Below are 61,501 nucleotides of genomic sequence, written 5' to 3' on the forward strand. Positions count from 1 at the left end.
TTTTAGGATCAACAAAACCTTTGGGTTGTACCATATACAACTCTTCCTCAATGTCTCCATTAAGGAACGCCGTTTTGACATCCATCTGCCAAATCTCATAATCGAAAAATGCAGCTATTGCTAACAAAATCCTCACAGATTTTAGCTTCGCTACGGGTGAGAAAGTCTCATCGTAGTCAACTCCTTGAATTTGTCGGAAACCCTTTGCGACAAGTCGAGCTTTATAGACAGTAATATTACCATCGGCATCTGTTTTTCTCTTGAAGATCCATTTATTCTCGACGAGCCTTTCGGCTATCGGGTAAGTCTACCAAAGTCCATACTTTGTTATCATACATGGATCCCATTTCGGATTTCATGGCTTCTTGCCATTTGTTGGAATCTGGGCTCATCATCGCTTCTTCATACGTCGCAGGGTCCTCATCATTGTTATCCACAATCATGACATTTAGACAAGGATCATACCAATCGGGAGTGGCACGTTCCCTTGTCGATCTGCGAGGTTCGGTGGTTTCCTCGTTCGAAGTTTCATGATCATTATCATTAGCTTCCTCTCGTTGCCGGTGTAGGCGGTACAGGTACATCTTCCGGTCATTGCGCTACTCCGATCAACGAGTATAGATTCATTAATCTCATCGAGTTCTACTTTTCTTCCGAGTCACTTCTTTAGTGAGAAATTCTTTCTCAAGAAAGGTTCCGTTCTTAGCAACAAAGATTTTGCCTTCGGATCTGTGATAGAAAGTGTACCCTATAGTTTCCTTAGGGTATCCTATGAAGACGCATTTCTCCGCATTGGGTTCTAGCTTGTCCGGTTGTAACTTTTTTACATAGGCTTCGCAACCCCAAACTTTAAGGAACGACAGCTTAGGTTTCTTATTAAACCATAATTCATACGGTGTCGTTTCTACGGATTTTGATGGTGCTCTATTTAAAGTGAATGCGGCTGTCTCTAATGCATAACTCCAAAATGATAACGGCAAATCAGTAAGAGACATCATAGAACGAACCATATCTAAGAGAGTTCGATTACGACGTTCGGACACACCGTTTCGTTGTGGTGTTCCCGGCGGTGTCAATTGTGAAAGTATTCCGCATTTTTTTAAATGCATGCCAAACTCATAACTCAGATATTCACCTCCACGATCAGATCGTAGAAATTTAATCTTCTTGTTACGTTGATTTTCTACTTCACTTTGGAATTCCTTAAACTTCTCAAAAGTTTCGGATTTATGTTTCATGAAATAGATATACCCATATCTACTCAGATCATCTGTGAAGGTTAGAACATAACGATAACCACCGCGCGATGTGATACGTCTCCAACGTATCGATAATTTCTTGTGTTCCATGCCACATTATTGATGTTATCTACATGTTTTATGCACACTTTATGTCATATTCGTGCATTTTCTGGAACTAACCTATTAACAAGATGCCGAAGTGCCGGTTCCTGTTTTCTCGCTGTTTTTGGTTTCAGAAATCCTAGTAACGAAATATTCTCGAATCGGACGAAATCAACGCCCGGGTTCCTATTTTACCCGAAGCATCCGAACACACGAGAACCGCCGGAGAAAGGAGGCAGGGCCACCAAACCCTACCCCGGCGCGGCCAAGGGGGCGCGCCCCCTAGGGTGTGGGCCCCCTTCGACCTTCCTGCGCCGCCTCTCCGCCTATAAAAAGCCCCTGGATCGGAAAACCCGATACCAATTGACGAAACCCACGTAAACCCGCCGCAGCCGCCGCCATCGCGAAGCCAAGATCCGGGGGACAGGATCTCTGTTCCGGCACGCCGCCGGAGCGGGGAAGTGCCCCGGAAGGCTTCTCCATCGACACCGCTGCCATCTCCACCGCCATCTTCATCACCGCTGCTGCTCCCATGAGGAGGGAGTAGTTCTCCATCGAGGCTCGGGGCTGTACCGGTAGCTATGTGGTTCATCTCTCTCCTATGTAGTTCAATACAATAATCTCATGAGCTGCCTTACATGATTGAGATTCATATGATGATGCTTGTAATCTAGATGTCATTATGCTAGTCAAGTGGGTTTTACTTATGTGATCTCCGGAGACTCCTCGTCCCACGTGTGTAAAGGTGACGAGTGTGTGCACCGTGTGGGTCTCTTAGGCTAGATTTCACGAGAATACTTACTCATTGAATGGTATAGTGAGGTGCTTATTTATATCTCTTTATGATTGCAGCATGTTGTATCACAATTTATCTATGTGCTACTCTAGTGATGTGTTATTAAAGTAGTTTTATTCCTCCTGCATGTGTGCAAAGGTGACGATGCGTGCACCGTGTTAGTACTTGGTTTATGCTATGATCATGATCTCTTGTAGATTATGGAGTTAACTATTGCTATGATAATATTGATGTGATCTATTCCTCCTACATATGCATGAAGGTGACGAGTGTGCATGCTATGCTAGTACTTGGTTTAGTCTGTTGATCTATCTTACACTTAAGGTTACTTAAACATGAGCATTATTGTGGAGCTTGTTAACTCCGGCATTGAGGGTTCGTGTAATCCTACGCAATGTGTTCATCATCCAACAAAAGTGTAGAGTATGCATTTATCTGTTCCGTTATGTGATCAATGTTGAGAGTGTCCACTAGTGAAAGTGTAATCCCTAGGCCTTGTTCCTAAATACTGCTGAGTTACTACCGCTTGTTTACTACTGCTGCGTTACTACTCATCGCGTTACTACTGCTTGTTTCATCGTTTTATCGCGTTACTACTGCTGCAATACCACCACCATCAACTACGCGCCAAGCACTTTTTCCGGCACCGTTGCTACTTGCTCATACTTATTCATACCACTCGTATTTCACTATCTCTTCGCCGAACTAGTGCACCTATTAGGTGTGTTGGGGACACAAGAGACTTCTTGCTTTGTGGTTGCGGGGTTGCATGAGAGGGATATCTTTGACCTCTTCCTCCCCGAGTTCGATAAACCTTGGGTATACACTTAAGGGAAACTTGCTGCTGCTCTACAAACCTCTGCTCTTGGAGGCCCAACACTCGTCTACAAGAATAGAAGCTCCCGTAGACATCAAGCACTTTTCTGGCGCCGTTGCCGGGGAGGAAAGGTAAAAGGCACTCATACTACGGTCTCAGGTAAAGTATTTTTCTGGCGCCGTTGTGTGTGTGCTCAAAGCTATTTCCTTTAGATCATGCAATTGCATCTTGTTGTTTCTTGTTTACACTAGTTTGGCATAATGTACAAGAGTGAGCTTCTTATTCTATTTCCTGATTTAAAACATGGATTGTTTGATGCGAAAATTAAAAAACCTATGAAATCTTCTTTGCATGCTCGGTAGTAATATTAGTATGAACGTTTCGAACACCATTGTTGATAATGATATAGAAAGTTCTAAGCTTGGAGAAGCTGGTTTGCATGATATTTTTAGTCCCCCAAGCATTGAGGAGAAAATTTTCTTTGATGATACTTTGCCTCCTATTTCTGATGATGATAATGATAGTGGTCTTTTGGTGCCACATACTGCGGAGAGTAAATTTTGTTGTGATTATACTATGCCTCCTACACTTGATGAGAATAATAATGATAGCTACTTTGTTGAATTTGCTCCCACTACAACTAATAAAATTGATTATGCCTATGTGGAGAGTAATAATTTTATGCATGAGACTCATGATAAGAATGCTTTATGTGATGGTTATATTGTTGAGTTTGCTCATGATGCTACTGAAAGTTATTATGAGAGAGGAAAATATGGTTGTAGAAATTTTCATGTTACTAAAATGCCTCTCTATGTGCTGAAATTTTTGAAGCTATACTTGTTTTATCTTCCTATGCTTGTTACTTTGCTCTTCATGAACTTGTTTATTTACAAGATTCCTATGCATAGGAAGCATGTTAGACTTAAATGTGTTTTGAATTTGCCTCTTGATGCTCTCTTTTGCTTCAAATACTATTTCTTGCGAGTGCATCATTAAAACTGCTTAGCCCATCTTAATGGCTATAAAGAAAAGAACTTCTTGGGAGATAACCCATGTGTTATTTTGCTACAGTACTTTGTTTTATATTTGTGTCTTGGAAGTTGTTTACTACTGTAGCAACCTCTCCTTATCTTAGTTTTGAGTTTTGTTGTGCCAAGTTAAGCCGTTGATAGAAAAGTAAGTACTAGATTTGGATTACTGCGCAGTTCCAGATTTCTTTGCTGTCACGAATCTGAGCCCACTGCCCTGCAGGAAGCTCAGAAAATTATGCCAATTTACGTGCATGATCCTCAGATATGTACGCAACTTTCATTCAATTTGAGCATTTTCGTTTGAGCAGGTCTGGTGGCCTAATAAAATCCATCTTTACGGACTGTTCTGTTTTGACAGATTCTGCCTTTTATTTCGCATTGCCTCTTTTGCTATGTTGGATGAATTTCTTTGATCCATTAATGTCCAGTAGCTTTATGCAATGTCCAGAAGTGTTAAGAATGATTGTGTCACCTCTGAACATGTTAATTTTTATTGTCCACTAACCCTCTAATGAGTTGTTTCGAGTTTGGTGTGGAGGAAGTTTTCAAGGGTCAAGAGAGGAGGATGATATACTATGATCAAGGAGAGTGAAAGCTCTAAGCTTGGGGATGCACCCGGTGGTTCACCCCTGCATATATCAAGAAGACTCAAGCGTCTAAGCTTGGGGATGCCCAAGGCATCCCCTTCTTCATCGACAATATTATCGGGTTCCTCCCCGAAACTATATTTTTATTCCATCACATCTTATGTGCTTTTTCTTGGAGCGTCGGTTTGTTTTTGTTTTTTGTTTTGTTTGAATAAAATGGATCCTAGCATTCATGTTATGGGAGAGATACACGCTCCGCTGTAGCATATGGACAAGTATGTCCTTGGTTTCTATTCATAGTATTCATGGCGAAGTTTCTCCTTCGTTAAATTGTTATATGGTTGGAATTGGAAAATGATACATGTAGTAATTGCTATAATGTCTTGGGTAATGTGATACTTGGCAAATGTTGTGCTCATGTTTAAGCTCTTGCATCATATGCTTTGCACCCATTAATGAAGAAATACATAGAGCATGCTAAAATTTGGTTTGCATAATTGGTCTCTCTAAGGTCTAGATAATTTCTAGTAAGGTGTTTGAACAACAAGGAAGACGATGTATAGTCTTATAATACTTGTAATATGTCTTTTATGTGAGTTTTGCTGTACTAGTTCATCCTTGTGTTTGCCTCAAACAACCTTGCTAGCCTAAACCTTGTATCGAGAGGGAATACTTCTCATGCATCCAAATACTTGAGCCAACCACTATGCCATTTGTGTCCACCATATCTACCTATACTACATGGTATTTCTCCGCCATTCCAAAGTAAATTGCTTGAGTGCTACCTTTAAACAATTCAAAATTTATTACCTCTTATTTGTGTCAATGTTTTATAGCTCATGAGGAAGTATGTGGTGTTTATCTTTCAATCTTGTTGGGCAACTTTCACCAATGGACTAGTGGCTTCATCCGCTTATCCAATAATTTTGCAAAAAGAGCTGGCAATGGGATTCCTAGTCCCAAATTAATTAACAAAAATAGACACTCCTCCATGGTATGTGATTGTTGGACGGCACCCGAAGGATTCGGTTAGCCATGGCTTGTGTAAGCAAAGGTTGGGAGGAGTGTCATCATAATAAAACTAAAATAAAAAGGCACTCCTTCATGGTATGAGATTGTTGGCAGTGCACCCGAGGATTCGGTTAGCCATGGTTTGTGAAAGAAAGGTTGGAAGGAGTGCCATCCAAAAATAAAATAAAATGGGAGCCGCTCTTTGAAGGTTTGTCCGGCAAGGGGGTTAGAGTACCCGCTACCATTCGTTGACAACAACATACACCTCTCAAAACTTTATTTTTATGCTCTCTTTATGTTTTCAAAATCAAAGCTCTAGCACAAATATAGCAATCGATGCTTTCCTCTTTGAAGGACCATTCTTTTACTTTTATTGTTGAGTCAGTTCACCTATTTCTCTCCACCTCAAGAAGCAAACACTTGTGTGAACTGTGCATTGATTCTTACATATTTGCATATTGCGTTTGTTATATTGCTTTGCATTGACAATTATCCATGAGATATACATGTTATAAGTTGAAAGCAACCGCTGAAACTTCATCTTCCTTTGTGTTGCTTCAATGCCTTTACTTTGAATTATTGCTTTATGAGTTAACTCTTATGCAAGACTTATTGATGCTTGTCTTGAAGTGCTATTCATGAAAAGTCTTTGCTATATGATTCAGTTGTTTACTCATGTCATACACATTGTTTTGATCGCTGCATTCTCTACATATGCCTTACAAATAGTATGATCAAGATTATGATGGCATGTCACTCCAGAAATTATCTTTGTTATCGTTTTACTTGCTCGGGACGAGCAGAACTAAGCTTGGGGATGCTGATACGTCTCCAACGTATCGATAATTTCTTGTGTTCCATGCCACATTATTGATGTTATCTACATGTTTTATGCACACTTTATGTCATATTCGTGCATTTTCTGGAACTAACCTATTAACAAGATGCCGAAGTGCCAGTTCTCGTTTTCTCGCTGTTTTTGGTTTCGGAAATCCTAGTAACGAAATATTCTCGGAATCGGACGAAATCAACGCCCGGGTTCCTATTTTACCCGGAAGCATCCGGAACACACGAGAACCGCCGGAGAAAGGAGGCAGGGCCACCAAACCCTACCCCGGCGCGGCCAAGGGGGGCGCGCCCCTAGGGTGTGGGCCCCCTTCGACCTTCCTGCGCCGCCTCTCCGCCTATAAAAAGCCCCCGGATCAGAAAACCCGATACCAATTGACGAAACCCACGAAACCTGCCGAGCCGCCGCCATCGCGAAGCCAAGATCCGGGGGACAGGATCTCTGTTCCGGCACGCTGCCGGAGCGGGGAAGTGCCCCGGAAGGCTTCTCCATCGACACCGCTGCCATCTCCACCGCCATCTTCATCACCGCTGCTGCTCCCATGAGGAGGGAGTAGTTCTCCATCGAGGCTCGGGGCTGTACCGGTAGCTATGTGGTTCATCTCTCTCCTATGTAGTTCAATACAATAATCTCATGAGCTGCCTTACATGATTGAGATTCATATGATGATGCTTGTAATCTAGATGTCATTATGCTAGTCAAGTGGGTTTTACTTATGTGATCTCCGGAGACTCCTCGTCCCACGTGTGTAAAGGTGACAAGTGTGTGCACCGTGTGGGTCTCTTAGGCTAGATTTCACAGAATACTTACTCATTGAATGGTATAGTGAGGTGCTTATTTATATCTCTTTATGATTGCAGCATGTTGTATCACAATTTATCTATGTGCTACTCTAGTGATGTGTTATTAAAGTAGTTTTATTCCTCCCGCATGTGTGCAAAGGTGACAGTGCGTGCACCGTGTTAGTACTTGGTTTATGCTATGATCATGATCTCTTGTAGATTATGGAGTTAACTATTGCTATGATAATATTGATGTGATCTATTCCTCCTACATATGCATGAAGGTGACAAGTGTGCATGCTATGCTAGTACTTGGTTTAGTCTCGTTGATCTATCTTACACTTAAGGTTACTTAAACATGAGCATTATTGTGGAGCTTGTTAACTCCGGCATTGAGGGTTCGTGTAATCCTACGCAATGTGTTCATCATCCAACAAAAGTGTAGAGTATGCATTTATCTGTTCTGTTATGTGATCAATGTTGAGAGTGTCCACTAGTGAAAGTGTAATCCCTAGGCCTTGTTCCTAAATACTGCTGAGTTACTACCGCTTGTTTACTACTCTGCTGCGTTACTACTACTGCGTTACTACTGCTTGTTTACTGTTTTACTGCGTTACTACTGCTGCAATACCACCACCATCAACTACGCGCCAAGCACTTTTCTGGCACCGTTGCTACTGCTCATACTTATTCATACCACCTGTATTTCACTATCTCTTCGCCGAACTAGTGCACCTATTAGGTGTGTTGGGGACACAAGAGACTTCTTGCTTTGTGGTTGCAGGGTTGCATGAGAGGGATATCTTTGACCTCTTCCTCCCTGAGTTCGATAAACCTTGGGTATCCACTTAAGGGAAACTTGCTGCTGCTCTACAAACCTCTGCTCTTGGAGGCCCAACACTGTCTACAAGAATAGAAGCTCCCGTAGACATCACGATGCTACACTCATTGGTCCGCACACATCGGTATGTATGATTTCCAATAAGTCAGTAGCTCGCTCCATCATACCAGAAAATGGAGTCTTAGTCATTTTTCCCATTAGACATGCTTCGCATCTATCAAGTGACTCAAAGTCAAGTGATTCAAGTAATCCATCAGTATGGAGTTTCTTCATGCGTTTCACTCCAATATGACCAAGACGACAAGTGCCACATATAAGTAGAATTATCATTCAATTTAATTCGCTTAGCATCAATGTTATGTATATGCGTATCACTACTATCGAGATCTAATAGAAATAAGCCATTCTTTTGTGGTGCTCGACCATAAAAGATATTATTCATAAAAATAGAACAACCATTATTCTCGGACTTGAATGAATAACCGTCTTGCATTAAACAAGATCCGGATATAATGTTCATGCTTAACGCAGGTACATAATAACAATTATTTAGGCTTAAAACTAATCCCGAAGGTAGATGTAGAGGAAGTGTGCCGACTGCGATCACATTGACCTTGGATCCGTTTCCAACGCGCATCGTCACTTCATTCTTCGAGTAGTTGTCGTTTATTCTTTAGTTCCCGTTTCGAGTTACGTATATGAGCAACCGAACCAGTATCAAATACCCAGGTACTAGAACGAGAACTAGTGAGATAAACATCTATAACATGTATATCAGATATACCTTCTTTCTTCTTCTTGACAAGGCCGCTCTTCAGATCTGCTAAATACTTGGAGCAATTACGCTTCCAGTGTCCCTTCTCTTTGCAGTAATAGCACTCAGCATCAGGCTTAGGGCCGTTCTTAGGTTTCATAGGAGGCGTGGCAACTTTCTTGCCACCTTTCTTGAATTTTCCCTTAGACTTGCCCTGTTTCTTGAAACTGGTGGTCTTGTTGACCATCAACACTTGGTGCTCTTTCTTGATCTCAATCTCAGCAGCTTTTAGCATGCCAAAGAGTTCAGGTAACTCCTTGTTCATGTTCTGCATATTGTAGTTCATCACAAAGTTCTTGTAACTTGGTGGCGAGTGATTGAAGGACACGATTAATCCCGGTCTGTTAGGAATCACTATTCCCAAGTCACTGAGTTTCTTCGCATGCCCGGTCATGGCGAGCATGTGCTCACTAATGGAGCTGTCTTCTTCCATCATACAGCTGAAGAAATGTTTCGATGCTTCATAGCATTCCACGGCCGCATGAGTCTCAAAAATAGCTTTCAGCTCATTCATCAACTCATGAGGATCGTGGTGCTCAAAACGTTTTTGAAGATCGGATTCCAGACTGCACAGGATGGCACACTGAACTTGAGAGTACCGAGTTTTCCGAGTCTCGTAAACAGCTTTTACTTCATCGGTTTCAGTTTCGCAGGAGGGTCACCTAGCGGTGCATCAAGCACATATTGCAGATTTCCGCCGGAGAGGAAGATCCTCACATGACGGAACCAGATCGGTGAAGTTGCTACCGTTGCTCTTAAGCTTTTCTTTCTCTAGGAACTGATTAAAATTGATTGAGGATGCCATCTCTACAACATATATTTGCAATAGTTTAGACTAAGTTTATGACAAATTGAGTTCAAATTTTAATTCAACATAATTAAAAATCTAGGTGAACTCCCACTCAAAACAATATCCCTCGCATTGTCTTAGTGATCACACAAACCAAATCCACCGCACCTAAACCCGATCATCACGAGAAAAGGTGTGATTTCAATGGCGAACACTCAAAGTGTTCATCATATCAATCATATGATTCATGCTCTACCTTTCGGTATCATGTGTTCCGAGACCATGTCTGTACATGCTAGGCTCGTCAAGGCCACCTTAGTATCCGCATGTGCAAAACTGTCTTGCACCCGTTGTATGTACTCATCGAATCTATCACACCCGATCATCACGAGATGCTTCGAAACGACAAGACTTGATAACGGTGCTACTAAGGATGAACACTTTATTATCTTGAGATTTTAGTGAGGGATCATCTTATAATGCTACCGTCGCGATCTAAGCAAAATAAGATGCATAAAAGGATTAACATCACATGCAGTTCATATGTGATATGATATGGCCCTTTTGTCTTTGCGCCTTTGATCTTCATCTCCAAAGCACGGACATGATCTCCATCATCTTCGGGCATGATCTCCATCATCGTCGGCGAAGCACCAAGGTCAATGGCGCCGTCTTCATGATTGTCCTCCATGTAGCAACTATTACAACTACTTTGAAATACTACTCAACATGAAATTTAAAGACAACCATAAGGCTCCTCGCCGGTTGCCACAATACAATAATGATCATCTCATACATATTCATCATCACATTATGGCCATATCACATCACCAAACCCTGCAAAAACAAGTTAGACGCTCTCTAATTTGGTTTGCATATTTTACGTGGTTTAGGGTTTTCGATATAGATCTAATCTACCTACGAACATGAACCACAACGTTGATACTAATGTTGTCAATAGAAGAGTAAATTGAATCTTTACTATAGTAGGAGAGACAGACACCCGCAAAGCCTCTTATGCAATACAAGTTGCATGTCGAACGAGGAACAAGTCTCATGAACGCGGTCATGTAAAGTTAGTCCGAGCCGCTTCATCCCACTATGCCATAAAGATGCAAAGTACTCAACTAAAGATAACAAGAGCATCAACGCCCACAAACCATTGTGTTTTACTCGTGCAACCATCTATGCATAGACACGGCTCTGATACCACTGTAGGATAACGTTGCATAGAAAACAAAAAATTTCCTACCGCGAACACGCAATCCAAGCCAAGATGCAATCTAGAAGACGGTAGCAACGAGGGGGTATCGAGTCTCACCCTTGAAGAGATTCCAAAGCCTACAAGATGAGGCTCTTGTTGCTGCGGTAGACGTTCACTTGCCGCTTGCAAAAGCGCGTAGAAGATCTTGATCACGATCGGTTCCGGCGCCACGAACGGGTAGCACCTCCGTACTCGGTCACACGTTCGGTTGTTGATGAAGACGACGTCCACCTCCCGTTCCAGCGGGCAGCGGAAGTAGTAGCTCCTCTTGAATCCGACAGCACGACGGCGTGGTGTCGGTGGTGGTGGAGAAGTCCGGCGGAGCTTCGCTAAGCGTGCGGGAAGTGGAGGAGCGGGGCGGCTAGGGTTTGGGGGGGGGTGGCCGGCCACTCAAGGGGGTCGGCCAGGCTGTGGTCTTGGGGTGGCCGGCCCCCTCCCCTTGGCCCCTCATTATATAGGTGGAACCCCAAGAGGTGGTGTCCAAGTCTTCGAATAAGACCCGAACCAAAAACCTTCCATAGGAGGGGAAACCTAGCCAAGCTAGGACTCCCACCAAGGTGGGAGTTCCACCTCCCATGTGGGGGTGGCCGGCCCCCTAAGGGGAGTCCACTTGGGACTCCTCCCCCACTAGGGTTGGCCGGCCATGGAGGTGGAGTCCCATGTGGACTCCACCTTCCTTGGTGGTTTCTTCCGGACTTTTCTAGAACCTTCCATAGAACCTTCCGCGACATTTTATTCACATAAAATGACATCCTATATATGAATCTTATTCTCCGGACCATTCCGGAACTCCTCGTGATGTCCGGGATCACATTCGGGACTTCGAACAAATATTCCAACTCCATTCCATATTCAAGAACTACCATTTCAACATCCAACTTTAAGTGTGTCACCCTACGGTTCGTGAACTATGCGGACATGGTTGAGTACTCACTCCGACCAATAACCAATAGCGGGATCCGGAGATCCATAATGGCTCCCACATATTCAACGATGACTTTAGTGATCGAATGAACCATTCACATACAATACCAATTCCCTTTGTCTCGCGATATTTTACTTGTCCGAGGTTTGATCTTCGGTATCACTCTATACCTTGTTCAACCTCGTCTCCCGACAAGTACTCTTTACTCGTATCGTGGTATGTGGTCTCTTATGAACTTATTCATATGCTTGCAAGACATTAGACGACATTCCACCGAGAGGGCCCAGAGTATATCTATCCGTCATCGGGATGGACAAATCCCACGGTTGATCCATATGCCTCAACTCATACTTTCCGGATACTTAATCCCACCTTTATAGCCACCCATTTACGCGAGTGGCGTTTGGTGTAATCAAAGTACCTTTCCGGTATAAGTGATTTACATGATCTCATGGTCATAAGGACTAGGTAACTATGTATCGAAAGCTTATAGCAAATAACTTAATGACGAGATCTTATGCTACGCTTAATTGGGTGTATCCATTACATCATTCATACAATGATATAACCTTGTTATTAATAACATCCAATGTTCATGATTATGAAAATAATCATCCATTAATCAACAAGCTAGTTAAGAGGCATACTAGGGACTCTTTGTTGTTTACATATCACACATGTATCAATATTTCGGTTAATACAATTATAGCATGGTATATAAACATTTATCATAAACATAAGATATATAATAACCACTTTATTATTGCCTCTTGGGCATATCTCTAACAGTTACCGCCTGTTATGGAGGATAAATTTGATTATGATTACAATATGTCTCCTATATTTGATGATGAAAATAATAATGATAGCTACTTTGTTGAATTTGCTCCCACTATTACTAATAAAATCGATTATGCTTATGTTGGGAGTAGTAATAATTTTATGCATGAGACTCATGATAAGAATGCTTTATGTGATAGTTATATTGTTGAGTTTGCTCATGTTGCTACTGAAAGTTATTATGAGAGAGGAAAATATGGTTGTAGAAATTTTCATGTTACTAAAACACCTCTCTTTTTGCTGAAAATCTTGAAGCTGCACTTGTTTTATCTTTCTATGCTTGTTGCATTATGCTTCATGAATTTGTTTATTTACAAGATTCCTATGCATAGGAAGCATGTTAGGCTTAAATTTGTTTTGAATTTTCTTTTTGATGCTCTCTTTTGCTTCAAATACTATTTCTTGCGAGTGCATCATTAAAACTGCTGAGCCCATCTTAATGGCTATAAAGAAAGCACTTCTTGGGAGATAACCCATGTGTTTATTTTACTACAGAAACTTTGTTTTATATTTGTGTCTTGGAAGTTTTTACTACTGTAGCAACCTCTCCTTATGTTATTTTTATCGCATTGTTGTGCCAAGTAAAGTCTTTGATAGAAAGGTTGATACTAGATTTGGATTGCTGCGCAGTAACAGATTTCTTTGCTGTCACGAATTTCGACCTGCCCCTCCGTAGGTAGCTCAGAAAAATATGCCAATTTACGTGAGTGATCCTCAGATATGTACGCAACTTTCATTCAATTTGAGCATTTTCATTTGAGCAAGCCTGGTGCCTCAATAAAATTCGTCTTTACGGACTGTTCTGTTTTGACAGATTCTGCCTTTTATTTCGCATTGCCTCTTTTGCTATGTTGGATGGATTTCTTTGTTTCATTAATGTCCAGTAGCTTTGTGCAATGTCCAGAAGTGTTAAGAATGATTGTGTCACCTCTGAACATGTGATTTTTTTTATTATGCACTAACCCTCTAATGAGTTTGTTTCGAGTTTGGTGTGGAGGAAGTTTTCAAGGGTCAAGAGAGGAGGATGATATACTATGATCCAGAAGAGTGAAAAGTCTAAGCTTGGGGATGCCCCGGTGGTTCACCCCTGCATATTTTAAGAAGACTCAAGCGTCTAAGCTTGGGGATGCCCAAGGCATCCCCTTCTTCATCGACAACATTATCAGGTTCCTCCCCTGAAACTATATTTTTATTCCGTCACATCTTATGTACTTTGCTTGAAGCGTCGGTTTGTTTTTGTTTTTGTTTTGTTTGAATAAAATGGATCCTAGCATTCATTGTGTGGGAGAGAGACACGCTCCGCTGTTGCATATGGACAAATATGTCCTTAGGCTTTACTCATAGTATTCATGGCGAAGGTTGAATCTTCTTCGTTAAATTGTTATATGGTTGGAATTGGGAAATGCTACATGTAGTAATTCTAAAATGTCTTGAATAATTTGATACTTGGCAATTGTTATGCTCATGTTTAAGCTCTTGCATCATATACTTTTCACCCATTAATGAAGAAACACCTAGAGCTTGCTAAATTTGGTTTGCATATTTGGTCTCTCTAAAGTCTAGATAATTTCTAGTATTGAGTTTTGAACAACAAGGAAGACGGTGTAGAGTCTTATAATGTTTACAATATGTCTTTTATGTGAGTTTTGCTGCACCGGTTCATCCTTGTGTTTGTTTCAAATAACCTTGCTAGCCTAAACCTTGTATCAAGAGGGAATACTTCTCATGCATCCAAAATCCTTGAGCCAACCACTATGCCATTTGTGTCCACCATACCTACCTACTACATGGTATTTCTCCGCCATTCCAAAGTAAATTTCTTGAGTGCTACCTTTAAAAAATTTCCATCATTCGCCTTTGCAATATATAGCTCATGGGACAAATAGCTTAAAAACTATTGTGGTATTGAATATGTACTTATGCACTTTATCTCTTATTAAGTTGCTTGTTGTGCGATAATCATGCTTCGAGGGACGCCATCAACTATTCTTTGTTGAATATCATGTGAGTTGCTATGCATGTCCGTCTTGTCCGAAGTAAGAGAGATCTACCACCTTAATGGTTGGAGCATGCATATTGTTAGAGAAGAACATTGGGCCGCTAACTAAAGCCATGAATCATGGTGGAAGTTTCAGTTTTGGACATATATCCTCAATCTCATATGAGAACATTAACTGTTGCCACATGCTTATGCATTAAAGAGGAGTCCATTATCTGTTGTCCATGTTGTCCCGGTATGGATGTCTAAGTTGAGAATAATCAAAAGCGAGAAATCCAAAATGCGAGCTTTCTCCTTAGACCTCTGTACAGGCGGCATGGAGGTACCCCTTTGTGACACTTGGTTAAAACATGTGTATTGCGATGATCCGGTAGTCCAAGCTAATTAGGACAAGGTGCGGGCACTATTAGTATACTATGCATGAGGCTTGCAACTTGTAAGATATAATTTACATAATACATATGCTTTATTACTACCGTTGACAAAATTGTTTCATGTTTTCAAAATAAAAGCTCTAGCACAAATATAGCAATCGATGCTTTCCTCTTTGAAGGACCTTTCTTTTACTTTTAATGTTGAGTCGGTTCACCTATTTCTCTCCACCTCAAGAAGCAAACACTTGTGTGAACTGTGCATTGATTCCTACATACTTGCATATTGCACTTGTTATATTACTCTATGTTGACAATTATCCATGAGATATACATGTTACAAGTTGAAAGCAACCGCTGAAACTTAATCTTCCTTTGTGTTGCTTCAATACCTTTACTTTGATTTATTGCTTTATGAGTTAACTCTTATGCAAGACTTATTGATGCTTGTCTTGAAGTGCTATTCATGAAAAGTCTTTGCTTTATGATTCAGTTGTTTACTCATGTCATTACCATTGTTTTGATCGCTGCATTCATTACATATGTTTACAATAGTATGATCAAGGTTATGATGGCATGTCACTCCAGAAATTATTTTTGTTATCGTTTACTGCTCGGGACGAGCAGAACTAAGCTTGGGGATGCTGATACGTCTCCGACGTATCGATAATTTCTTATGTTCCATGCCACATTATTGATGATATCTACATGTTTTATACACATTATATGTCGTATTTATGCATTTTCCGGCACTAACCTATTAACGAGATGCCGAAGAGCCAGTTGTTGTTTTCTGCTGTTTTTGGTTTCCGAAATCCTACAAAGGAAATATTCTCGGAATTGGACGAAATCAACGCCCAGGGTCCTATTTTTCCACGAAGCTTTCAGAAGTCCGAAGGGGAAACAAAGTGGGGCCACGAGGTGGGGACACAGTAGGGCGGCGCGGCCCAAGCCCTGGCCGCGCCGGCCTAGTGTGTGGTCCCACCAGGACCCCTCCGAGGCTGCCCTTCCGCCTACTTAAGGTCTCCGTCGCGAAAACCCTATGACGTTCGACGAAACCAGAGAAAACCTTCCAGAGCCGCCGCTATCGCTAAGCCAAGATGCGGGGGACGGAGTCTCTGTTCCGGCACGCCGCGGGACGGGGAAGTGCCCCGGAAGGCTCCTCCATCGACACCACCGCCATCTCCATCAACGCTGCTTGTCTCCCATGAGGAGGGAGTAGTTCTCCATCGAGGCTCGGGGCTGTACCGGTAGCTATGTGGTTAATCTCTCTCCTATGTACTTCAATACAATAATCTCATGAGCTGCCTTACATGATTGAGATTCATATGATGATGCTTGTAATCTAGATGTCATTATGCTAGTCAAGTGGATTTTACTTATGTGATCTCCGGAGACTCCTTGTCCCACGTGTGTAAAGGTGACAGTGTGTGCACCGTGTGGGTCTCTTAGGCTATATTTCACAGAATACTTATTCATCTGTTATGAATGGCATAGTGAAGTGCTTATTTATATCTCTTTATGATTGCAATGTGTTTTGTATCACAATTTATTTGTGTGCTACTCTAGTGATGTTATTAAAGTAGTTTATTCCTCCTGCACGGTGTAATGGTGACGAGTGTGTGCATCGTGTAGTACTTGGCGTGGGCTATGATTGTGATCTCTTGTAGATTATGAAGTTAACTATTGCTATGATGGTATTGATGTGATCTATTCCTCCTTTCGTAGTGTGAAGGTGACGAGTGTGCATGCTATGTTAGTACTTGGTTTGGTTATGTTGATCTGTCATGCACTCTAAGGTTATTTAAATATGAACATTGAATATTGTGGAGCTTGTTAACTCCGGCATTGAGGGTTCGTGTAATCCTACACGGTTAGTGGTGTTCATCATCCAACAAGAGAGTGTAGAGTCTAGCATCTATTTATTTATTACGTTATGTGATCAATGTTGAGAGTGTCCACTAGTGAAAGTATGATCCCTAGGCCTTGTTCCTAAATACTGCTATCATTGCTTGTTTCTTGCTTTTCTTGCATCTCTCATCTGTCCGCAATATTACCACCATCAACCACACGCCGATCCTGGGCAAAGCACTTTTCCGGTGTCGTTACTCTGCTTATATTTATTCATACCACCTGTATTTCACTATCTCTTCGCCGAACTAGTGCACCTATTAGGTGTGTTGGGGACACAAGAGACTTCTTGCTTTGTGGTTGCGAGGGTTGCATGAGAGGGATATCTTTGACCTCTTCCTCCCTGAGTTCGATAAACCTTGGGTGATCCACTTAAGGGAAACTTGCTGCTGTTCTACAAACCTCTTCTCTTGGAGGCCCAACACTATCTACAAGAATAGAAGCACCCGTAGACATCAGTGCACCCTTTGATTCAAACAACAAATTCTAAGCACATCCAAACAACATAATTTGAATGGGAAGCCAATTCATTTCTATCTTGGATTTGGAATTTGTAGTCCAATTCAATTCTATTCTCAATTCTATGCACCCAAACATAGTATAATAGTAATACAGGAATCTCAAAAAAATATTTTAATTTTCTATCATTTTATTTTGTATTTTACAAAGATAAAAACGGGGGGGGGGGTGCTTAGGGATCCAAAAAAACCAATAAATCCTTTATCCCCGGTTGGTAAACTAACCAGGACTAAAGGCTTTTGCCCCGCGGGCAGCCTGCCATCACCCCTTTAGTCCCGGTTCATAATACCAACCGGGACTAAGGATTTCAAACAAACCGGAACTAAAGGCTTTATAGGACGAACCGGGACCAATACCTCCCATTAGTCCTGGTTCATTTTTAAACCGGGACTAAAGCTTCCAAGGGTGCTGGACGAAAGCCATGTTTTCTACCGGTGTAAATGCCTATGGTTGCTAGCTCCGGTGCTACTTGAAAATCGAGGGAACCCAAAATGTAACTAGATCGAGAATCAACCTGAGGTTGCGTGGTTAGGAGGGTGGTTGTACCCCCAGCCCACCAGAGTTCAAACCCCAGGTTTGACATCTGTGTGTCTCATAAAGGCGGAATATTCATTCGTCAATTTCAAGATCGAATCTGCCGGCTCAGTCTTCGGAGATACTCATAGGGGTAGGTGTGCGTGTGTGCGTTCGTAAGGGTGAGTGTATGCGCGTGTATGTGAGCGTCTGCGTTTGTACTGTGTTTCTCAAAAAAAAAGTAACTAGATCATTTGATACATCCTTAACCTTTAGGCACGCTTAAATAAATCTACCGCTAAATTCTCCTTTGTTTTTTTCCAAAGAAAACGCTTAGAGCGGTAATGACATCTTGATAGATTTTTCGATAAAATTAATATATTAATATTAAAAGATATCAATTACATCCAGCATCTGCAAGAACACAACATCTTAATGGCAGTACTTATGCACACATCCAAAAAAGAGAAACGGAAACTAAGAAACAAAAGTCCCGCTACAGCATCCCAGACCTAGCAACATCAATAGATCCACCACCAAGACAAAACCTGAAATATAGACTCTCCAAAAGCGACGCCTTCAAGAAGGGAACGGTGCACCAGCGCCGTCGTCACCCGACCAAAGATCTTAGGTTTTCACCCTGAAGATAGGCCCCGATCTCAAAATAATGCCACCAACAAGGTCATTGCCAGGCACAACGAGTTAAGGCCAGACCTTGGGTTTTCACCCTGAAAGGTAGGACTCCGAACTTCACTTGTGCTGCCACCCCCACTTTCATACCACTGCTCCGGAGCCCGGAACACCAAGCAACTCCCTCAACATCGCGGAGACTTGAACCTCCCTTAGCTAGTCCTCCAGTCCGGCCTTCTTGATATTCCTATAGAAGAAGAAGACAAATACAAATAGAGAGGTACGATCGGGAAATTACTGATGGAGATTGTTTCCCGTGCACTTTTGAAAATTAAGGATAAAAATTACCACTGAAAATTGCTGCTCACGTACCTTTGAAAATTACCGCTGAGAAATTACACATCGTTCAATAAGTTCTATTAAACAATTATCGTAGGTAAATTACTGTTGAGGCTGATGATTTGTGTCGAATAACTACCCGCACGCCGACGAAGGAGGCTAAAAATTACCGCTGAAAATTGTTGTTCACGTATTTTAGGTTTATCCCGAGTGGCTTGCAACTATGCAAAATAAACTATCTACTTTATGGGAGCATGTATGGAAATACGAACACTACTAGAATTAAAGAGAAAAACTCAAAATATTATGTTGGTTTAAAATTTATTTGAAGATAGGAATAAGTTGGATGCTCATAATTATGAGATGTGAAACACCGGACGGACGGCACTGAAGGAGAGCCATGAGAGCATCCCCACTCGTTGGCGCTCCCCACGCCCAAATCCGGCGAAATTTTCGTACGGATTGGAGGAAGATTTGGCCTGGGGAGCGCCGAAGTTCCAGCCACCCCCCCCGGCAGGAAACTCCCAACCTCGACCATTTGACATATTTCAAACAAATTTAACATAAAATTTAACAAGTTCGGCGACCAAGAGTACGAAAATTGCTGAAACAAATTCGGCGATAATCAGTACAATGTTTAACAAGTGCTGAAAAAATGAAGCACACAATTTCATAATTTTTCAAACAAATTAAGACAGACTAGTTGGCGTCGGCGTTGCCTCGGAGCCTCCATATGTGCTCCACCAAATCATCTTGCAGCAGCTGATGCATTGTAGAGTCTCGAATCTCCTGGCGCATAGCAATGAAGGCGGCCCATGATGGAGACACCTGGTGATTAGGCTGTGCAAGAGGACCCTCTCTCTCATATGGTGCTTCTTGCTCAGCCAGAGGAACCGGATGCTTTCGCTCATTTTCAATAATCATATTGTGTAGGCACACATAGCAGTTCATCACCTCCCACATCTGATCTTTGGACCAAGTCATAGCGGGGAACCGAACGACAGCAAATCTCTGCTGGAGGACACCAAATGCACGCTCGATGTCTTTTCGGCAAGCTTCTTGTTTCTTGACAAACTCGCAAAGTTTGGGGGTGCTAGGGTTCGAGATAGTCTTCACAAATGTTGCCCACTTTGGATAGATACCGTCTGCAAGGTAGTATCCTTTGTTGTAGTGCCGACCATTGATCACATAGTCCACCGAGGAGCATGACCCTCAACAAGCTTGGAAAAGACCGGGGAGCAGTTTAGGACGTTGATGTCATTGTTGGATCCAGGCATACCAAAGAAAGAGTGCCAAATCCAGAGATCATGGGTAGTCACTGCTTCAAGTATCACAGTGCATCCTTTTTTTGACCCTTGTACATTCCCTGCCACGCAAACGGACAATTCTTCCATTGCCAATGCATGCAGTCAATGCTTCCAAGCATTCCTGGAAAACCCCTAGCTTCATTTGTTGCAAGGATCCTCTGAGTGTCTTCGACAGTGGGTGATCTCAAGTAATAGTCCCCGAACACTTGCTATGACGGCCCTGCAGAACCGGTAGAAACAATCAAGGGCGGTGGACTCCGCCATCCGAAGATAGTCATCTCGCACTATCACCGGGAGCTCCATACGCCGGCATCCTCATAGCCACTCGTGCACTTCGCGGTGACGAAAATCCAACCAAACCGAGTGCAATCCGCCTTGCATCTGAAGTAGGGATCAAAGTCTCGGATGGCATACACAATTTGCAGAAATAGCTTTCTGCTCATCCTGAAATGACGCCGGAAAACACTCTCACCGTGCAATGGATTGTCGGCGAAGTAGTCGGCGTACAACATGCAGTAGCCCTCCATTCGTTGTCTCGGCTTGCACTTCCGGCGACCTGGTGCCGACCCACCACGTCGACCAGTTGCCAGTCCGGCGTACATGCTTGCCAAGCAACCGAGGATCATCATGTGCTCGTCATCTTGGGCGGCAGCTGCCATCTCTTCTTGCATAAGCTCGACGAACATCTGCTCCTCCTCTTCGTCCGAGTCCATGGCTGGCGAGGCAAATGGACGAACACCTGACGGGCGTGGTCGAGACAACCCGAGCCGCGAGCGACGAGGAGCGAGGCCAAAGTCGGAAAACAGAGCCGGCGGAAGAGCGGCCGGATAGGCCGTCGTCGAAAGACGGCGGAATATAGGCAGGTGGGGAAGGAGGGACGGCGGAATCCGGGCAACAAGCCGGCGGGGGTGGTGCCGGCGGCGAGAGAGATACGAGGGGTGGGGGAGATTTTGAGCGAGGTGGCGGTGGGGTTCGTGTGTCGAGTCACCGACAGATCGGGCCCTTCCCCGCTTTTCACTCGTCCGGAGTCCCCGATAGGTCCCCGGGGGGCCGAGGATGGCGTGGGCTCGCCGGATGGATGAAGGGCCAAATCCGGACGAAAACGAGGAACCGGGGGCGCGACTGGGCCGAATTTCGCCGTCCGGATGGGAAAAACGTCGCTCGGGGGCCTCGTCGGGGGGACGAGTGGAGATGCTCTGAGAAATAAGCTAGGATTGAGTTTGAGGACCCTATTTAGAGAGGAGAAAAATAAATGGAATGAGGAAAGGAAAGACCAGAAGGAAGGAGGAGAAGAAAATGCTAGAATACAAAATGTTTAGATTATATTTAGTTTGGTTTTGAATTTAGTTTAATTTCTTTCATCTTTGTAATATTTTTTTTTTAATCCAATTGAATGCATGACTGGGTAGCTGCGACCTGGTAACCACTAGGGCTAGCGCCCCCAATACAGCCGGATGAGGCGAGGTTGCATGGCCGGGCAACCCAATACAGCCGGATGAGGTTGCCCGGCCATGCAACCTCGCCTCATCCGGCTGTATTGGGGGCGCTAGCCCTAGTGGTTACCAGGTCGCAGCTACCCAGTCATGCATTATAGCCGGTATAGCCGGTACTAGGGTGGGGTGTGTTGTAAACTGTGTGACATCTTGTTTGTATCGTGTAGGCTTACTTGGCGTTGCACTGTGGCATTTTTTCTTCTTCTTTTGACAGGGCCATTTGATTTTTTTTTCATGAATGTATTCTCGGGAAAAAAAAGTACAGCTAGTACTAAGTCAGAAGTGTCCTGTGTCTACTCTCATTGCACAATATACCCTTGGCTATAATCCGCCTCAACTCTATCTTGTTGTACAGCGGCCATGGCGAAGCCGCTCCACTTCGTACTGGTTCCCCTCCTCGCGCAGGGCCACATGATCCCCACGATGGACCTCGCCCGCCTCATCGCTGGCCGCGATGGCGCGTGCGTCACCGTCGTCCTCACGCCCGTGACCGCAGCGCGCAACAGGGCCGTCCTGGAGCATGCGCGCCGCGCTGGCCTAGCCGTCGACGTCGCCGAACTCGAGTTCCCGGGGCCGGCGCTGGGACTGCCCGAGGGCTGCGAGAGCCACGACACGGTCAGGGGCGGCGACTTCACGCTTTTCAACGAGGCCGTGCGGCTGCTCGCCGGGCCGTTCGAGGCGTACCTCCGGACGTTGCCGCGGCGGCCGGACTGCATCGTCGCCGACACGTGCAACCCGTGGACGGCCGACGTCGCGCACCGGCTTGGCATCCCGCGGTTCGTGTTCCACTGCCCCTCGGCGTTCTTCCTCCTGGCGGTGCGTAACGTGGAGAAGCACGGCGTGCACGACCGCGTCGCCGGCGATTTCGAGCCGTTCGAGATACCAGACTTCCCGGTGCGCGCCGTGGCGAACAGGGCGACGTCGCTCGGGTTCTTCCAGTGGCCGGGGCTGGAGAAGGACAGGCGCGACACGCTCGACGCCGAGGCCACCGCCGACGGCTTCGTCGTCAACACGTGCGCGGCCTTCGAGAGCGCGTTCGTCCGGGGCTACGCGGAGGCGCTCGGCCGCAAGGTGTGGGCGGTTGGGCCGCTCTGCCTCCTGGACTCTGACGCCGAGACGACGGCCGGGCGAGGCAGCCGCTCGGCCGTCGACGCCGGCCGCCTCGTCTCCTGGCTCGACGACAAGCCGCTCCAGTCCGTGCTCTACGTCAGCTTCGGCAGCATGGCCCGCCTCTTCCCGCCGCAGGTCGCCGAGCTCGCCGCCGGCCTGGAGTCGTCAAACCGGCCGTTCATCTGGGTGGCGAAGGAGGCCGACGACCTCGACGACGGGTTCGACGAGCGCGTGGCGGGCCGCGGGCTGGTCATCCGTGGGTGGGCGCCGCAGATGACCATCGTGTCGCACCCTTCCGTCGGCGGCTTCCTGAGCCACTGCGGCTGGAACTCCTGTTATATTGAGATGCACAATAAACGAAGAACGAAAAGTAAAACACTGCAGGGGACACGAGATTTTAACGTGGAAAACCCTTGCAACACACAAGGGAAAAACCACGGGCGCCAGCCAGCAAAACTTCACTATTTCGGTGGTGTTTACAAACGCCGTGGGTGTACAATGATGCGATGATAACCCTAGCGGCGGCTTACAGGGAATAGCCTCCGGCGACGGGCCTCGCTCCGCTCGTCAGAAGTTAGCCTCCCTTTAGTATATGAATTTGGATCACAAAATAACAAACTCCACCTTGAGACAAATTCCTTGTAGCATGAACTTCAACAATCACCTGAATCAACAAAGAAAACACTTGCTGGCGCCAATAGCCACTTGGGCTAAACAAGTTATACCAACCAAGCTTGAGCAAAGCTCAAACTTGGACACAGAGACAGAGCTTAGTCATCATATCAGCAGGATTATCATGAGTACTAATCTTGCATACCTTCACTTTACCTTTTGCAACCACATCTCTGATTGCGTGGTACTTAATATCAATGTGCTTTGTCCTATCATGGAACATCTGATCTTTAGTAAGATAAATAGCACTTTGACTGTCAACTTAATGCAAGAATTATCTCCACAAAGCTCAGCATATAACCCTTTCAGCCAAACAGCCTCTTTACCTGCCTCAGCAATAGCCATGTACTCAGCCTCAGTAGTAGATTGTGCAACAGCATCCTGCAAAGTAGCCTTCCAGCTAACAGCACATCCACCAACAGTAAACACATAACCTGTGAGGGACCTTCTCCGATCCAAATCGCCGAGCATAATCTGAATCCACATATCCGGCGAGCCCCTCACCAATCCTGCCAAACCTCAAGCAAGCTTTTGATGTGCCGCGAAGGTACTCGAAAATCCACCGAACAGACTTTCCAATGTTCTTTACCGGGATTAGCCATGTATCGACCGACCAAACTCATAGCATATGATAGATCGGGACGTGAACAAACCATGGCATACATCAAGGAACCAACAGCACTAGAATAGGGAACTCGAGACATGTACTCAATATCATCTTTAGAGCTAGGACATTGCAAAGCTGACAACTTGAAATGAGAAGCAATAGGAGTAGTAACTGACTTTGCATCATGCATATTAAAACGATGAAGAACTTTCTCAATGTACTTTTCCTGACTAAGAAACAACAAACTAGACTTTCTGTCCCTTTTGATTTCCATGCCTAGTATTTTCTTAGCAGCGCCAAGATCCTTCATCTCAAACTCACTACTTAATTGATTCTTTAAAGTAGTGATCTCTTTCATGCTCTTGGCAGCAATCAACATATCATCAACATATAGCAGCAAATAAATAGGTGATCCATTAACAAACTTGATATACACACAACTATCATACCGAGATCTCTCAAAACCATGTGTAAGCATAAATGAATCAAACTTTTTATACCACTCGTCGTGGCGACCGTTTCGGACCATAAAGGGACCTCTTTAATTTGCAAACAAGATCCTCCTTACCGGGCACAACATAACCTTCAGGTTGGTCCATATATATATCCTCCTCCAACTCACCATGCGAAAAGCGAGTCTTTACATCTAGCTGCTCAAGCTCAAGATCATGCATAGCAACAATACCAAAGAAAGCACGAATAGAACTATGCTTCACAACCGGGGAGAATACATCATTATAATCAACACCTGGAATTTGATCTGAAACCTTTTGCTACTAACCTTGCCTTAAACCGTGGAGGCTCATTAGGAGACAAACCTTCCTTTCTTTTGAATATCCACTTGCAGCGGACAGCCTTCTTTTGTTTAGGCAAGTGCACAACATCCCATGTGCCATTCTTCTCAAGCGATTGCATCTCTTCTTGCATCGCACCTACCCACTTATCTTTATCAACCGAAGCAATGGCTTCGAGTATATGTAGCTGGTTCAATATCATGCTCCACCTGTTCAGCACAACTCAAAGCATAAACAACAATATCACATTCTTGAATTAATCGGGTAGGAGGTGTAATATTTCTCTTAGGGCGGTCAGCAGCAATAGACCGTCCTTGTCGCTGAACAAAAGGTGGTGAAGGTGGAACATCATTATCATCATTGTTGGTTTCGGGAAACACATTTTCATTCTCCTTTGCGTGCTCCACCTGCACGCCAGTTCTGTGTCTGCTCATCATCGAAACATCGGGAGAATCAATAGCATCGAAATATCGGTAGACGGACTATCATTAAACATAACCGCCTCATTAAAAACGACATTCCTGCTCAACACAATTTTCTTAGTTTCAGGATTCCATAATCTATATGCCTTAACTCCCGAACCATAACCAAGGAAGATGCACTTAACAGCCCTTGGCTCCAACTTTCCATTATCAACATGAGCGTAAGCGATGCAACCGAAAACTCTCAAATCTGAATAATCGACGAGCGAACCGGACCATACCTCAATTGGAGTTTTCTTATCAAGTGGAACAGAAGGTGACCTGTTGATGAGATAACATGCGGTGGAGGCTGCTTCAGCCCAAAAACCTCTATGCATCTTTGCATTAGACAACATGCAGCGAGCCCTCGAAATAATGGTCCTGTTCATGCGTTCAGCCACGCCATTCCGTTGAGGGGTGTACGGAATGGTATGATGTCTTACCATCCCATCATTGCTGCAGAACTCATCAAATTCATTTGAACAAAATTCCATACCATTGTCGATACGGAGTATCTTAACCTTCTTTTCAGTTTGGGTTTCTACCATAACTTTCCACTTCTTAAAAGCATTAAAAACATCAGATTTATGTTTCGGGAAATATGGCCACACTTTTCTTGAGTAATCATCAATAATTGTAAGCATGTAATTAGCACCACCATTAGAAGTTCTACGGGACGGACCCCAAACATCAGCGTGTACATAATCTAAAATGCCTTTGGTGGTATGAACGGAAGCATTAAATTTTACTCTTTTATGCTTACCAAAGATGCAGGTGCTCACGTAACTCAAGATTACCTAAATCGCAGCCATCAATTAGCTCTCTCTTTGCCAATTCTGCCATGCCAAGCTCACTCATATGTCCAAGACGCTTGTGCCAAAGGTTAGTCTTACTAGTTTCATCAGAACTAACAGCGACAGCAATACCGGGCAAAGTGCTACCTCTAAGGACATATAATTTCGCAGAATTCATATCACCAATCATAATAATGAGAGAACCTGATGATACCTTCAAAAGTTTGTTCCCACCTTTGTACTTGTACCCGTCACAATCAAGGGTACTCAAAGAGATCAAATTCCTCGCCATGGAGGGTATGTGTTTCACTCCCGTCAACGTGCGTGTCATCCCATCATGGGTCTTGATCCGAACAGAACCAATGCCAACAATGCTCGCACCTGGTTGTCATTCCCCACACGCACAAAATCTCCACTCTGCACGGACTCATAAGAACTGAACCAATCTTTGTTACAGCAAATATGAAACGAACATGCGGTATCAAGAATCCATTCATCATCACGTGAAACACATGCAGCCAAAACAGCTAAGCAATCTCCATCGGAACTATCACTACCGGCAACAACAGCAGCCTCACCCTTACCGGTGACAACGGCAGCCTTACCATTACCATCATTATTTTTCGGTTGGTAAGTTCCGTTCCTTTTCTCCTTGTTCTGCAGCTTCCAACAATCATCAATATTGTGGCTAGATTTCTTACAATACCTGCGAGAACTTGTCACGTCCTTTGGACTTTGAGCGACCTCTATCGCCCTTGCTCTTATCTCTGTTGTTGTGGTAGTAGTTATCTCGCTGCTCGATCCTGCCACGAACCTCTAACGCCTCCGCCTTGGAGGACGAACTTTCAGCTTGCACCATAGATTTCATTTTCTCCTTTTGTTGGAGAGCATCATAAACTTCCGCGAGAGTTAGTTTGTCGCGGCTCAATAATATGGTGTCACGAAAATTACTGAAAGAATTAGGCAGCGAGCATAAAAGAAGAAGACCTAAATCCTCATCCTCATACTTAACTTCTATAGACTGCAAATCGAAACAATCTCTTTCCAGGAAGATAGGTGATTCATTACCGAACCTCCCTCTTGCAACTTATGCGAGAACAGCTTCATCTTCACGTGCAATCTGCCCGTGAGATCCTTGGACAAACAGATCTCCTCTAGTTTGACCCATAACTCGGCGGTGGTTTTCTCCTGCAGCACTTCCTGCAGAATATTATTGGACGGATGGAGTTGAATCAACGATAAAGCCTTACGGTCTTTCCGCTTCTCCGCATCGGTCCAGGTATCCTTCGCTTTCTCGCCGAAAGCATCGATCGCTTCATCCAGATCTGAAGATTGGGCGAGAATCGCCCTCATCTTCACTTGCCACAAAGCAAATCTCGTGGTGTAGTCCAGCTGCGGTAGATCGAACTTCAGTGACGACATCTCGTAAACCCTAGATCCAAAGAACACGGGCTCTGATACCACTTGTTATATTGAGATGCACAATAAACGAAGAACGAAAAGTAAAACACTGCAGGGGACACGAGATTTTAACGTGGAAAACCCTTGCAACACACAAGGGAAAAACCACGGGCGCCAGCCAGCAAAACTTCACTATTTCGGTGGTGTTTACAAACGCCGTGGGTGTACAATGATGCGATGATAACCCTAGCGGCGGCTTACAGGGAATATAAATAAATCGGCCCAAGCCTCCGGCGACGGGCCTCGCTCCGCTCGTCAGAAGTTAGCCTCCCTTTAGTATATGAATTTGGATCACAAAATAACAACTCCACGCTCGAGTCCCTCTCCCACGGCGTGCCGCTCCTGACATGGCCAGACTTCGCGGACCAGTTTCTGAACGAAACGCTGGTCGTTGACGTCCTCGGCGCCGGGGTCCGCGTCGGCGTTACGGTGCCGGTCACGCACAAGCTCCTCAATCCTGACGCGCCGGCGACACTGGTCGGGAGGGACGAAATTAAGAGGGCACTGACGGAGCTGATGGATGAGGGGGCGCTAATGCGGGCAAGGGCAAAGGAGCTCGCGACGATGGCGAAAAAGGCAATGGCGGAGGGCGGGTCGTCGGACCGCGATCTGGGGGAGATGCTTCGCCATGTCGGAGAACTCGCGCAGGGGACGGAGAAGGGCGTGCCGGCCAGTTCTTGGCGTGCGTGAGCTCGGTAACAAGATAACGAGGAGGTCCTAACTGGCACGATGATATGGACGCGTGCATCGAATCGACCTGCGATCATCTTTCCATTCGATTTATTAATCGATTTTTTAGGTGATCTGAGTAATTTTACCATCGCAGCAGGGAATATATCAACTATTTTGTTTCTATAAAGAAAATATTTTAGCGAAGATATTAATTACATCCATTCTTTGCAATTACACCATAACTTGATGATTGTACAGATGCACGTAGCCGGAAAAAAAATTCTACAATACTGTTCTAATCTTTACGACAATATAATTTTTTTTCAAACATATTAAAATATGAATTATTTTGTATGACCGTACTAAGGGCGTGTTTGGCTTTTGACCAACTTAGTCCCTCCAATGCATAGGCGTGCCAAAATTTTGGTGTGGCTTTCAGCCGCCCAAATCTAGCCAACTTTTCGATTTGAAGTTGTATTGGATGGCTGAACGAAGCATGAACGCATCAAAATATTGGTTCCGATCCAAATATACCCATACACTTGGTCAACGCCAATTATTTGGGTGTGCAGCCTCTGGATTCAGTCCAAACACACCCTAACGGTTTTGTCAAGGAGGAAGAAGGAGGTTCAAAACCCCCGCTGTAGTACGAAGCGACACATGAGCAACGAGGTGTCCACTGTCGCCTCACAGCCAGCCATCAGCCCCATGGCCAACGAGGTAGGTGCAGCAGCCACGGCCCATGCAACTTCGGATGTGCTTTTAGTTAATATGGTTAATTCGGTTCAATTTATTCGGTTATACGGTAAATATGGTTTTAATACTTTGGTTAATACGATTACGTGTAAAAGTATTGTTCGGTTTCGATAATAACCATTAAACTTCGGTTCGGTTTCGGCAATAACTAAACTAACCAAATTTTACACGAATTTTGGATTGAAAACTAACTTTTATGGTCATATATTTCATTTTCAATATTTTGTGTGATCGTACTAAAGATTTTACAAGAGAGGAAAACAAAAAATAAAGAAATTTCGAACATATTAAATATGAATGTATTTTGTATGACCGTACTAAGGGCGTGTTTGGCTTTTGCCCAGCTTAATCCCTCCAATGCATAGGCGTGCTAAAATTTTGGCGTGGCTTTCAGCCGTCCAAATCTAGCCAACTTTTTGACGTGAAGTTGTATTGAATGGCTGAAGCAAGCATGGGCGCATCAAAATATTGGTTCCTATCCAAACAATACCCATACACTTAGTCAATGCCAATTATTTGGCTGGGCAGCCTGTGGCTTCAATCCAAACACACCCTAAAGGTTTTGTAAAGGAGGAGAAGAAAAAAATTATTAAAATAATCGAAATGAACCTATGAGGAAGTTTGAGGAATAGAACTGCAAGGTGTGGTTAGAGCATCTCCAGCCGTCTTCCCAACGAGGCCCCCAGGACACCTTTTTTTCCATCCGGATGGACGAAAACGGCCCAGTCGCCCCCCGGTTCCTCGTTTTCGTCCGGATTAGGCCTTTCATCCGTCCGGAGAGCCCAGGTGATGTCTACGGGAGCTTCTATTCTTGTAGACAGTGTTGGGCCTCCAAGAGCAGAGGTTTGTAGAACAGCAGCAAGTTTCCCTTAAGTGGATCACCCAAGGTTTATCGATCTCAGGGAGGAAGAGGTCAAAGATATCCCTCTCATGCAACCCTGCAACCACAAAGCAAGAAGTCTCTTGTGTCCCCAACACACCTAATAGGTGTACTAGTTCGGCGAAGAGATAGTGAAATACAGGTGGTATGAATAAATGCGAGCAGTAGCAACGGCACCAGAAAAGTGCTTTGCTGTCCAGGACTGGTGTGTGGTTGATGGTGGTAATATTGCAGGAAGTATAGATGCAGTAAAACAGTAAACAAGCAGCGATAGCAGTATTTAGGAACAAGGCCTAGGGATCATACTTTCACTAGTGGACACTCTCAACATTGATCACATAACAGAATAAATAGATAGATGCTAGACTCTACACCCTCTTGTTGGATGATGAACACCACTAACTGTGTAGGATTACACGAATCCTCAATGCCGGAGTTAACAAGCTCCACAATATTCAATGTTCATATTTAAATAACCTTAGAGTGCATAACAGATCAACATAACCAAACCAAGTACTAACATAGCATGCACACTGTCACCTTCACACTACGAAAAGAGGAATAGATCACATCAATACTATCATAGCAATAGTTAACTTCATAATCTACAAGAGATCACAATCATAGCCTACGCCAAGTACTACACGATGCACACACTGTCACCATTACACCGTGCAGGAGGAATAAACTACTTTAATAACATCACTAGAGTAGCACACAGATATATTGTGATACAAAACACATTGCAATCATAAAGAGATATAAATAAGCACTTCACTATGCCATTCATAACGGTGAATAAGTATTCTGTGAAATATAGCCTAAGAGACCCACACGGTGCACACACTGTCACCTTTACACACGTGGGACAAGGAGTCTCCGGAGATCACATAAGTAAAATCCACTTGACTAGCATAATGATATCTAGATTATAAGCATCATCATATGAATCTCAATCATGTAAGGCAGCTCATGAGATTATTGTATTGAAGTACATATGAGAGAGATGAACCACATAGCTACCGGTACAGCCCCGAGCCTCGATGGAGAACTACTCCCTCCTCATGGGAGACAGCAGCGTTGATGGAGATGGCGGTGGTGTCGATGGAGGAGCCTTCCGGGGGCACTTCCCCGTCCCGGTGCCGTGCCGGAACAGAGACTCCTGTCCCCCTGATCTTGGCTTCGCGATGGCGGCGGCTCTGGAAGGTTTTTCTCTGGTTTCGTCGAACGTGTCGTGGTTTTTAGGTCAGGGACCTTTATATAGGCGAAGAGGCGGAGTCGGAGGGTCGACGAGGCGACGACACACTAGGGGGGCGCCCCCCCTAGGCCGCGCCGGCCTGTCGTCTGGAGGCCCAGTGGCCCTCCTCTGGCGACTCTCGGGTGTTCTGGAAGCTTCGTGGAAAAATAGGATGCTGGGCGTTGATTTCGTCCGATTCCGAGAATATTTCCTTACTAGGATTTCTGGAACCAAAAACAGCAGAAAACAGCGAAGCGGCCCTTCGGCATCTCGTCAATAGGTTAGTTCCGGAAAACGCATAAATATGACATATAATGTGTATAAAACATGTAGATATCATCAATAATGTGGCATGGAACATAAGAAATTATCGATACATCGGAGACGTATCACCAGGCCATCCCCGGGTTCCCGAGGTCCGATCGGGGACTCCGGACGAAACAAAAGCGCGCGAAACATCAAGCGGGCCCATGTTGTCAACGACAGAACTGGTTGTTCCCTCCATTAATTTCGTTTCCCCTCCATTTTCCCTGCATAGAACCATTTTCCCCGCCGAATTTCGGAGGAGCTACCGCCATTCTACCCAACAGTTCCAGCTCCTCCTCTTCCCTTCCACCATCATGCCGCCGAAGAAGCTCGCCGCCAATGGCGCGCGGAAGGCGAGGAAGCCGCGGGCGCCAAAACAGAGGCCGCCGGGCATGTCAAACGCGGAGTGGGCGGCGGATGAGGAGCGGCGGCGGAACGAAACTCGCGACAGGGCAGAGATGGAGAAGAAATGCAACGCGAAGAGGGTGGCGGCGGCAGCGGAGGAACAGGCGAGGCTGATCTCCATCAACTTCGGCCAGCCGCGCATCGGCCAATTCCCCGGGCCATGGCCGACCCAAGGTATGATCGGCTCTCCTTCCTTCTCGCCGGCGACGCCGGCCACGGCCATGTTCCACGACACCTACGCCTCCGGCATGGCCGGGTTTACTTTGTCACCGCCGGCGTACGACGGTGCGATGTACGAGGGCATCTCGCCTGCCCTACGATGTGGGCCGATCTACTTCTCCAACCCCGGGATGCCGCCACCGAATGAGCCTATGATGCAGGAGATGATCACGGCGGGCTCCTTGGCCGCCGCGTCGAGCCCGAGTTTCTTCTCCCAAGAGGAGGCAAGGGAGATGGATGCCGTCGCGTCGCGGGGTGGCGTCAACCTCGACCACGGTCACCCCGATGAGATCGACGGTACCCAAGACGTCGACGAAGAAGACGACTACGTCGACGTCGACGTAGAGGAACCACCTGAACCCACGCAGGCGCTGTCCAAGGGGAAGAAGAAAAGGAAGAAGAACTCGTCGCCGTCGAGCCTCGGATCAAATGGACGGGCAAAGAAGAGGAGCTTGGAAGACTTGTGTCTATGAACGGCATCATACGACACGTACTGGCAGCGGGTCAAGGTGGCGTTCGATGAGCGCAAACTCGTCGATCCATACTTGAACAAGACGGTGATGGAGCGCGGCGACAAGGCAATGGGCACCCATTGGGGGATCATTCAGGCGGCGTGCAGCAAGTGGCACAGCATACAGGAGGAGATCGACAAACATGTTGTGAGCGGCGAGGACTTTGAAGCAAAGGTATGCTCACTCGTCGTGGCTCCTCCGTCGAATGTATGTCGCCGTGGCTCACGGAAATCTTGAAATCGCCGACTTGTTTGTGCAGATGCGGCGGGCGCTCAACATGTACGCGGACGACTGCGACAGCCAGATATTCAAGTATCTCAATGTGTTCGCCCGCATCGCGGAGTGCGACAAGTGGAAGGCGATGCGCAAGAATCTCAGATTGAGCCAGAAAAAAACTAGCCACAACAAAATGGTTGTGGCTAGTTTTTTCTGGTTTTCACTTCGCTTATGCACACCCAAACGTGTGAGTCAGATTGAGCCAGTGCGCTGCCTAGATACGGACCACCTGGCTGAATGGCGACGATCGTCGCTCATCCACGTCCAGACCGCCCCATCGCTCGCGTCTGTTGCCGAGAGCGTCACCACCGCGCACCTACCAGAGCTTCACGCGACCCCACCACCGCTGGCGCCGGCGGTGGCAGCGGCCAGGGGAGCCATAGAAGTGAGGTCTTGTGCTGGTGCTAGGGTTGTTGCCCACCGGAGCCGCGCGGGGGAAATTCAATTATAAATTTTTTGAAGACAAACTCAGCTTTTATACAAAGTTAGATAAGAAAAAAAATCAAGATCTCGAAAATAATAAAAAAAATATAGAAGAAGGCGTTACAAATATTATTTCGCCAGCTCTCCAAAGTAAAAAAATATGGACTATGGGGACTTCAATTTTGTCTCCCTATGATCAGTACGTGTGACTGTTAGGGTATTGAGTCATTTTATTGTGGGTTGGCAAAATCATTATGTAGTGTTGCAGATTTGGTATAGTCGTGAATCAAGATAAATCCAAATCACTTATTTGTGCACAGAGGGAGCAGGTATGTTTCCACCATCACAGCATGGTGGGTGTACCGCAGTGTTGTAGCCAAGTCTATAATTCACAGATGAAAAGGATTGAATTTAATCATTAAAGATAAAATCAACTTTTATACAACTCAAAAATCAGTCGAGATCTCCAAAGTCAAAAATATGAAGAAGTCACAATATTATTTTTCGAGGTTTCCAAAGTCAAAAATGTGGAAAAAGAGACTTCAATCTTGTGTGCGGATGTATGAGTTGGTCCAGCCCACGCGCAAATCTGCAACACTACAGTTTTGCCATTTGTGGAGACATCAGTTGAGATTCCATTTACTTGTGTGGAAAATAGGACATAAACCATGGCAGCACCACAAGACTACCAAAAACTGTTTGGATTCAGAATTCAGACATATGACCCTCGATCATCTTCAATTTTCATTGGGAGCAACTTACAACCAGCATCCAAAGTGTTCATTCATCCATCCAGAACACAAGAGAGAAAATGAACCAACGAAAGGTGAAACAGGACAAACAACGCAATATATATTCACCGAGCACTGAACTATTAATGAGTTGCACTTAGGCCAACACTTCAACCAAGCCTTTACATACTACGATCCATATGGTCCAAACATGCAACCAGCATCCATTGTGTTCATTCATCTATCCAGAACACAAAATGGAAACTGAACCAACAAAAGGTGAAACAACATAATACATATTCAGCATGCACTGAATTCCATGTAGGCCAAGACTTCAACCCCAGCCTCTACATGCTAGATCCACATGTTCAAAACGGAAAACCACTCTACTGATTACTTTCTTCCTTGGATGAAGACGAATCAGCGATCGCCGTCAGTTTTCTTTATCTAAAGCATGTATCTCATCTCCACATTCACGCAGCCTCAGACTCCAGAGTCTGCCAGCCACAATATACATTATTCTCAGCTTATTGTAAGATAAGGCAAAAGTGTATTCCTCGTTGCAAAGTTCAAGGAGACGTACCGCGCTCGCGAGGGTTTCTGTCAGACGGTTGATTTCTTCAGAGATATCTGAATTTGTGTGTGTTCTAGCAACGAAGCGTTCGTCCGTTTTCTTATCATTGGTACCCCTACATGACATAAACTCAAGTTTAGTTTACTGTTGGTAATTACTACACAGTACACTGTGTTCGACAAAACACACTACAATCTATTTTCTAGCAGCTAGAAAGAGTTTCAAAATGCTGTGTGTTGAAGACAAGCACTGACCTGCCCAATGCATCATTCTCACTCAACATCGGCAACACTTCTGTCTTTGAAAATAGGAGGCTGTGATGGCTTACACCTGCTATTCCTTGTTGCTCCAGAAACTCTATATGCTCCCTCAACGACTCGTCCCTGGAAGAGGCAAAACAAGATTACTTCTCGGGCAAGAACACAGAATCATCGCCAGCAACTATATCTATCAGGGATCAAGAGCGCTGTACAGTAAATTCAAGCAAAAATACATTTTCCTTTGCGTACCCTAGTCCCTATATCATCATATCAAGAACAACAAATGCCTTGTGTATGTCACAATGTCAGCATAACACCTCAACTTTTGGTGTGCATTTTCTGACTGGTTTATTTTAGGTAATAATTGTAGCCAGTTTCATTTCAAATTTATGTTAGCATATAAAGAACCTTGAATACTCAAGAGTGTAGATATCATCCGAACTAATGGAACAAAAAAAATGTCTTACATGTCAAGCGGATGTCCGTGCTCTTCTTGCAATTGTTTCTGCGTAAGAGAAACATCAAAACCTTGTTCTGGCAGACTAAAAAGACCTTGAATCTCCTGAAATTTGAAACAGAATTAGTCATCGTATCTAGTAGGAAATCCAGCAAGCAATGACAAGTAACGGTATCATGACAAGTACACTCTGGCTGAAGTAACGTGTCTGTTCATTCTTCTCCGTGGCTGCCCTAAACAAAGCACCCTTGAGGACCTGGAAAAAAGTACCATGCAATTCAAGGAAGCAGAAGTGTGGAACTTGAAGCTACAACCTTGATATGTCACATGAAAAACACTGGAGTAAGAATTTATGTATCCTATTTGAACCTGCGACTTATATATCTTCTCCTCAACGGTTCCAGATGTCATCAAGCGGTAGACAATCACATCTTTTGTCTGTCCAATTCGATCTACCCGAGCAACACTCTGATCATCCGTACTGTTAAAAGGAGGATTGTGTTATGGAATAAAAAAATTGTAGTGAAAAGAATTCTATAAAACCAAAAGGAATAGACCTTGATCAGGATGTGTCAATGTTCAGTTACCTTGGATTCCAAGCAGGATCAACTACTATCACACGAGCTGCCTTGGTGAGTGTAAGTCCAAGACCACCAACTTTTGTGGTCAGTAAAAATATTTGAGCTCCAAGGCCCTCTTGGAAATCCTAGATATGCAAACACACAGTAAGTAAGCAACATAGCATATATAATTCAGTCCAGGCACAAAACAACATAGAAAAAGGGAAGTGCGAACCTTCACAATCCTTTCCCTCTCAGAATCCTCAGTGTTGCCATCCATGCGCAAAAAGCTGTATCCCTCTATTAGTATAGCTTCCTGTTACAATAATCGAATGTATTACAACACAGAAAGTGTGTTTGACATTAATTAGGTCTAAATAACACAGAAAATAAGTGAATATCCACATCTCAAAATTGTTTTTATAATAGACATACTAAACAACATTTGATGACAACAAAAGATCAAAGATGCCAAAAGCCACCAATAATGCTAAAGCTCTTGTCTCGAGTAATTCTGTTTCGCTATTGAATGGAAGTTGAATCTGATATGTCTCTTCTGTTGTGTTCAAATGTCTAAGACTTTTACGTAACTACAAGACGTGCATGAAATCTAACATCATTATATCTCGTAAGAAAAAAAATGCCCATTTACTCTAGTAACACAGCTTATCATGTATGCGAATATATATTAATAAAACAATATATAATAAATAATAACTCTAACTTGACTCTCACACAAATAGGGCATGCACTCCGACACAAACAAAAATTTACAACCGACCTGAATCAGGTTTAGCATTATACGAGTCTGAGAAAAAATCAGAACATGGTGTCCCTCTTCAAGAAGATTCCGCTGCAACAGTAGGAGTTAACCATTCGAGTTTAAATAAACAATACGCAGTGAAATAATAACCACTATGTGCATCAAAGAATGCTTACCAACAAGGCCAAGATAAAAAATAACTTGCATGAGACTTCCGGACCGACTTCGACTACATCATCATCATCATGAGCCATATCTGTGAGGTTCATGGCCATTTTTTCAGCCATCTCCATTTCCTGATTATTTAGCATTCCATCCATGCCTTCCAAAATGTTCTCAGCAGCTCTCTCAGTTACTATCTGTGGGTGATCACATATCTTTTTCAATACCTGTTGATAAAAAGTAAAAACATGAAACAGACAAATTTAACAAAAGAACGTGCACACAGAAAAGAAGTGATATATCAATGCCATGTAATTAGCAAATGCAGCTTCACATAAAAGATACAATCCTGCATTTCATTTTAAAAGGTGCATTATTTTTTTACCTCGGAGATAACGGAAACGACTAATAGTAAGGGAAATTTATTTTCTTCGGAATAAGATATAACAGTCAGTTAGTGCGCATGTTTAACAATAAATAAAGTAGAGTAAGAGGTGAATGAGAAAAAGACAGAGATAACATCATCATTTCCACAAGCATACCTTATACTTTTAGAGTATATTGTAAAAGCTATAGGCATTTTTTAAATCTAAGCAAGTATACTGTGAGCATAAGTGAAGTCAACTAAAGGAGTAGATGACAGCAGCAAGACAACAAATAAAGGTACACAAGATTGGGCAACGAAAAGGATTTATAAGCTTATGCAAACCGTGATTGCAGCCAGGGGATTTCCTTGCGATGCTGCTAAATGAACAAGCTCACTGTTCAGAAAAGCTTTATAAAGTTGCCTCTGCACCCAAAAGATAGACAAGTCGCAAATCGTCAGTATCTGATTACTCTACCAGTTTTGCATCAATGACAACAAATTTATACCTGGAGATCAGTTAATTGCAGCCAGATAATTAGCTCATTCTTCTTCTTCCGAAGCCACTTATTATCTGTCAAACCAGTCTCAAGGGATACTTCACTTTTCTTACGACGCAAGAAATATGGCTTCATCCGTTCTATTAATTTCTGTGAACAAATGTCAAGTACCAAACAAGAATTATAATATCTTTAGTACAGTTGTCTGGAAGTAATAATCTAGAAGGATAAGTAACATTTGCCAACGTAATGCAGCAACGAGAGATGGCATAATCTAGCTGGCCTGCCCTCTCATGATTCTACTGAAAGTGGACATTAGATAATCTGGAAATTGAATGCAGTTCAACTATGCAATTGCTTTCACATGTCAAATCGGAGATGAAAATACTACTTAGCTCATATATTGGTACATCTTTTGGCAACATAGAACTCAGCTAATGTCAAAATTGTAATTTCTCAACGGAGTCATAATGACAGGACGTAATGCTATTGCACATATTGGATTATATGAAACACGATGACATTTTACAGTACTGCGAACATACCAAATTCGCAGATAGATGGAAGAAAAAAACAATGTGGAGACACTAAAATTTCCCAAGAACAATACCAACGAGAATAGGCATTGGGACCATCTATCTCTTGGACACAAACATAGAAAAAATGGCGGTTACCTCTGCTACATCTGAAACAATGTGGAGACACTAAAGTTGCCCAACAACAATACCAATGAGGTACCATCTATATCTTGGACACAAACACAGAAAAAATGGCGGTTACCTTTCGTACATTTGAGCCTATGTGCTTTGCTCGATTGCTAGCTGTTTTGTCATTTCCTCTAATGATAGGCAGCTCATACCTTTGTCTGAACCTGCAAAAATATATAGAAATGCATAACGATAGCTGGTGCCAAATAAAGCAAGCTCACAAATGCAGGAAAGGCGAGAGAGTAAGTAAATTACTCTTCTTTTTCACCAAAGACTTCCGGGCAACAAAAATGGAAAAGCGCCCACATTTCCTACAAGAGTATGCATGCTTACTTCCATTAGTAATAGGAAGATAAAGTATATAGGAGCATTAAAAGTACCGAGGTTTTTAGTAGTTAAGTTGTTTTGTATAGGTGTTCCACTGATGGCAATCCGATTGACACAAGGTATTTCAAATAAGCTTTGGGCTCTCTGTGTATTGGGATTTTTGATAAAATGCGCCTCGTCAAGAATAACATAATTCCAAAACTCCCCCTTCTCCTCGTCATCAGCATCATTATAGAAGTCACCTCTTATCTTCTTATAATTGATCCTGACTATATCGTATGTTGTCAATAGGATACCTCCCTCCTGTACAAGACGATATGTGACTAATTAAAATATCTTGAAAGAACAAGCTACAGATTTTTTTTAAGTGGCAGTTACGCAAAAATTGAAGGCATTTCAGATAAAAAACGAGGATAGGAATGATAGACAGTAGGCATTTATGTTAGGAAACCAAACCAAACCTTGAAGGCATTTCGAAGCTCAAAGTCACGAGCATCATTCTTGTTAGAACCAGAATAGCTGTAAAAAAAGGAAAAAATAATCAATTGGCAGCGATTGATAGCTCAACCTGCGTCAATATGTGGAAATATGTCCTACTCGCTGATCATGTGCCTGAGACCAACAACTGAAAGCTCCTTGATCCAAAATCTGAGGAGTGTCTTCGGGGCAACGACTAGCACCCTCCTGATTAGACCAGAATGGAACAGCCCTGCCAGGAAGGCAGAAACCTGCAAGATAAAAGTCGGGATGCAAGTCTCTCATTGATACTGAAAATATGCTGTGGCTGAAAGGGGAAACCAGTGTCAATGTAGTTTGAAGACACAAAGCTAACTAACTAGCTCAGCAACAAGTATAATTAAAATAAGACTTAATCTTGTGTGGGATGTTCATATATACACATTTTTTGATAATATATACTCACATATTAGATTTGATAACAATTTATATTATGGAACGAAGGGAGCAGCTTGGAAGAAAGTACAATTAAACACACGATGTAAATTGGTTTCAGTCCCGTAATTCAGAAACTAAAATGCAATTTTTTGTTTACAGTAATTCTGCAGTCTGGCTAGTAGCAAATATCCACAAGAATATTCTAGTAGCAATAAGAAAGAAGTATAAGGGTGAAGCTAGCAGACCCAATAATGGCACTAAGATGGACACAAATTGACGGGTACTTTTACAATCAGTAGATGACGGTTAATTCAAGGAGGAGAAAGGATGGATGGATGGTTTAGAGCGAGGGATGTACCTGCATGGTCTTGCCAAGCCCCATGTCGTCTCCTAGTATTCCACCGGTTCCCATGCGATGGAGAGACCAGAGCCAGCGGAGCCCCTCGAGCTGGTGGGGGTAAACACTAGTGGAAAACTGCTCTTTTGCACCGGTTCAAAAGGCCCATATGCACCGGATGGCCAACCGGTGCAAACCATCCGGTGCAAAAGGCCCCCCCCCTTTTGCACCGGTTCTCTTACGAACCGGTGCTAAAGGGGTCTCCACGTGGCCGGCTGTGGGGCGCTCGGCGGGGAGCTTTTGCACCGGTTCGTAATACGAACCGGTGCAAAAGGGTTGGGCCGCGGCAGCATTTTAGTGCCCTTCCCTGCCGCGGCAGACTCTGCCGCGGCAGGGAATTGCACTAAAACGCTGCCGCGGCAGAGACTCTGCCCCATTCGAAATACGGTATAATATTAATGCAGACAATTCACATATATATATATAGGAAACCATTGTATTACATATATCGATCAAAGTGACACACGTTCATGCATATATATATATGTCTACATCAACATTGATATTGGCGGTTGTCCACATAGTGTTCTCCATCTGGAGCTATGACTTGGTCAAGTAAGAACCCCGCCAGTTCTTCTTGAATTGCTCGTACACGCTCTGTTGCTAGAAGACCGTTCCGCAACCGTTCGATCTAATAATTTGAAGAAGGTACGATGGTCAGTATATATATATGTGTGTATGTGAATGAAACACAAGGTGATCGATAAAATAAAGCCATGAATGTTGTTTAATTACTTACATCAAGTTGTTCCAAAATGTCCCTCTTATGGTGGGTATTCTGGCGGATGAACTCGCAAACGTAGAACCCGCATAAATTATTCCCGTCCTCCTGCCTCAAGCACTTTACGAGAACAAAGTTCAATCAAAATAATATATATATAATCAAGGATGATAATAATGGTATTGAAACTACAATCAAAGAGATGCGCGGCCTAGCCAGTAGTACTTACCGGTACATGTTTTATTCGAAGTTCTTTATTCTTTAAACCCGGAGACTTGTTGGTGAACCGTTTTCAAGCCTTGAGGAGGATATCAGCCATGTCCCCCACGCCTCAAGGGGTTTACTCTTCGAGTCCATGACTTCTACTATCCCGGTGTCGGGTTCAATGACTAGCGAGGATATAGTGAAACCTGCGGACACACATATATATGCATAACTCATCAATTACACTTAACACATGGAGTAAGCGAAAAAGATTTAATGTGTGAAGACGAGTAACACTCACGCGAACTTGTAAGGAAATAGTATTGCCCTTTTGTATGAGTTTTTCCTTAAGACATATACCAAGTTATTCTCCGTGTCCTTGGGAGAGTTGTCGACAGTATACCCATTCACGGTATATGGGTCAACGAACCCAAGATCATAGATTTGCCCCTTGCGGCATTCGCGAATCTTCATTCTGCATAATACAGTGAGAGTATGGTTATATGCTAGCAATAATGGACGAGTCGCGGTAGAGACTTAATTACATAAATAATACTTACAGACGAGTATGCACTCAGCGAGAGATTTGTCGAGGGCGTCTTGGTTGAATAACTGAAATAATTCACAAAATTCGATGTTCATCACGTCAATTCGCCCGTAGTGCTCATCTCTTATTGCCACCATGATCCGGTTACGGCCGTCCTTACATGCATCCAAGTACCAATTATGTAGTCTTCGCAGCTTGTGTTGATAGATTAGGCAACTCCGCAGCTACGACAAGAGGTTCCCCGTATGTGTAATGGTATGCTAATTGGACATCGTCCGTGGCCATGAATTCGATGCGGCTTAAGTACTCGGGAATACTCATACCGGCCGCATCTGCCTCATCTTTGTATAGTTTTACCATCGTTGGATCAAGGCACGCTAGGACATCGGGATACACTTGGAGCGGGGGCACGAGTTTTTCGGGCTCCAAGCTGGGGAACTGGTTTCCCATCTACCTTACTTTTTTCCCACCGCTCTTTTGCTAACACATTTGACTTGCGAATAGACCGGTCATAGTTCGATGAAAGACTTGGCTCGAGGTTGATGAAGGTTCTTCAGCAGTTTCAACTTCTTTTCCGGAGATATAGCTGGCTCCGGCTCAAGCCGGGGCTTTTTAAGTTTCAACATTTGTTGCTTGTGCTTGTTCAGCTACGATCTTGGCATTTTCCTCAAGCCGTATAGTCATAAGGTCTCTTGGGAGGAACCTTAGGCACTCTTGGGAGGGGCTCTTCTTTGCGTCTCGGTGATTTGTTACGACTCAGCTGTGTCGTAGCGGCCCGCCTAATTTTCCTCTTATACTTGGGCGGCGGAGAAGGCTCACGCGGCGGCGGGAGATGGCTCACGCGCCGGCGGGGAAGGCTCACGCGGCGGCGGAGATGGCTCACGCGCCGGCGGGGAAGGCTCACGCACCGGAGACGGCTGCATCGGTGGAGAATGCTGGCTCGGTGGAGACCTTGTTGGCGCCTTCCAACCCGGAATCACAATGAATTCCTTTCGCCATAGAAGCCGTAGTGTTCTTGGCCTCTCCCAGCTCTAGCAAATCCCCTTCACCGGCGGGGTGGTCAAGCCTCGGCGGCCCATACCCATCCATAACTTGATCCACCCCGGCAACGGCGTATCCAGGTGGAACCGGCTTGAAGTGATATCTTTGATCGAGTACCGGCGGTAAGACATAGCCGATCGCCGCCTTGAGCGTTAAGTAGCCCATCGTTTGGAAATGTAGCTCACAAGGTGTCGACTACGTGATAAAGTCCACAGGGTAGAGATCGAGAAGGCATCTGCGGATCCACGGGGAGGGAGGAGCCATCTGCGGATCCACATCCGCATCATCACCGGGCAGCTCCGTGGAAGCCACGCTTGCTCTTCCGCTGAGATCCTCGGCCGGTAGCATCGAATGCAACTTCTTCTATCCACGGATTAGGTTGAGGTTGGGTGACCGTGGCTGAGGCTGACATTATCATCCTCACTTGCTCCTCTAGCTTAGCAACGCGTTCTTGAACCACATCCTTTTGCCTCCGACGGCTTCTATCGGGATATTTCTTCGTTTCAGCGCGGAAACCCAATACACCACGGCTTGCCACCTGGTATGGTTCGTGTTCGTCCCGGGTGTTCAGGGATTCCCAAGGGCGCGTGTGAGCTGGTCCTTCTCTCTTTCGGGACGGAACTTCCCCTCTTCAACTTCCTTTGCGGCATTTCTAAAGGCTTCGATGGGAAGTGGGTTTTCCCGATGTCTTTGTGTATATATGCAGAACCCTTGTGCGTCCAACGTGCCCCCATGCGCGTAAAACCAATCCCTTGACCGCTGGTTCCATTTCCGTACCTCTGGCTGGATCCCGTTCTTAATTAGGTCATTCTCCCATTTCTCCCACTTAGGTCTGCCAGCCTTGTAGCCTCCTCGCCCCATGGTATGGAAGTACATCTTATTAGCAGCATTTTTCTTGTTGGTGTCTGACCTTGTCTTTGCCCTCTCCGATGTCTTGTACTTCACAAATGCCTCCCGAGTGGTCTTTTATCTTCTCATAGGGGCCCTTGAAATCTGGAGTCTTCTTTTTCTTGATAAAGGAGTTGTCCAATTTCTTCTTGTAGTCGTTGAACTGCGTTGCCATCTTCTTAAGAGCCCACTTCTTGACTCTTCGTTGTATGCTATTCAGCTCGGGATCCTCAGGGTCTGGCCTTTTATTATCACTATCAGAGTCGGTGGCTCCGGAAATGTGAAATTTACCATGAGTTTCCTAAACATCAGATTTTTGGATCTCGTATCGACGTAAGTAACTCCTTTGTCCTCCTTTGCAGGTTTCTTCCATTCTTGAGTGGTGATCGGGATGGTGTCCCTAACAATAACTCCGCATTGACTTACAAACTTTTTTGCGTGATCCTTGGGAGAAATCGGTTCGCCGTCTATAGCGATTTCCGTGATGATGCACCTTTCATGGTCTTCCATCTTTACGGCCGCGCCTCGTTTAGTTCTGCCGAGTAGAGTGTGTTGATTGGGAGGTCTAAAAGAAGAAACAACGTTAATATATGTATATGCACATATACTGTAGGCTTGGTTAATTAATATATATACACCTCGACGTGGTGAGCTTCTCCCTCGCGGTCGTCACCTTCTCCCTCACCGGAGCCGTCTCCACGGTGGTCTTGATCATCTTCCTCATCGAGGCCGTCTCCTCGGGTTCGCTCGTCTCCCTCGCCGGATTGGTTTAGGTAAAGAGAGGTGATATCGTCATCATCACGGATAATCTCCTCGACGAGGTATTCTTGTTCTAGGTCTCTTTCCATAGTTTACGCAAAGACTTAAAAGTTATTCTAATGCTATAAACACAACGAAGCTAGATTATTCTGCAAAGACTTACAAGTTTCTGCAAAGACTTACAAGTAATTAAGAATAATGCTCAATACATGATCAATAATAGTGCTGAAAGCGAGATAGTGCGATTACATGCATACATAGATCGATAATACATCAATCACTACTACAAACACTCAACCGCGCAGACCGGGTCCTAGAGGGCGCCGACCGGGTCCTGAGCCGCGGCCAGGTGTGCCCCCAAAGCCACGGAACAACAACGGGAGCATAGCTAACATGAGATCCCTGCATAACGCTCCATCCGCCCCTATACATGTTGTCTAACGCATACATGTAACGGCGAACGTGCTTGGTCCTCCGCTTCAATGCCGCTGAGCTACCTCCTCCGGCGGGGCCGGCTCCCTCTGAAACGAACGTGGCCCATAAGACCTCCACCAGAGAATATCCGGGTCGACGACGGGACCCGGATTCCGCACCAAGGTGCGCGCCCGGAAGATAACACCTCCCAGTGCCACCCCGGCGGAGCCCGGTCCCGGACTTCCCCCATCTGCTGCATCTCCTCTAAAGCTGTCCTAGCTCCGGGACGCGGAGGCCGCGGCATCGTATGCAAACTAACAAATATAATAATAAAGTACTTATGAATATGAATGAAACTAACTAAATTTTGTCTAACACATACTAATAAAGTACTTACTACTTTTTTCTAACACATACTAATAAAGTACTTACTACTTTTTTCTAACACATACTAATAAAGTACTTACTACTTTTTTCTAACTAAATAACTAAATTTTCTAACTAAATAACCTAACTAAAATCTCGAACTAAATTTTCTAACTAAAACTAACAAATTTAAACCTAACTAATTAAAATCTAACAAAACCTAACAAATATTCTAATAAAACCTAACAAAAATGTAACTAATTCTAACAAAACTAAAATCTAACTAATTCTAACAAAACTAAAATCTAACTAATTCTAACAAAACCTAACAAAAATCTAACAAAATCTAACTAATTCTAACAAAACTGTAATTAAAATCTACTAAAATCTAACTAAAAAAAGAAAAAAAAAGGAGGGCCGGGGGGTGCGGCCTCACCTTGGCCGGCGCGCGGCGGAGGGGTGGGGCGCGGCGGCGGCGCGAGCGAGCGGCGGGCGGGCGCGCGGCCGAGGTGGTGGGGCCGGCGGCGGCGCGCGGAGGAGGCCGAGCAGCAGGGCGCGCGGCGCGGGCGGGGCGCGGCGGCCGGCGCGCGGGCGCGGCGTGCGGGCGGGCTGGCGGCGGCGCGCGGGCGCGGCGGCGGCGCGGGCGGGCGGCGGGCGACGGCCGGCGACGGCGCGGGCGGGCGGGCGGGCGGCGCGGCCGGGGAAAAAATTGGGCAGAGTTTCCCCTGTATTTCTGTCCTCGCGCGAAGTGGAGAAGAAGGGGCGCGCGGGGGCAGTTATACTGCGACCAGCACCGGTTCCAGCCACGAACCGGTGCAAAAGGGTCAAATTTTGGCTGAAAATTTTTGCTTTCTTCCCGCCTTTTTTCCCTGATTCGCGCGGGATCGAGTTCCCGCCACGACGCTGCGCGGGTTTCCGCCACGACGCCGCGCGGGATATGTTCCCGCCACGACACCGCGCGAGACATTTTCTGCGGCACGACGCCGCGCGGGATATTTTCCCGCCACGACGCGCAGCGCGGAGATTTCCCGCCTAAACGCCCTCTATAAATAGTACGCCCCCGTGTCTCCCATTTCACTCATCACCAAACCCTAGCCCATTGCACAATGCCCCCAAAGCCGCACCCGCCGCCGGTGGAAGTGGACCCGCAGCTCGCGGAGATAGAGGAGTGGGAGGAGGCTGCTGCGGCAAGAGGCGGCAACCGGGAGGGCAGCGGCGGATGAGGTGGACCCGCAGCTCGCGAGAGATAGAGGAGTGGGAGGAGGCAGCGCTAGCGGCTACCATAGAAGCATTTGAGAGGCGAGTCTCCGGGAACTGCATAAGCGGCCGCGTGTGATGGATCTGGATAGTGAGGAGATGCATAAGCGTCGTCGTGAGGAGGAGCTGCGGCGGGAGGCGGCATCCGGGAGGGCAGCGGCGGATGCGCGGAAGAACTAGTAGAAGTTGTTATTTTAGTTTAAGTTTAGTTACCGTATCTTGTTAAATTTCAATAAAGTCGTTGTCGTTTTATCCCGGTTAATGGCTGGAACCGGTGCTAAAGACGGTTGATTAGTTTATATACCCCTTTATCACGTTATTTGCCTTATCCGGGGTGGTTTCATCCGGGGGAGGGGATTATCTGGAGGCACACACCGCCCGAGTAACTCTTCCCGCAAGTCCCGCTCGGAAGCTGCTACTATATATACACCCAACAACCAGTAGGTGAGGATAAATTTGCAAACATGTGTATCTAGAAAAATAATAAACTTGGATAATTGCATTTAGTTCAAACGACCAATGTTACTGATACATATCACAACAAACGCTTCACGAGTATGAGCTCAAGGTACATTATGATCGCTTCGACCGTAACCATGGAGTATCTTCAGCATTTAACGCGATGGTTGGATCAATGTTCACTTGTGAAGGGCGGAATTTCAGCAAACTTATTATAATCTTCCGACATGTCCGTCTTGTCCTCGACTCCCACGATGGTTCTTTTCCCCGAAAGAACTATGTGACGCTTTGGCTCATCGGATGAGCTCGTTTCCTTATGTTTTCTTTTCTTCGGTCTAGAGGACATGTCCTTCACATAGAAAACCTTGAGCCACATCATTGGCTAGGACGAATGGTTCGTCTCTGTAACCAAGATTGTTGGTATCCACTGTTGTCATTCCGTACAGCTGGTCTACCTTTACCCCTTTTCCATCCAGCTTGAACCATTTGCACCGAAATAAAGGGACCTTAAAAGAAGGTCCATAGTCAAGTTCCCATATCTCCTCTATGTAACCATAATATGTGTCCTTTTGGCCACTTGCTAGTGTTTGTTGCATCAATGCGGACACCACTGTTTTGGTTGGTGCTCTTTTTATCTTGGGCGAACGTGTAGAAGGTATTTCCATTTATCTCGTACCCCTGGAAAGTCACTATAGTCGAAGATGGTGACCCAGCCAACATGTACAACTGATCTACAACATTGTTTTTATTCAACCGCCGAATGTCTGCATATGTTTATGCGTAATCCGATCTTGAGCTCGCCCCGGATGTTACGAGCGCACAATATTCTTGTGATCGGTGACATACGGGGCCACCAAGGTGGAACTTTGTAGAACGTGTAGTGTGCTTGAGTGAAAGAAATGCCGTCCCTACATATCATTGATTTCCTTCCTAGCGTGCCTTTTCCACTTAGTCGCCCCTCATGTCGCGATTCGGGAACACCAATCGACTTAAGGTCGGGAATGAAGTCAACGCGGAACTCGATGACCTCCTCTCGTTCCATAGCTCTTGGAGATGCTTCCTTCCGGCCTAGCACGGTTATGAACATATTTCTTTAAGACCCCCATGAACCTCTCGAAGGGGAACATATTGTGTAGAAAGACAGGACCGAGGATGGCAATCTCTTCGACAAGGTGAACCAGGAGATGTGTCATAATATTGAAGAAAGATGGTGGAAACACCAACTCAAAGCTAACAAGACATTGCACCACATCCTTACGTAACCTTGGAAGACTAGCTGGATCGATTACCTTCGAGATATCGCATTAAGGAATGCACATAGCTTCACAATGGGTATTCGAACATTTTCCGGCGAAGCCCCCTCGGTGCAACCGGAAGCAAGCTGCGTCATAATAATGTGGCGAGTCATGCGACTTCGAGTTCCGGAATGTTTTCTTCTCCATATTTATAATTCCCTTTATATTGGAGGAGAAGCCGGACGGGACCTTGATACCGTAAAGGACTTCAAAAAAGATATCCTTCTCTGCTTTGGTAAGAGCGTAGGCGGCGGGACTTAAGCGACTCCCTGTATCCTTGTAATCCTGTTCTTGCTTGTCTTTTGGGACTTTCATACGATACTCGGTCCTCCCGTGCTTCCGGTGTATCTTTTGTCTTCCCATACACGCCTAAGAAACCTAGCAGGTTCACGCAAAGATTCTTCGTCACGTGCATCACGTCGATTGAAGAGCGGACCTCTAGGACTTTCCAATAGGGTAGATCCCAAAATATAGATTTTTTCTTCCACATGGGTGCGTGTCCGATAACGTCGTCATTCGGAACAGATTGGCCGCCAGGACCCTTTCCAAAGATTACTTTTAGGTCCTTCACCATATCAAGTAAAGCATCACCGGTACGGAGTTCGAAGCTTCACCCGGCGATCTGCCTCACCTCCGAAATGATTGCCTTTCTTTACGACGGGGTGCCTCTTTGGAAGAAATCGACGATGCCCTGGTACACAACCTTCTTACATTTATGCAAATAGGCACCTTCGGTCTCATCTAAACAGTGCGTGCATGCATTGTATCCCTTGTTTGTCCGTCCCGAAAGGTTACTAAGAGCAGGCCAATCATTGATGGTCACGAAAAGCAACGCTCGTAGGTTAAATGACTCCTGTTTGTACTCATCCCATGCATGTACACCTGGTTTGCTCCACAACTGTAAGAGTTCTTCAAATAATGGCTGTAGGTACACATCAATGTCATTGCCGGGTTGCTTTGGGCCTTGGATGAGCACTGGCATCATAATGAACTTCCGCTTCATGCACAACCAAGGCGGAAGGTTATAGATACATAGAGTTACGAGCCAAGTGCTATGACTCGCAGCTCTGCTCCCCAAAAGGATTCATTCCATCTGTACTTAGGCCAAACCTTAAGTTCCTCGCGTCATCCGCAAAATCCGGGAACTCTCTATCGATTGTCCTCCACTCGCGACCCATCGGCGGGGTGTCTCAGCATCTCGTCTTTCTTACGGTCTTCTTTGTGCCATCGCAACAACCCGGCATGCTCTTTATTTCTGAACGGACGTTTCAACCGTGGTATTATAGGAGCATACCACATAACCTTGGCAGGAACCCTCTTCCTAGGGGCTCGCCCTCAACATCACCGGGGTCATCTCGCCCGATCTTATACCGAAGTGCGATGCATACCGGACATTTTTCCAAATTTTCATACTCAGCGCGGTAGAGGATGCAGTCATTAATGCATGCATGTATCTTCAAGCACCTCTAATCCTAGAGGGCGAGAGAACCTTCTTTGCTTCGTACGTACCTGTCGGGCAATTCGTTATTCTTTGGAAACCTCCTCTTCATTATTTTCGATAACTTCTCAAATGGCTTGTCACATATACCAGCCTCCTGCCTTCCATTGCAGCAACTCCGGGGTGGCACCGAGCTTTGTGTTGCCATCTTCGCAATTTGGGTATAACTTCTTTTTGTGATCATCTAACATGCCCTTTAACTTTCGCTTCTCGTTTTCTGTTTCTACTTCTCTGTGTGCACCAGCGATGGCCCGACGAAGATCTTCATCAACGGGCTCATATGATGCCTCTTCATCTTCACCTCCTCCCGCATCTTCATCTTCATCATGCCCTGTTGCGGTATCACCGTAGTTAGGGTACATATCATCATCCTCTTCTTCTTCTTCGTCGTCTTCCATCATAACCCCTCTTTCTCCATGCTTGGTCCAACAATTATAGCTGGGCATGAAACCTTTCCAAAGCAGTGTGAGTGAATGACTTGCCATTCAGGGTATTGCTTCAAGTTATGGCAATCAACACATGGACAACACATAAAACCATCCGCCTGTGGGTTTTCCTGAGCCACACGGATAAATTCTTCGAGGCCCGATCTGAACTCGGGTAGACGTCGGTCAACGTACATCCATTGCCGCCGGTTCATCTACATCAAATAATTAATTAAGTTTATCAATAAACAATTACAAAACATCATAATATTTATAAATAGTGGAAATTAGCACCGTACAAATGAAAGGCTTAAGTTGTTGCTTAAACCTTGATCGAGGAGGGAAAGAAAGAGGAGAAAGCTTAAGTGTCGCTCCGGCACCTCATCTCATTTTTATTTTGTGTAAAATCAAGCGAACTCATTCTCTCAGACATTTCATCGAGCACCTTGTTTGCATGCCAAAGAAATGCAAGGTAGCACTCAACACACACACCTTCTCCTAGCAAAAATGAAGTGGAGTGGGCTGTTTGGCCGGGTAGCTGAGCTGAAATAGGGCTGCGGACCTTTAGCAGCGGTTCGTGTTACGAACCGGTGCAAATGGTCTATCTTTTGCACCGGTTCGTAACACGAACCGGTGCTAAAGGTTCCTCGGCTGACACATGCCTGGCGACGAAGCTTTTGCACCGGTTTGTGTTACGAACCGGTGCAAAAGATAGCTCATTTGCACCGGTTCGTAACACGAACCGGTGCAAAGGTCTCTCGGCCGGCTGCGCACCACGAACCGGTGCTAATGACCCCTTTTAGCACCGGTTCGTGCCAAATCCGGTGCAAAAGCCATTTGGGGCAAAAAACCAAAGCCCTTGTTTCTACTAGTGAAAGCTTGTTGAATATCCGTGCAGGGAGCTTGTACACGGCGCCATGCCGCTTCCGCCGGCGGCCTCCATCTCGAAATCTGGAAGTTCTTCCTCCTCATCCCTCTCCTCCTCCTGGTCCGCCGAATAGGTGTCGCGGTCGTCGTCTTCATCTCTGCAGTCCTCGGTGGGCTCGTCCATCTCCCAGCTTCCGACATCCTGCAGCTCGTGGTGGTCGTCGGTGGGGTACGGCGGGCACGGGGAGGAAGAGGTGCTGCTGAGCTTGCATAGGCGGCGGCGGCCAGGAAGTTTCACCTTCCTCATGCCCATATGCTCGTGGTGGTCGCCGGCGGGGTCCGGCGGGCACGGGGAGGGAGAGGTGCTGAGCTTGCATAGGCGGCGGCGGCCAGGCAGCTTCACCTTCCTCATGCCCATATGCTCAGGTTCTGCACTCAGTGCAAGGGAATCGACCAATGGAGCGAATCAGCGGATGGAACGATTGATGAATTGGGGGAAGTAGATGGATTAGGAGAGAGGGGTTTATATACAGGTGCAGTACAACTGAAAGCCTATGATCTAGGAGATGCACAACGTGCACCTAGAGTGCGCGGTGATCACAGCGCGTGCGTCGGCGTCGGCTGTTCAAATTTCGAAATTCGAATTCCTCCGGCTCCGGTCCTTCTCACGCAAAAAATGCAAGCTGGGCTGCGCCGCTGCGTTGCATGCCTCGGCAAGGAACAACGGCCAATTCATACTCGGTCACCATGATGAAATCAAAATTACGTACTCCTCCCCTCACGTCTCCACACCTACAGCAAAGTATGTCTGCTAAACAAAAAATCTACAGTAAAATATACCGTAGGTGGTCTAGACTTCCATAGGTGCGTATATATCATCAGTCTCTACCATTGATCGATCAATGAAAAAATTAGCCGGTTTATCCGCGGCCGATGGGCCTCAGAAAATAAAATAAAAATAACTAGTGCCACAACTCGATCAAAGCCAAGAAAAATAGTTACTCACATGTGGGTTGTGACGTCAAAAATCGCCAAGAAAAACTCATGATAATCTACTACTAAAATCAGTGCCGCTTAAGGCATACTCCCTCCATCCGAACGAGCATGCTTTTAGAGATTTATTTTTAACCAAAAAATTAAACCACGTATATAAAGAATATCTGATATAGAGTCGGTATCATTTTAAAGTTGTTTTTCAATATGAATTTAATGTTGGCTCAGCCCCAATACGTCAGGTGCAGATCTGGAGGGAAGTTATCACTGCCTCATAACCAGGAGCACAGAAGCTTTGAACAGAGACTACCAGATTTGTTCTCTTGTCTGTGATTGTCTCAAATATGTACGGGTGATTGTAATTTTATCATGCCAAGCTTCATGTTGGGCTTGACATGCCAAGCTTTATGTACTTCTGGTGAAATTACTGTAATTGATGGTGTTACACCGAGCTAGGGGTTAACAAGCGAGAACCATTGTTCGTTATAACCGATAAAAAGGTGCATAGTCAAGTTGAGTTTAAAACTACTAAAGTTGAGTTTTGTGAATCTATTTTGAAGTGGGTGTGAAACTACTTTGTTTTTTATGAGATATTGGTTGAACTATTCGCTCTTTTTGTGGATTTTATGAAACATTTCTAAAACTGATTTGAATTATGTGCGGACGTACATACTGAAATATTTGTGTGAAAAATGAAACTATTGTGAAACTGGATTGAATTTGAATTACGTGAAAAACTACTTAAAGTGGCTTTCCCAAGGTCTTCATGCCACACTAGCCTAGTTGCCTCCTTCTGGCATGAGTTTGGTTGAATATATTTGACTTGAGTGTTTTGGAGTGGTATATATAGATATAGTTGGATTTATTTGAAACTACCTATATTGCAGTAGATTTAGATAAAACATACTTGCATAGCCGAATTTTGTTGATTGTTAGATCGCGCGGCGAAGGAACTACCTATATTTGATGTTTATTTTGCGATCGGTATGTAAATTATGTAAGTATGAACTATGGATTTTATTGTCAAACTTGTTTGCGATGAACAATTCTCCCGCTAGATTTAAATTTCAAGTTTTCATTTCCGATTACGGGTTCTATTATGTGCCACCTCTAAATTCACTCGAAAAATGTTTTTCGAGAGATTAAACTCACACTTTTAATTCGCGTGTTTACGAGCTGTGTTAGAGATACTCTAATAACTCTACTCCAAACAAACCACGCTCGATTTTCAGGGTTTTAAGTAGGCTCTCCAGGAAACTCCCAAAGAAAAGTAGGCTTTCCAGGCAAAGCCCGCCCAAGGATGCGTATGTGGCCAAGGGAAGGCCACGTCCCCTGGCACAGGATGCTACTGAAGCTAATTTTGCTTACCCGGAGCATTGTGGGACCGTGAAAATGTATGCCGTTTATATAGGCGACGATTATATAGAACTAGATGGAGAGGCGCGCTTCGCCGCGCCGTCTGCATTTGTTTTGACACAGCGTGGCCAGCATGGTAGAATAAAATGTTTTCATCAACATAGTTCTAAACCGATATGTCATCCTCTTAGATAGCATGGAATACAGTTCAGTGAAACTATAACATTATGAGTTCAACTGGAAACCTTAAGAAAACAATCTGGAACAAATAAATAGAGAAAAACATGGATATGTGAAACATGATATGGTCTTCTATTTCGATTAAGTACATCAATACAATGGTCATTACAGAAATGCAACATACATTATTCCTCGATGTGGATATTAGCCTGGTCTTTGTGGTTTTCGCATTGCCTAGCATTCATGAGCTGTGCACCTTGAATTATATGCATAGCAACCAGAAAGATGCAACAGACTAACCATCTCCTATTACACGGTTGGGTTGCTTAAGTCGGATAACATCTAAACTTTGGGTTGCTTAAGTCGGATAACAAAGCAAGGGCAGTACAACTTATTTAATTTGTGGAGATGCGTCATTGTGGCTTTCGATATTTTTGTGCACTGTGTGCGGTCTGTTTTTGGTTTAAGCCATAGATTTGTGTATGTACGTCTTTGATTTTATATTCTCTTGTTCCACCTATTGTTTTATTTTCGCTCACGATGTGCTGCATGTAGTGCACAGGAGAGGCGTATGCCACTATAACTGAAGAAATAATGAGGGTGTGTGTCCAAATAGAGCTTGAAAGCAAAAGAGAATGAGCCAAGAGAAGAGCTGAATCATATGTATATAAGTGGTACAGTTATAATATGTTGGATGATAGCCAGCAACTACAAATTGAAAGTTTTCATCAGTTACCTTCATTGACCTAAATCTCACATTATGTCTCTCATATACCTCAGCCCGACGTTAGTCATGAAAACTACCACAATAAGGCCTGAAAAAAAATCTAGTTATACAGAACACAAAACAGCAGAATAACATTGTAATTCTGCACTTCAAATATTACCTTGTTAATGGTGGCTCCTCAAACTCATCTAACCATTGCTCAACTGAGTTATCCGTCAATCACATTGTTAAAATTCTCACATGCCATCTAGAGTTTAGCTCTTACGATATGCAAATCTAGCATGGGAGCTTGAACTCATGAAAAAAAGAGCTTCCAAATTAAATCGCACAGACTTCTAAATCAGTAAAATAAAGGAAAAAATGTCTGGAATACAATAGTGGACAATAGTATCCCAAATCATTGACTTGGACCCTGCAAGAATCAATTAATACTTTACCAAAAAATGGCTCAGACAAACCTGTAGTAAGGTCAACTTATAAAGGATTGCAGAAACACTTAATTGTACATGAAACAAACCAGATGATGAAAATAAGTCAGGGCCGCAAATTGCAGTCTTCGCAGTATTTTTTTTATAATCAAGAGCTTATATAAGTTAAACATCAACATTACAATCATGTTGGATACATGGAAGAATACACTCAGGAGTTTGGTGCAAACCATTACATTTAGAACATGACGTTGAGGCAAACTTAGCAAGGTTATGAATCTCCATGTTTGCCTCTATTTACACGCACTAAATCAAAGGGCACATCTCCCTGTAAACTCTTGAATTTCATTTAGTACAGGCATGATTGGAGCCCTGTTATCTTTTCTAGTCCTCCATAATGATTGGAGTTCCAGGATGTCAGTTCCCAATACTACTTCAGGCCACTGCAAATTGTTCACCAAAGTAAAGCCATTCCTTTCAACATAAGCATCAGCAGCAAGAGCATCTAGGACTGAATCGTTACATTTACATCCGAGCCAATCATCCCGAATCCCCACTCCAGTAGCACCTTCTTGTCTTTCAGCGTTGAAAGCAGCATCTACATTGGCCTTCACAAATCCAACTGAAGGTAGTTTCAATTCATGACCCGTAGATTGTCCTTATTCCCGCCCATCTACAAGTTTGCGGCAAACTCATTTTTTATTTCCCCATGGTGTCGTCCATTATGCATTGTCCATATTACCCACATTCCACATAAAATGGGGCCATGGTATGTAGCTAGACAGACAGAATTGTCCAACAAATCAAAACACCGTGTGGCTGGGTGTAAATTTGGCAACTTGATATTGTATAATTCATTAAAACTTTGCCAAAACATATTAGCAAAGGTGCATGTAACTAAAGCATGATAAGAAGTTTCATCTTGAACACCAAAATCAGGGCAAATACCTTGTGTTTCCATATGCCTTTTCACCAGGTGTGCCTTCACGGGCATATAATTCATCACGCACAACCAAATAACCTTCACTTTGGGAGGAGTTTTGATGCCAACTCACAAGCGGGAGAAAAAAAAAGTGAGGCTGAATGGCTGCTACAACTACATTAAGAGAGTTTACAGCCTTCAGCATTGAAATTTTTCTCGCTCTTCCTACGTCGATGTTGACAAATTATGAGTTCTGGATGATGTACCAAACAAATATGATAACTTCATTCTATCAAAAAATAACTTCATTGTAATCCTTAATATGACAATGGGTTAATCGAATCATTGAATCATATGTATTGAAAACGAAATATAAAGGTGATCCATGAACCCCGTAATTGCACAACAATTTATGAAATTGTTTAGTGAAATAGAAAGTTAGCTATTCAGACAAACTCTATGTTCCAGACATAATAGTGTGCTCGAGTTACATTAATCCATTTTGGAGGATCTTTTGTTCTAGTAGATTAACATATATAAAATATACATGTGGTTTTGGCTGGAAATCACAAAGATGACACTCGGACTGCATAAAGAGATATGTCTCTTTCAATTAGACCATGCATAAAAGTGATTTTTTAGTTGAGAAGACAATTAAATTTAATAAATCTTGTGAATACAAACTGAAGGTAAGAAACAGAAATTGTAGGCTAAATCTCCAAGGATTCGCCTTCAGTTAGTCTTTTAGGCTGAGCATACAGAAAGTATTTTATACACAATAAATGCATATTTGTGTGAACAAAGCAGAAAAGATAGAAACATTAGCCATTCATGTCCAGAGGTCAAATAACTAAATTAATGATATGAGTGTGGCTGCATAACTCTAAACCAAACAAAAAACAACATAACCATGCTACCCCGGATTAATGCATGACTGTGTAAACAAAGCAATCAGGATGTTACAGAAATATCAGCCTGTAATGTCCCATAGGTCAAATTAACACACTCTACTGTATGCTATTTTATTGCCAATGTTTCACATTTTCGGCCGACGTACTTCCTAGTCGATGGGAGATCAACCTTCTACTACTCCAGAGCAACAATAATATTCGCACAACAATACTGAAACTGATATACTGGCATACTTTTCCTGTATAAAATTTGAGATGAGGTGGAATGCAATTAGGTTAATCTAGAAACTCATTCACCGGCGTAACCAACAACAAACCATACCACCGGCATTGCAATATGACATATGATTGCACAAAGCACAATAATGAAAACATGAACACCAGGTCGTCAGGAAGATCATTTTTTCAACCATACACAAGATGCCATCTTAATGTGAATGGAATTGAACTTAGGGAATGGAGTCTAACCTCGGCATAAACCTCCTCGTCCTTGCGTAGAACTCCTATCATTCACATTAGGAAGGCAAAGTCATCATGCTATGGTCGCAAAAATGTTATTATTGCAGTGCAGATACCATTTCAGAAGGTAAAGTTCAGCAATAAAATGAAATAAGAAAGTATATTGGACTCTGGTAATGTTAAACTTGACCTAAACAGATCATTAATTTATCGGATGTCAGAAATAGACCTATTGGTGAAGGTTGCAGTTAAGAATCACTGAAAAGTCTAACAACTGAAACACTTTGACACAGGATATGAGTGTTTCAATTTTTTTTTTTTTTTGAAAGATAATATATTAAAAAGCTAGCAAGCCGCCTCATTAAAAACCTTCCAGCCCCCTTAGGTACCCTGGTAAGGAAAAGAGTGCGTCAGAAACTTGCAGCCCACAACTCACACCAAGTTACAATCAGCCCCAAGGCTGTGAACTAGAAAAGCAGGTGGCTCAGCATCCCAGGAAAACGACCCATCTTGTAGGCTTATATATTTTGCACAAGAATGAGCCGCCTGGTTAGCCTCGCGACGAGCATGAACTAAGCTAAAATTTGTAAACAACAAACTCAACTCACTAATCTCATCTAAGACCTGCTTGACTACTGAAAGATCATTAGCTCTATTTTTCCAAAGTCGGACCAAATCTTCAGAGTCAACTTCAAAAACAACATTAGTGAAACCCCTGTTTCTTGCATACACAACAGCATCTCTAAAAGCAAGGGACTCCACCGTCAAAGGATCAGACACACCTCGGTAAGTCTTACCCGTAGCACCACGGAAGACCACCCCCTCCCGTGCAACAGCACCAGTAGCTGCCAGATTGTCATTGACATTAACAGCACCATCAGAATTAATTTTAACAACTCCATCAGGTGGTCTCTGCCACTTACATTCCGGCCTAGCAGATTTAGGAACACCCTTGTCCCTTGGTAACTCAAGAGTATGCAAGGTTTCCTTCACCATCTCCATAGTTTTAGCAGGACTAAATCCACTCTCACCATGAGTCAGATTATTTCTCGATGACCAGATCGAGTACATGACTGAAGTTATAATAGCTTTCTCATGTTGATTGAAAAAAGACTCACACAGGATATCTTTTGCCCATGTCACTGGATGTAGTTTCGGCAATTTGACTAAAAAAAATTCCTTTGCGGCTTCCCAAAACAATTTCGCATGACTGCATTCAATTAAAGCATGCATCACACTCTCAGATTCTGCTCTACACAGAGCACAAGTGCTGTTATCCATTATATGTCGCCGTGACAAAGTCCTATAGTCAGGAAGAATTCCTCGAAGAACTCGCCACCAAAAAACACGCACCTTAGGAACTACTGGCAGTTTCCATAATCTTCTCCATAGATCAGTATCATTTTCAGACGAAGACACAACATGTCCATTATTATTCAATTTATCCTTGAAGCTTTGTGTTATAATATGAATATGACAAAGGAGAACAGGTTGTCTGAGAAAAGTGCACATTAATAATTAACTTAATATCTTACCATTTCATGCCGGAACTTATCTTGTTTCTGGATGGTAGTTCTGGCCTGTTCCCTCAGTTTCATGATCAACTTTTCTGCCTGTAAGAAAAGGAGATGCAACAAACACAATGATTCCGAAATCATCCAGAGAATTTATTCATAGAATTCATTACAGCATTTCTACCTCCTTTAGTTTGACTTCAAGATTAGTAAGTTCTGACTTCATATTCTGAACATCTTCAACCTGGTGTCACCAGCAAACTGCAAAGTAAACATAGATATAGAGATAAATACGGAGGGAAGAAGTAGACTGTAAGAATTAGTTCTATAATAAGATAATAAGGGGCAGAAGAACATGCAACGACATTCAGGATTAGGAACCTACGCGGCATGAATGGATTACTATGTGGATCTTCTGTATCGAATTCTTCATTTGTGGTTCAGTTGGCACGCCAATAACCATTGTTCATCTGGTTTCTTGGCCTCAAGTCTTTCTTAACAGTTTCAATGACCTTTTTAAATGTATCTTCTGCAAGTTTTGCTACCTCGTGTTTCTTTTCAGTATCTTAAAAAACCTATGGGCTGGTAGTGAAAAACAACTAACCAGCAAAGCACTTGTAACAAATTTATACTTGGCTGGGAACATAACAGCAATAGCAAGGAATGCATGAGTCGGATGCTTATCTCAAGTAAATGCATGAGTTTGATTTCAATTTTCATATACCTCAGGACCTACATAAGGATGATTATTGATTAACGCCACAAAATTCAAATTTCTAGCAAGACTTGGCTGCAACCACTTCTAGACTGCTTTCTAACAGATGCAGGGCTCATAAATACTTCATGTAGCTACAATTGTATCCATAAAAGAACAAAGATATTCTCACTATGAAGCTACAACAATATCCGATTTTGTTCTCATGTGCCTATGTGGGTGTTCCAGAAATTGTTAGTGACGATACCCATGAAAGAGAACAAAAAAGATACTTGGCCTTTGTAAACACGGAAGCTCTTGTTAGATGTACAGGTGATACTATCATAATTTGTTCTTCAGTTTCTCAGCTATTCTCATTTGTCCATGGGATAAAATGTATTATTTCAAGAGAAGATCGGACAGAGTTCTCCCCGGCCCCAACACCCGTCAAGGCATCAGGCAAGCCGCCGACGTTTTACTGGAAGATCTCGGAGCTGGGAGGCAAAGTTAGGCGCAAGGAGTTCTGAGACACCGCGCGACATCGCAGCAGACAGGTACGAAAAAAATAAATCACCTACTGCAGGTAACAAATCCTAAGAAATAAGCACAGGAACAAAGGGCGAAATCATCAAAAGGAAAATGGCATACCAGGACAGGGAGATGAATCAACGCCGATGTGGATGATTCGTTGGATGGGAGAATACTGCAGGAGAGGGATGGTTGTAGATCCATGAGGTTTTGGGAGACGAAGATGGAGAGAGGAGGGGAGGGGGCGCATGGGAGATGGAGAGAAGCCTCCTCGCGCTGTCCATGCGGAGCGCGCTGGTCGTCGTTTGCAACCACTCCTTCGGGTCGGGCATCCGTCCACCCCCATCGCCTTCACGCCGAAAATCCTAGATGCGGTCGTCCCCTACTGCCTCTGTCCCGGCGCGGCGGCGCCGACGGCTGCCCCCACGGCACACCCTACATCCCGCCGCCATCACACTCTCTGTGCTAATCGCGCTGGTGAGCCTGCACTTTACTGACACCCGATGCCCGCCAGCCGCTCGCACTACGTCGGCCTCCTCCATGGCGGACTCCGCTGTGGATGACGGCGAAGACGGGAGTAATCAGGGCGGCTACCGGAAACCCTAACTTTTTTTTAACAGCCGGAAACCCTAACTTGCCTCTCAGGAAGAAGCAGCGCAGAGAGAGCTGTGGAGTAGATCCGGGGGAGCGGGCCGGGTCGATGGTTGGCGGGCCCCAAAACTCTCAGGAGCCAGAGATTGCAACAGCCATACATCTTGTATCTAATTAGGCCATCTTCAATGAGTCGATGTAAGAACGTCTAAATTGTTTTCGCGCGTTTGTTTGCGTTAGTTGAAATGGTTAAAACTGACTGTGTCAGTTTGCGTCGGGGGCTCCCCCTAGCGGTATGACGCAAAAAAAACTAAGTTCGCATTGTTTAAACATTATTTACATAGTGATAAAAAGAAAAATATAAAATATAAAAACTAAAAGCCCTAGCCTACTCCTCGTCGTCGTCGAGCACGACGAAGTCCGGTACCTGCCACGGCTAGTTGGCAACCGGCGGAATGCCGGTGCCACCGGTGGTGCAGGTAGAGGAGCCCACGGGTTGAACAACGGAGGTGGAGGCGTCGGCGGGTGCGGGGCCGAGTCCTGTAGCGTCTGTTGTAGGGCATGTTCCTCCGTGAGGCTCGGCGGCATGAACTGGGTGGCGTACCGGGGTAGCGGCGGCTGCACCGGTTGGTCCACCTGTGAGACGAGGACAACGAGCCTCTCGATCTCCCGTCGGTCATGGTCGGCGGGAAGTCAAACTTCCGTCCCTCCGCCATTGTCGCTTGCTAGTCGTGGAAGACGCAGGCGATGAAGTTGTCGATGCTGTCCTTATCCCCCGTCGTTCTGGTAGGCCAGCGCGTACGCGTCGTCGTCCTCGTCCTGTGGAGGTGTCGACGGGTCTCGTGTTCGACAAAAAGTCGGCGGCAGGTGAGCGAACGAGAAGTCCCGGACATCGAGGAAGCCCACATGTCGGTCCGGCGCCAGGTGTGCCACTGATTTGAGATGACGGCGAAGGCTGGATCGTCGAAGAGGTTCGGCAGCAGGTAAACCCGCCTACGTCGAACCTCGTCGCTCCTTTCCGGATCCCGAAGATGCACCAGTGGGACAGGCACCGGCGGTAGGCCGCAGCCGCTAGCCGCCGCTAGGAAGGTGCACGTCCTTCCAGCGATCGCACGCCCGGCCCGGTTGGCGTGCGAGCACCCGCACCACCTCGACGGGCAGCAACACCCTATTCGGCCGTGTGTCCTTCTTGGTGCCGCTGTTGAACGCCTCAGAGTCATGCTTTTTTCCCATGGTGGATGCGGTGGCAGTGCGGAAGTTTCAGTGGTATGGGCAATGGCACTACAAGAGATGGGGGATTTGTTGACGAAAACCCTGGTGACAAAAATGCATACCGTCATGGATGTGTCCTTATAGGTGACGAATTCATCTTTCGTCAAGCATTTAAGGTAATGCTTGACGGT

At 44.6% G+C, this 61,501-nt stretch overlaps 1 protein-coding gene and 1 pseudogene across 1 annotated transcript; one reads left to right on the plus strand and one right to left on the minus strand.

The window, feature by feature from the left end:
• Nucleotides 1-22,133: 22,133 nt before the first annotated feature.
• Nucleotides 22,134-28,378, plus strand: LOC124649765 (UDP-glycosyltransferase 73E1-like). Its single transcript, XM_047189343.1, has 2 exons — nucleotides 22,134-23,217; nucleotides 27,950-28,378. Exons 1-2 carry the CDS (start codon nucleotides 22,134-22,136, stop codon nucleotides 28,360-28,362), a joined length of 1,497 nt encoding a protein of 498 aa, XP_047045299.1. The 3' UTR covers nucleotides 28,363-28,378.
• Nucleotides 28,379-34,202: 5,824 nt separating this feature from the next.
• On the minus strand, nucleotides 34,203-51,207 carry LOC124646652 (annotated as a pseudogene).
• Between the last annotated feature and the right edge of the window lie 10,294 nt (nucleotides 51,208-61,501).

This window comes from Lolium rigidum, chromosome 4, assembly GCF_022539505.1.
Source record: "Lolium rigidum isolate FL_2022 chromosome 4, APGP_CSIRO_Lrig_0.1, whole genome shotgun sequence".
Classification (NCBI taxonomy): Eukaryota; Viridiplantae; Streptophyta; class Magnoliopsida; order Poales; family Poaceae; genus Lolium; species Lolium rigidum.

Excerpts from the sequence above, each read along its gene's own strand:
- LOC124649765 (XM_047189343.1), top strand. The coding sequence starts at position 22,134 with ATGGCGAAGCCGCTCCACTTCGTACTGGTTCCCCTCCTCGCGCAGGGC. Across the intron at positions 23,218-27,949 it reads CCACTGCGGCTGGAACTCCT|TATATGAATTTGGATCACAA; the intron begins GTTATATTGAGA and ends GCCTCCCTTTAG.